The sequence below is a fragment of the Sipha flava genome, unplaced genomic scaffold (assembly GCF_003268045.1).
Source record: "Sipha flava isolate LNK unplaced genomic scaffold, YSA_version1 577_pilon_pilon, whole genome shotgun sequence".
In the NCBI taxonomy this organism is placed as follows: Eukaryota; Metazoa; Arthropoda; class Insecta; order Hemiptera; family Aphididae; genus Sipha; species Sipha flava.
The window spans coordinates 1,585-73,673 of record NW_020273557.1 but is presented as its reverse complement, the minus strand read 5'-3'; the positions used below and the strand labels follow the sequence as shown (position 1 = coordinate 73,673).

The 72,089-nt window shown below is 28.4% G+C and overlaps 5 protein-coding genes and 2 pseudogenes across 5 annotated transcripts in view; 5 read left to right on the top strand and 2 right to left on the bottom strand.

Moving 5' to 3' along the window:
* LOC112691234 overlaps window positions 1-3,075 on the top strand; it is a 3,812-nt gene extending 737 nt beyond the window's left edge. The window contains exons 3-4 of the mRNA XM_025565389.1: window positions 697-1,901; window positions 1,977-3,075. Of these exons, the coding sequence (XP_025421174.1) occupies window positions 697-1,901; window positions 1,977-3,075 (2,304 nt within the window). The remainder of the gene's footprint in view (window positions 1-696; window positions 1,902-1,976) is intronic.
* Window positions 3,076-11,836: 8,761 nt separating this feature from the next.
* LOC112691233 (scm-like with four MBT domains protein 1) lies at window positions 11,837-36,823 on the top strand. The gene is made up of 16 exons (XM_025565388.1): window positions 11,837-11,933; window positions 13,577-13,650; window positions 23,323-23,432; window positions 23,492-23,693; window positions 23,801-23,890; window positions 24,005-24,131; window positions 24,373-24,452; window positions 24,792-24,996; window positions 29,134-29,398; window positions 29,472-30,188; window positions 30,276-30,445; window positions 35,224-35,367; window positions 35,454-35,706; window positions 35,784-35,967; window positions 36,053-36,201; window positions 36,790-36,823. Exons 1-15 carry the CDS (start codon window positions 11,837-11,839, stop codon window positions 36,197-36,199), a joined length of 2,865 nt encoding a protein of 954 aa, XP_025421173.1. The 3' UTR covers window positions 36,200-36,201; window positions 36,790-36,823.
* LOC112691238 lies at window positions 32,296-33,868 on the top strand (annotated as a pseudogene).
* Window positions 36,824-45,584: 8,761 nt separating the features above from the next.
* LOC112691236 (sphingomyelin phosphodiesterase 4) lies at window positions 45,585-53,504 on the bottom strand. The gene is made up of 13 exons (XM_025565392.1): window positions 52,986-53,504; window positions 51,997-52,140; window positions 51,825-51,927; window positions 51,353-51,584; window positions 51,030-51,189; window positions 50,470-50,570; window positions 50,262-50,408; window positions 50,030-50,192; window positions 49,782-49,952; window positions 48,020-48,235; window positions 47,751-47,894; window positions 46,051-46,191; window positions 45,585-45,980 (listed from the first exon to the last, which is right to left on the bottom strand). Exons 1-13 carry the CDS (start codon window positions 53,259-53,261, stop codon window positions 45,630-45,632), a joined length of 2,349 nt encoding a protein of 782 aa, XP_025421177.1. The 5' UTR covers window positions 53,262-53,504; the 3' UTR covers window positions 45,585-45,629.
* A 3,646-nt stretch (window positions 53,505-57,150) lies between these two features.
* On the top strand, window positions 57,151-58,834 carry LOC112691232 (annotated as a pseudogene).
* A 233-nt stretch (window positions 58,835-59,067) lies between these two features.
* LOC112691231 (protein ALP1-like) lies at window positions 59,068-60,585 on the bottom strand (the record flags this gene model as incomplete). Its single annotated transcript, XM_025565387.1, has 5 exons — window positions 59,068-59,075; window positions 59,272-59,889; window positions 59,953-60,160; window positions 60,232-60,346; window positions 60,434-60,585. Coding segments are annotated over 5 exons (1,101 nt in total), but the record flags the coding sequence as incomplete, so codon positions are not given.
* A 5,407-nt stretch (window positions 60,586-65,992) lies between these two features.
* Window positions 65,993-68,477, top strand: LOC112691230 (nuclear cap-binding protein subunit 2B-like). The gene is made up of 5 exons (XM_025565386.1): window positions 65,993-66,133; window positions 66,404-66,505; window positions 67,336-67,517; window positions 67,639-67,801; window positions 68,424-68,477. The coding sequence occupies exons 1-5, from the start codon at window positions 65,993-65,995 to the stop codon at window positions 68,475-68,477; spliced, it is 642 nt and encodes a 213-aa protein (XP_025421171.1).
* The last annotated feature ends 3,612 nt before the right edge of the window (window positions 68,478-72,089 follow it).

Here is a 72,089-nt window from a genome sequence, read left to right as displayed (position 1 = left end):
CAGTGAGATACATCGAGCATACGACGCACTGCAGTATCCTTTAATGTTTTGTTGAGGGGGGATGATGGGTATGCAATCAATATACCACAACGCGATCCAAAAACCAAGTTACCGCTTAAAAAAACTGTCTCTGCATCAAGTTTTTACTCATATAGAATAATGGTCAGAGAAGGGGAAGACAACTCTTTAGTTAATTATCGTTCTCTTTTCAGTCAATATTTGGTAGATGAATACGCCAAAATTGAAACTGAAAGACTAAATTACATCAAAAACAACCAAGCCAAATTGCGTGCAGATAGTTATATTCATTTAAAAGATGCGATTGGACGACGAGACATAGAAGCTAATCAGTTAGGCCAAATGGTTATACTCCCATCAACTTTTACTGGTGGGCCAAGGTACATGCACGAAAGAACACAAGATGGTATGACCTACGTTAGACATTATGGTCGTCCTGACCTTTTTATTACTTTTACATGTAATCCTCGCTAGGACGAGATAAAAGAGCTCTTACTTCCCGTTCAAAGATCATATGATCGAAATGATATAATTGCAAGAGTGTTTCGGTTAAAAGTCAAAAAGACCATAAACTTATTGACAAAAGGTAAAATATTCGGAGAAGTGAGATGCTATATGTATTCAACAGAATGGCAAAAGAGAGGTCTACCACATATTCATATTCTTTTATGGCTTCAGCATCACATTAGTCTGGATCAAATCGACAATGTTATTTGTGCTGAAATACCCGATCCCATACGTAACCCTCAGCTTCACGAAATCATTAAATGTAATAGGATTCATGGCCCTTGTGGCTGTTTTAATCGAAATTCACCATGTATGAAAGATAACACGTGCAGTAAACATTACCCCAAGAATCTCATTAAGGAAACTCAAACTGGTGATGACGGTTATCCGAAGTACAAGAGACGTTCAACCGATGACGGTGGATTTTCCATCAATATCAAAGGCGTAGATATAGATAATCGTTGGATAGTTCCTTATAATCCAGTACTGTTAAGAACATGTAACGCTCACGTCAATGTGGAATATTGCAGTTCGGTGAAGTCCATAAAATATGTGTGCAAATATGTAAATAAGGGCTCGGATCAGGCTTCATTTGCCTTAGAAAATGAGAAAGACGAAATAAAAACTTACGAAAGTGGACGATATATAAGTTCATCAGAAGCCGTGGGGCGAATCCTTGAATTTCCAATTCATGAGCGTTTCCCTACCGTTGTTCACCTTGCTGTCCATTTAGAAAATGGACAAAGGGTTTACTTTAATGAACAAAACCTACATGACAAAGTGAATAGTCCTCCTACAACTACACTTCTCTCATTTTTTGATTTGTGTAAAGTGGATGACTTTGCAAAAAATTTGCTTTACCCAGAAGTACCTGCATATTACGTTTGGGACAAAAAAAAGTTCCAAAGAAGGAATAGAGGAGTAAACGTTGTTGGCTGGCCTGATATCAAAAGAGAGCACGCTCTGGGTAGAGTTTATACGGTTCATCCAAACAATACAGAATGTTATCACCTTCGTATGCTTCTCCATGAAATCCGGGGCCCGATTTCGTTTGTAGCGTTGAAAACTGTAAATGGTCAAGTATATCCCACTTTTAAATCCACGTGTAAGGCTCTAGGGTTACTTGAAGATGATGAAAATTTGTACGCAGCACTAGAAGAGGCAGCACTTTGCCAATCTCCGCATATGATACGGGATCTATTTACGATTATATTAGTGTTCTGCCAAGTAACAGATCCCTTATATCTTTGGGACAAATTCAAAGAATACCTATCTGAAGATTTTAAAATACGATTAGAACGACAGGATTCCGTGGATGCAGAACACTTAGCGGACGTAGCGTTAAACAAATGCTTATCGGTAATAGAAGATTCCGTGTTAGCATTAGGTGATCAGCCACTTAAAGAATATGGCTTACCTCAGCCAAGCTAATCTGAACAATTTGATAATAGAGAGTATCTCAAGAAAACAAGTTATGACTTAGTAGTCTTAGAAGACGTCGTAAGAAACAATGAAGAATCTCTGAATGACGAACAAAAGTTTGCTTACAATCAAATTATTACAAGTGTTAATAATAATGAGGGTCGAATATACTTTTTAGATGCTCCAGGAGGAACTGGAAAAACTTTCTTAATCAATTTGATTTTAGCGAAAGTTAGAAGTACTCGCGACATTGCCTTAGCTGTAGCATCTTCTGGAATCGCAGCAACACTGCTCGAGGGTGATCGAACGGCCCATGCTACCTTCAAATTACCACTCAATCTAATAACTTCGGCCACTCCCTTTTGTAATATATCAAAACAAAGTAATTTTGCGGAAGTTTTAAAAGATACAAAATTAATAGTGTGGGACGAAATTACAATGGCGCATAAGGGTGGTGTTGAGGCTTTAAATAGATCTCTAAAGGATATAAGGGAAAATAAAAGGTTAATGGATGGTGTAACGGTTTTACTGGCTAGAGACTTTAGGCAGACTCTACCAGTAGTACCAAAAGGGACCAGAACTGATGAAGTCAAGTCATGTCTTAAAAGATCTACTTTATGGCCTAAGATTAATATACTCAAACTGTCAAAAAATATGAGGGTACACTTGGGAGAGGAAAAGTTTGCTAGTGGATTTTCAGATCTTTTACTTGAAATTGGCAATGGTGATTATCCATCGTTTGATGAAATGATAACTATCCCAGAAAATTTGTGTACAGTTGTAACTACGGTTCAGGATTTAATATCAAAAATTTATCCAGATATTGCTCATATTCATGATAAACCTATGGAATGGTTGTGTGAACGTGCTATACTTACTCCAAAAAATGACCAAGCGGCGGCTATCAATGATACACTGCTGATGTCTTTTGAAGGGGAAGAAAAAGTATATACTTCTATAGATACGATGGTCAACATGGACGATGCAACTAATTATCCGGTTGAATTTTTAAATTCATTGAAACCACCGGGCATGCCATATCATAGGCTTATTCTGCGTGTGGGCACACCTATTATGTTGTCGCGAAATTTGAAACCGCCTAAACTGTGCAATGGGACTAGGCTTTAAGTCAAAGCTTTATATCACAATATAGTAGAAGCCACAATTTTAACAGGAGTGCAAAAGGGGAAACTGTGTTTGTACCACGAATCCCTTTAATTCCGAATGATCATCCGTTCGAATTTTAACGATTACAGTTTCCCCTGAAAGTCTATTTTGCAATCACTATAAACAAGTCTCAAGGCCAAACTCTTAAATTTGCAGGAATAGATTTGCGAGAAAACTGTTTTTCGCATGGGCAGTTCTACGTAGCTTGCTCACGCGTAAGCTCATCCAGTAGCTTGTTGATTTTGTCGCCTACTAATAGATCAGTGAAAAACTTTATAAAATTTATCATGAACAAAGCTTCTGCCACCAAAAACTATAACTTATCGAATAGGTTATAATAATAATCATTATCTTAAAAACTAAATTAATATGTATAAAATATTATTTCAAAAATCTTAATTAATTTAAATTTCAATAGATTTAACAAAATTTAATCTTGGCAGGTTACATACATTTATATACTTAAACCCGGCAACGACGGGTAATTCAGCTAGTAAATTATATTATTTGATTTTGAAATTTCTAATATAAAATAATAACACAAAAAATACTTATGTGACTAATGACTGCCCTGCGATTGATGGCTTCCCGCCAACGAAATTATATCTGGGTCAATAGAGTCAGCATTAGTCTTAAATCTTCTCCTTCACATATTTCTAATTTGTTTCTAGATTTAGTCAAAAGTTGTAAAGTCTTTTTCGATCAGGTATGTCGACGGATACGATAAGTCCCATAAGACAATAATAACGTCAAACTATTATTGCCACCTACCTAATACATAGAATTTAAAGTTCAATAAGATAATTATTTAGATGTTATATAAGTGTTTATAAATATTATACTTACATAATTCTATATTTTACATTTGGTATTTTAAATTAGTTTTTATTCTACACAGTGTTACATTTCATCTCAATTAGTTATAAACAATACAAATGTAAATTATAGATGAGAACTCCCTTAGCACTCCCTCAGAAAAACTCCCTCTTCAAAATAATAAATGCCCACAAGGGGTCGTAGCGCTTACGTTAGGAATCACTGGGTTTTGTTGTCGTTCGTCAGAATACCGAAAACGGCGACTACTACATCTTAGTTGATTTGAAAATAAATTTCAAATGTTTCCTTAATTGATAGTATCAAGATGCAATTTGTCTAGCAGATACGACACTGGAAGGATTCCATCCTAACTTAAAACGGTCTTTTAATTCCTGTATTACAGTAATGATGTGATGGTGCCTTTTGTGGCGAAGGTGTTAAATAAAAGGAGAGAGTTGTTTTAAAGAAACAGCACTTTATTATAATTAAAATGAACTATTGACTATTTAAAATAGAATAAAGAAATAATGCAATAACAAAATGGAAAATAATGAAATACTAAATTAATAAAATATTTAAAGATGCTCTGTAATGGTCATTACTTGACTGCCCGAGCATTGTGACAAACAACCCAGCGTTTCCACCAAGTCGTGGGATTTGCTGATCAAGCAAATGCCGATGGCTCACTGGTTATGTAGGCCACTTTGTTACAAGAAAAAAAAAATATCCATTGATACTGTCGTATAATGTCGTATAAACGACATGTAGTCTACAACATATCCACAGTCATTAAATTCTTCGAAAAACTGTGGTTGATGCAAATACTTTGGAACAACACCCAAACTGAACATATCAATTTTAGATTTTATAAATTGTTTATATTCACAAATAATATCTTTTTTTACTAAAATGTTATATATATTACAAATTGAATAAATAGCATCAATTGGAATGTTTGAATCACTCATCATACTTGAAACATATTTTGGTGTTAGTAAAAATAAATATTTAGCGAGATTGACATATTTATCATTAAATCATTTTTAGTTCTACTAAAATTATGTCTACAATTTTGAAATATATATTGATTTTGTAAGATTGAATTGGATCATTGACTACCTGGTCCCGGGAAATTTCATCATGTTGACGTGGAACTCTTCTATGACGCCGAACTGAACCATTTAATGCTGTTAATTCATTACTGTAATTGTTTTTTCAGCATATAATTTTGTTGAGTTGTACATTTTTTGAAATTCTGCATCTATTCTCAGTGCACTAATATTTTTCTCATCATTTTTTAACACATGCATCGCCATTATAATATCAATGTCATGAGCTTGAAGTGCTCTGCTAACGGGTTCAATGAAATAAAATATTTTTTTTAAAAATATTAGCTGTTAATAGAAACTCGAAGGATTTTAAGTATCCAATTAAGCCATTACAGTCTGCATCAGTTTTAAAATCAACTTGTGCTTCTTGATTCTTAATTTCATCAAATGTATCTAAAATAGCTTCAAGAGCATCCAGTACTGTTCTTAGCGAAAATGACTGTGACATATACCATGTGGTCTCAACTTTTTTTATGGAGCGAACTCTGATTTTAGGATAAATTAATTTTTGTTTTTCGCGATATACTGAAACTCTTTTTTTGCTACAACTTATAAAACCAAACAATTCTAGGTTACCAAATAAGTTAACTGCAACTAAGCATGATCCAATACATGATGTAACAATTAAATCGAGTCTGTGAGCATGACACAAAATAAATGTAGCTTGGGGACAAATCCCTTTTATTTTAGTTTGTAATGCGTTATATCTTCTAGACATACTAGTAACTCCGTCAAATGAATTTCCCACAAGATATGACATCCAATTGAAACTATGTTTATCCATAAACTCAGAAAATAAATCAAACAATGCTAGTTCAATTGTAATAGCAAAATCTCTTATAGCAATTATCCTTTCATTTATTTTACCCAATTCATCAACGTACCGTATAATAAAAGAAACTTGTTCTGTTCTAGAAATATCAAATGTTGAATCAATACTGATACTAAAAAATGGAGCAATATGTATTTCAGACCGTATAAAATTAATAATTTTTTGAGCAATAGCATTTATCAATGTATTTTGAAGATCTCAACTAATGAATAACAATTATTTTCTAAATTTAATTTGAATATTGTTAATGTGCATAGAAATAGCTGGTGAATGTTTTGCAAGTAGAATAAGTAAATCTTTAAAATTACCTTTTATAATATTTGTCCACTGTTCTCTATGTCCTCTGAAGGCAAGAGAATGTTGTCCAAGAAATTTAATTACATCTATAAGTTGGGTTACTATTTCTCTATTTAAAGACACTTATTTTTTCTTTTCTTCAACTAATGATGGAATTAAACTGGTCCTTCGACCGTCGTTTCGGCCCAAACACCATACTTTTTGTGGATGTTTACCAAACAGCATACAATGTAAACAATAAATTTTATTTTCACTTAGAGGATATGAAAGCCAATCTCTTTGAACCATTGTACCATCTGGTAATTTTTTATAAAACCAGTTTTCATGAAAATATCTAGGATAAAATTAGTACATGTTCATTAATATTTTACACTTAAAGTAGTATGAAGTCCTTATTTTATTACTTTTAATTCATATTAATTATTATAGTTATAAATTAAATTATAATTCACAATTTAATAACTACTTAGTTGCATAAAATTCTTTAATTATTTACTATAATTAAATAATAAATATATAATTATAATATTACACAAATATAAATATGTACACTAATTTAATATTTAAATTGCTTTATTATTTTGAATATATTCTGAATTATTATATCCTTTAAAAATAATTTTTTATTTAAATTTTAACTTATTTATTCTTTTTGTCCTTGGGGAAATGATCATTGGGCATATCTTTACTATACGGCTGACATGAACCCCAACCCAATACTACATTTATCAATTCTGAGTTAAATTTAATAACCTTAATTTTAGCTGGGTCATATTTCAGTTTTAAATTGGAAATTGATTCATTCATTGTATCGTTAATTGTTAAAACTGAAAATAAAATAAAAATAACAATTAACTAATAATATTTATAATGGTAATAAATTATAAAATTAATTTTTGTCAATCTTTGATTAACTTAAAACAAATCATCCTCATTACAACCAATTTGGTACACATTTTAAAGAAATAAAACTAAATAAAAATTACCAGATTTTAAAGTTTGAAGAGATTCTTCATTAGTGGCAACATCTGGGTACTCTGTGTGATCTGGGTTTGCTAAAAAATAATATAATACATATAATTAATTAAATTATCTGAATAGGTTATAGCAAATTAGCAAAAAATAGTGGTATTTATCTGTACTTAGTAATGAAAGGTATTCTTGATCAACATCAATTTTAATACTAGTTTGGTTCACTACGGTCATTTGATCATTATTTAGTATTACTGAAAATAAAATCAAATGTTATTTTGTAATATTAATTAGATATGATGGTTATAAACTATAATAGTTGTTAATTTTTAATTTCAATATTTTAAAATTTAAAAGTAAATATAATATATATTATTTTTTATTCATTAAAACGTAATATTATGTTAATTTCAACCAATTTGGAGCACTTAAGAAACTAAAACTAAATAAAAATTACCATATTTTAAATTTTGAAAAGATTTTTCATCTGTAATAACATAGTGACTTGGGTACTCTTGGTAAATAATAGTTAATAACAATACATTTAAATACCTGAATTTTCCGTATATTTTAAGATATATGAAGCAAATAATTTCGAAATGTCACAATTTCTGTCTCCAGAGCGTTTCATTTTTTTTATTTTTATATTTTTCTATATGCCTTTACCAGTTAATTGTATTTAATTTGTCTCTTTTTCTACCACAAGTAGAACAGACATTTAATAACTCTGTATGAGAGTTCATGATAGCTAGTATTAAGTAAACAACGAGTAAAGAAATATATTTTTTGAAAATAAGTAAAATTAAACCTCTTAATTTTACACACAATAAAATTCATAACTCCTTACTCAACACTAAATAAGAATGGTCAAATTATTTAGCATTCACATTTACAATTACGAACCATGATGTTGTGTATAAAACTATAAAACCAAATTTCCAACAAACAATTAGAGTTGGTTTGGTGGTATTTCTAATATTAGAATCAAAAGTCGAGTTGCATTCAACAATTTATCAACCATTAGCGAAAAGCAGTTCGTGTGAAATTATTATGAAAGTTTATGAAACACATGGACAGGGGCGGACTGGACCAAAGAACGAAGAGGCGAACGCCCCCTGGGCTGGTATGATTGCTTGCCTTCACAGGTATATTGGGCCCATGTGTACAACTGTGTAATGATTAATTTATCAGCAAATTGTGCAATTTTCAAAACTGTAGCTTAGTTTGCTCAATGCGACGTAGAGTAACACCAATACACCATAGAACAACAATTATCTGTGCTGTTGCAGTGATGGCTGATAGAGTAATATGAAACAGTGGCGACGCCAAATATTTTACTTCATGAGTCTTATTAGGATTTTGCCCAACCACCTACCCACCTAAAAAGAAATTTAACGGTAGCTTGTAAAAAAAAGCTATTCGTTTAAGACTTACTAAACTATACAATGGTAACATAGACGATAATCATTATTTAAAATATTTTTTTTGGGTTGCCATTTTTGGAGCCTGAAAACATCATTAACTGTTTTACTGACGATTTTTTAGCAATACAGCCTGCTGAAAATGACCCAATTGTGAAATTTACAGACTACATTTTTGAAAACTATATTTCTCCAGACGCTATGTTCCCCCCCAAATATTTGGGCACAATTTACTGCTAGCTGTAACCGTACTACTAACAGCTGTGAAAGTTTTCATTCAAAACTAAATATGTCGTTCTACACTAGCCATCCTATCATTTATAACTTCATTGATGTGTTACTAGAAGTTCAGTCTAAAACATACATAAAATTCAAAAGTAAAAGTGTAAGAACAAAAAAAAATGTATGAAAAAGAAGCTATCATTAGAGAACAGATGACAAAACTCGAGCTAAAAGAAATAGATAATTTTGAATTAGTTAAACCGTTAAGTTTTAAGTTTTTGCCAAACAGTAGAATATTTATACTTTTATTTTTATTTATTTGTATTTTTATTTATATTTATTTTTATTAATTTTATTTTTATTTTTATTTATATTAATTATTTATATTTATCATTATATATTATATTCTAGAAACGCAAAATATTATTATATTTATTAGCTTATTTTTCACACATTTTCTTTTTATTATTATTATTTTAACCAAAACAATAGCTAAAAAATGAAATTACTATACGGTATTGTTAATTTATGAATATTTTTTTTTTATTTATATTCTTGAAATGACAAATATTAATAATATACGACAATACTAGAAAATACGTAGTGTTAATACATTTATATTGTGATGTTTATATAGATGTACTATGTATAGTATATATTATATATGTAGTATATAAATTATTGTATGGGCCGCAACTCGTACGTTATTTAGGGTTTGGCCGCAACTCACCAACACCGGCGTAAACAATATTACCGTATAATATGACATGTTATGATCGACAACGGCACGAGCTCTCTAATATTATGAACAGCGAAAATTACCTCTACTGTATGCACGTCGACTATCGCAAGCCCCGTCAATTCCTCCGTCGTACGCGGGTTAAGAAATGTTTTTATAATCTCCTTGATAGTTTCTTCTTTTTTTTTCCTTCCTTTTTTACTCTTGCCGTTTTGACGTCTTGCTCCACCGTCGACGTGTGTGCCGTCATCGCGTTCTTTATGCTATCTATGGCTCAGTATCGTTTATTTTTTTCATTTAATTGTTCATTTATTCCTTCCACCCATTGCCAGTGTCCGTTCACATTCTTTTTGTACCTTAATCCTTTGTTTGTCATTCAAACATTTTGCTATTTCTGCACTCGTTCGTTTGACCGATAAAATTCTTTGCGGTCGGCCCGCGCCTAAACGCGTCTTCGTTATTAACAAATAGTTATTACGTAATATTAACCAATTTTCGCGTAAACGCGTCATGTTGAATTCATGTTTTTTCATCGAATAACTGTCAAATATTAATCATAACAATGAGCTCTACGGATTCCAATTCTTTTGTTGGTAAGTCGAGTCGAGTGTGTATATTATTATGTACATTTAAATCGATGCACTGGTCTGATGAACTTTCACTATACATCCATACAATTTTATTAGATGCCGGATGAGTGAAAAACACATTATCAGCTTGGTGTGAATAAATTTAAATACTTAGATTCTGATTAAATGGAGATTCTCGGATAATTATACCTCCGATAATCTTGAAGTGTAAATTTAATGAATTGCAGTTAGGAAATAATGAAATAAATTTTGCTAACAATTTAAGCGAAATACATTTTTAAACAATTTGGAAAAGTATGAATAATAATAATGAGTACAACAATTTAATATTCAATAAAAATCTTTTATAATTGAGTACACCAATATTATTTTTAACACAATTGTTATTATTGTTAAAAATGTATGATTATTATTGTATTACTTGAAACATAGTCTTTCTATAGAATATAATCAGTGGAGGCTTGGGTACATTTTTTTTTGTCGGCTGAAATATAAAAGGGTCCCTCACCAATGAGGCTAATAGCAAATGGTAATGGGACTTTTTACAGTTTTACATTTTGAAAGATAACTAGCTAATTGTTTTTAAGTTCTAAAAACCTCTTCCAAAAAAATGTATATGTACATAACTATTTTTGTAAGTATCTTATTCTATTTAAGGTTCCATTTAAACTTTTACCCCTTGGGTATAATGATAAAAATAAATAACAAAATATCTACAATGTTACCTATTCAATATTAGTGTTGATGCATATATTATAAAATAATATAAATAGATATTTGTATTATTCTCATTATCGCTACATAACTGTTGCGTGAAATCTACTTACTAGATCCTTACTTATTATAATAAGGACCTGGTTTAGTATTTTATTAATATTAATTAGTGTGTGCTAAGCCATGTTTCTTCAGTGTCTTCCACCGTATTGTTAAATAAAGTAATTTTTTTTACTTTAAATCTTGTATAAAATTAATATACTGCACTATATAAATTTATGAATATTGTAAGACAAATATTTAAATATGTAATATATAAAATTGTATTCAATGTTATAATAAATAATAAGTAATAGTAATTAATATAGTTAAATAGTAAAGTAATTTTTGTAATTCTGAAGACGAATTCGCATAACATTTTATTATTTCTTTTATATTAGGAATTATGTCACTTTCAACATTAATTAATAGAAGAGGCTCTAATAGTTTTTGATTCAATAATGACCTCATTCTTGTTTTAAAATTTTTTTTTATTTTAAAGACGACCCAGTATAAATTAGTAAATGCATATGTATGATCATAAGTGAGTTCAATATCTGGATGGACTAAATTTTAATGATACCAACGACCCATGGGGGATTTGCCCCCATACCCCCAATATTGATTGTCAACACTAAAATTTATATTTATATTGATTAGAAGTCCTTATGACCTAGTCGTATACTATACGTATATGTAACTATAATCGTTAATAGATTCTTTCTAGGTAAAATGTTGTCACTTTCTACTTACAGACTAGCTACCTAAATAAATATGAATAAGAATGATATATATATAATCAATAAATTATACAGTTCATACCTATTAAATGTTTATTATAAAGCCTAGTTAAATTAACATTATTTTTCTATTTTTTCAGCAACTTTATTTACAATTTCATTTTTTGACTAATTTGTTGGTTACATATCTCTATATTTAAAATAGATAAATTTTTAAATCAATCTTGGGTCATGGAAAATCTAAGCCAATGTTTTATTGGTCTCATTGAAGAGAACAATCTTTCACAGGTAGCTGAACTTATAGGAATAGATGAAGCCACTTGTAAAAGTTTAAAAAGGTTTGGAAATATTTGTTTTTTGGCAATTTCTTTGACATCATTTATATTGAAATCTTTTTTTTTTACTACTTAAAACATAAAATGCCACTCTCATTTCTGTGTCTAAGCTACTCTTTGAAATGTGTAGTAATTCCTATAATTATAACTATTATAATTAAATAATTAGTTATCATTAATCTTTCATTATCATTAATATTTTGTTATTTATACCTGTAAATTTATTGGGGTAAAAAAATTTTAATGCTTGCAAAATATTCTTATTTTTAAATAATTTGTCAATCATTAAACGAAAAATTTGTAATCTATACAGCTATAGGATTATTTTCTGCAATTACATTATTCAATAGTTTCGTTCTCCTGAAATTTTTTTTATCTTGCGTTTTCGTTGTTCAAGTAATTTAGTTTCATAATATTATTAATATTAATAATATTAATAATTAATATACAGTGGCGTAGCCAGGGGGGGCTAAGGGGCTATAGCCCCTCCCATGAGCCGTGTTTATATGTATAGTGTATCTATGTACTAAACTAGTATACTACTCGTACTATTTTTATTTAAGTATTTTAAACCTTTGGTATTAACTAAATTTTGACGATTAACGAATTATAGGTGTTTATCTTTGGCGTAGATATTACAGATTACTAATACTTCTAGTTTCTACCATGATTATCACTATCTTTTTGATGATTATCATGCAAGGTTGTGGCGAGTCACTATCAATTTATAATCGATGAAAATTTTATAAAAGCTGTTAAAATATATGCCCAAGATCTCCATGATGATACCTCATCTACAATCAGAACTGAGCTTTTCATATGGAGGCAACAATGGAGTCAAAATACTATTCCAAAACCGAATTCTGCTGTTGATTCACTCTCTCATTGCACCAATCTTCAACCTAACATTAAAATACTTTTACAATTATTCGCCACGTTACCAATTACCTCTTCCACTCCGGAAAGAACGTTTTCTGCACTTAATCGCTTAGAAAATTATTTAAGAAGCACCACAAACAGTCAACAAACAGACTGAATGGGTTAGCTATGGCTAACATAAATAAAAAAGAGCAATTCGATGAAAGTGAAATAATACTGTCAGTTGTCAGAGTGGAGCAAGTGACTGAACACTGAAACCAAAATTATTATTATTATTATAAATTATATATTAATAAATATTTTTAAAACTATACTAAAATGCTTCAATTACATTTAAAAGTTTGGTGGTAGATGGTGGGGGGGGGCTTAAGGGTAAATTTTCATATTCTCTCTTACCTTACTTATCCAAAAAAGTGAATAGCTCCTCCCATTTAAAAATCCTGGCTACGCCACTGTTAATATATATATATATATATATAAATATTATAATATTATTATACTTTTCATAATATTAGTATTTTATCGCACGGTATTTATTTTGAAAACACAATGCGACTACCTACCACGATTTAAGATAATATCTACAAAGAAAGAGGCTCAATCGGATATGGCGGCAAGGGCCCAGTTAGCCGAGGGCCAAGTCGGCGATCGCCGACTTGACGACCTGACCAGGCCGCCACTGAATATAATTATAAATATATAAATTATATAATTATAAACGGGTTTTGTTCAAATACTATATTTTTTTAATTTTCAGAAGAAGCATTTAATTGGGATAAATATCTTGAAGTGAAAATCGCAAAACCTGTACCTCGGAATTTTTTCCATCACGTAAGTAATATTTAAAATCATGATTTTAGAGTGTACCTATATGAGTTATTTGATACTTTATTTTTTTTAAATGTTACTCAAACTCAATTAATTAAAATAATTTAAGTGAGAGTGGTGAACTCCTAAAGCATTTTGAGATTCTAAATAAAACAAGGAATGTATTTATTTTTTTTATACATATGTTTTTAAATGTAAGTGAAAACATACAACTTAATTTTATTTATATCATGACGTCTAAAATATAAAATATAGCCCATGAATTTCTCAAAAACACATCGCCGCGGATACCTAATACAGAATTAATTGGTAAAGACGTGTTAATTGTAAACATTATTCACCATCAATACTAATATTTTCAAATATATTTTAAACGAACGATTAGTCTTATTACTGATAACGCAATCGGTATTTGTACATGAAATACGTAAAAACTAAAAAATAATATTAGTAACACGTAGAAATTATAATAAATAATAACATACCTCAGTAATTATAAAACTAAGAACTGCGAATTTTTACGTTATTAGTATCTACATGTAGTGATGTAAAAAAAATTTTTTTTTTCGTTCTACACTCTTTTATACTTTGTATAAAACTGTATTAAACTGATATAATTTATTTTTGTATTCTACCATAATATTGCATATATTATACACATTTTATTTGGTACAAAATGTAATATCCTTTATTAAAAAATATCCGAATTTGATATTACATACGAAACTTAAACTTGATTACTTATCCGTTTCCGGTTTAAAAATTGTATGACATAAACAAAAATTGGAAAAATTAAAATACAAATCAGTAAGAATAACCAATAAGAAATTACTAATGAAGTACCTAATGAATACCAATTTCAATAAATATAAATTATAATACGTTTGCTTTTTCATTTATATAGTTTTGTACTTAAATATAAATATGGTTTTAGATATACTTCATACAATATTTATATCTATACAGCATGTATAATGCTATATTTATTACCTATATAATTATACTATACAAATTCCTATTATTCTTTGCTACCCATCTATAATTTTATTAAATACTAGCTGACCCGAAAAACGTTGTTTTGTCATATAAATTATTTCTAGAAAATATTTTGCTAGAAAAAAATAACTAATTTAATGTAAGCGTGTAGGTTAGGTTAGGTTAGGTATATAAGTGGAAGAGGTATGGAGTGCTGTGAACGGTGACGAAATATAAAAATGAAAAACATCAAACATAATTTACAGTTTCAGTAGCATCGCAAACTGTATCAATAGATTTGTATGACACCAAGTCTTTTGGTAACAAATGTTGTATCTTGAGATTCAATTCTTTGACGTCCACATTTTTTGCTGCTAAAATTGCTCTTTCTGCCAGCCACTCATGATTTGTATATTGACTGTGTACATTGAGAAATATCTGGTCAATGAGAGCATCTTAAGAATCAATGATTGTGCAAAATCGGTCGGTAATTGTAAGCATCCCGTTTCATCTGTAGTAACTTTCCCATCACCGATATCCAGTGACGTAGTTACGGGGAGGGTGTAAGGGGTTTCCACCCCCCCCACAGATTTTTTTTTTTAATGATATTTGATTATTATTTATTAATATTATATATATTATAGTAAAATATTTTGATTTTACTATGATTAGGTATATATTAAAAATTGAATAACAAAATAATTGTCATTAATACGGGACATAATAACACTATTTTAAATGTAATATTATTATATTTAAGATATATTATTTAAGATATACTACGAACACTTAAAAACTTACTCTTAAACACCCCTCCCCCCTCAGAAAAGAATTGTATCTACGCTACTGCCGATATCTAACAATTGTTTTGAGAACCTTCCGCACGCAGCTTTTTTTGATCAAATCTCAAGTATCGTAATCGTTTGCTCTCTATCTTTACATACATGTCGACCATAAACTGTTGACAAAGCTCACGGCATCGTATAATAACGTTGCCCTGATCGCATCTAATCATCAATCGATGTGCATAATAATCCTTCGAACTAACATTCTTGATTGTTTTGGTACCTGTTACGGGATCTTATTGTTTAATATTTATGCAATACCCGTCATTTAATACCAAAAATAAAATGAATAGTTTTTAAATAGTTTTTAATAGTTTTTTAATAGTATCATTCAGGGCCGAATTTAGGGGAGGGCTGAGTGGGCTGCAGCCCCGGGGCCCCCACAAATTCGGGGCCCTCACAATTTTATATTTAAATGAGGATACAGAAAAAATATTTTATTTATATTTACTCATATTTAATTAAATAATATTGAACTTTATTTGAACATTTCAAAAATTTAATTTTACTAACTAATAATAGATGTATTCACGTTTATTAACAATGAACGATGTCTAAAAATCTAGATAAGATAGGTTTTTATGCCGTTCGTGTGTATCTTCGATTGTAAGAATATTAGTAAATGTGTTTCTAAATATACACATGTGGGTCTGGAATTATACACCAAAATGTTGTAGTAAACACGATGGTTAACAACAATAATTTAGCGTCAGAAATATGAGATTAGTTTTTAGAATTATCATAAAATACACATTACAGACTATCCGTCTATAAATAAATTATCGTTATTTGTTCGTTGCACTTATTTTGGGTTGCCATACGTCCCGGAAAACCGGGATTGTCACCGATTTTGGACTTCATGTCCCGGTGTCCCGAAAAATGTTTTCAGGATGTCTATATGTCCCGGCTTAGATGTTTTTAGAGGAAATGTTGAATTGATTAATTTTTAATTTCGACGATTTTATCTCAAAGTACATTTTTAATCATAATCAATTAACAATATATTATAAAAACATAATATGTAATTTGCACATATAAATATTTAATATATTTTATTTTACAAAAATATTTTTATATATTATATTGCTTGCCATTAGTGGTCCTCTCAATATATTAAAAGTAATAAAAAATATATTTTTCAATAATGCGTTGGTTAATATTAGTTGTGTATACCTACAATAGTTACAGACTCCAGTAGTCTAGTTGTTTCTTATATTATAAGTTATTAACCAATGAATAGTGTTATAATATAAAAATGGAAAGAGATCGTTATAAATTAAAGCGATTTTATATGAGTGGTGCAGGTAAACGTAAATTGGCAAAAGAAAAAGATAAAAAAAATACAAAAATAATTTCAAAAACTAGGGGAATAACAGTTTTTCATAACACAACCTAAAACAACATCTTCTTCTGAGGTTAGTTCAAAGTTTAGCAATTACTATATAAAGAATAAATATTAATTTTAATAATATATATTTTATATTTAACCCTTTCAGTCCCCATGTACATTGTAATGTACATACATTTTTATATTTGATAGTAAATTAATGATAAGAGCTACACACTTGTTTAAAATGTCTATGAACTGGTAATCATTCGGATTCAGTGGCGTCAAAAACGTATGTCAAATGGAATAAATATCCCAGAAATTGTTTAGGTGGTGGGTGGGTGGTTAGATTTAATTAGTGCTAGATATATTATTGTACGGTAAAATATTCCATAATATTGTGTAATTACGAGATGTTTAGTAAATACTCGTAGCTCACAGGAATACAATAGTTGCTATTTATGATTTTTTGGTGAGTAGGTAGGTACCCATAATTAGGGTTTACCCCGGTGATATGTAAAAGTTCGACGCCACTGTTCGGATCAGGATAAAATATAATATTTCGAATAAATGTTACTACCAATATAAAATACACCTAGAAAAGGGAAAAAATTTGATAATCACATCGCAATTATTTTTCCATATGTTTTTTTCCCGCCTAAATGATAACATAAAATCATACGTATTTTTTTTTTTATCAATTGCCGACATAGTTATTAAGACATTCTCACCGGTGTCATTATCTTACATGCAAAATTACAGAGCGTATATGAGGTGGTATGCATTAGTGGTGGGAATTATCGTTCCTTTCGTGGAATCGTTCCAATCGGTACAGTTACAATAAAGTACCGATTTCAAAATACTCGTTACATCGGTACAATCGGTACATTCTTTCTTTAGTTACACTTGTACTCACATTCGTATAGTTCCTCGCGGAACGATAAAAATACATATATTCAAATGTTTACTCATTCTTGAAATGGATATTTAATATTTATGAACGAATATGCTTCGTAGCTCGTAGGTCTATAATACAACACTATTTTACTATATTCGGGAAAAATTAACTTTAAATAATTAAATTTGTATCAGAAACACTATGTTTTTGTAAACATTGTTTACAATATTATGAATCATTATATTAATATACATTTGAAATGCTTAATCAAAAATTATCATCGTTTTAATATTTTTCCAATCGCTACAATTATATTAAATAAACTATAGATTCAAAAAAAACAAACCACATAAATAATAAACATATTTATTTTCAGCAAAAATAATTATAAAAATACAAAAAAAAATCACTTCACTTTACCCTAGAAAAAAAAAATAATAACAATAAAATAAATAAACTCAAACTTCTAAAATTAACTTAGTTACTTGCCTAAGCCTAAAATGGATAAAAATTAAAAATTAAATAATAGTATTTAATAATTACTGTTTAAAAATATCAACATTTCCGTGTTTTTTGTTGACAATCTATTACGTCTTTCGGAAATGGTGTAGCCAGCTTTTGAAAAGGCCCTTTCACTTGGAACTGATGTTGATGGTACACACAAACGCAATAACATCAAATCAAATAAATTTGGATAGATTTTTTTTCTGTCATTCCACCATTTAAGAGGATCTAATTTTCGGTCCAGTATAGGTTCATTCAAATATCTATCCAACTCCATAATAGCCTCAGATGTTGGTGTGTTGACTGAAGTTGAAGTAGACACCTAAAAATCATAAACTTATTTTATAAATCACTTAAATATCATAATATCAATGATGTATACATTATACATCATATCAATGTATAATGTATGTACCTGAGAGTCAAACTGTTGCCAAATTTCAAAAATTTCGTTTCCACGATCGGTCGGTATGGTTTTCTTATTTTCTTCATTTTCTACTGGACTTTGATTTAAACGAATAATTGTTGCAACTTTTTGTACTATCTTTTCGTATGTTTTTTGATATATATACTGATTATTAAATGCTTTTTTTTTAAACCGTGGGTCTAAAATAGTTGCTTCTGTTAAAACAGGCTGGTTTTCGATATTTTCAAATTTAGCATTGGCTTTTATTACCATTTTAGAAAGCATCAAATGTATAGCATTTGGTAAATTTGGTTCTTTTTCTTTATTTTTTATATGTAAATGTAATGCTTTTATTAAAATTAACACTTTTGAAATCGAAATGCCTTTTTCACTACTTAGTTCGATAGTAACTTCTTTAAACGGTTTAAATATCGCACAGTACTCATAAGAGGTTCTTTATTATCGATACACCGTTGAAACATGTCATACGTGGAGTTCCACCGCGTACAAACGTCTTGAATTAACTTTAATTCCGGGTATCCCATTTGTTTTTGTACATTTTTAAGTTTTAAATTTGCTTTTGTACTTCGTTTAAAATATTCAACGATGTTTTTTACTTTTTTGTGAACGTTTTTTATTTCACCTAGTCCAGATTGTGCAATTAGATTTAATGTGTGCGCTAAACAGGGAATATGGCGCCAATTTTGATTTATGACGATTGCTGATGTTATATTTGCAGCATTGTCACTCACAGCAACTTTTACTTTTTCTGTTATATTCCAGTCTTTAAAACAATTATTTAAAAATAATGACAAATTTACAGCTGTGTGAGATTCCACCACGTTAAAACATCCAAGTAAAAATGTTTTTAAAACACACTCTTCTAGATCGATAAAATGTACAGTGACAGCAATAAAACTATCATTATTTATGGAAGTCCAGCCATCAGTTGTAAATGAAATATATTTGGCATTTAATAAATTATTTCTAACTTTTTCTCTTGTTTTCTCATACAACTGTGGTAAAATAGATTTCGAAACAGTTTTCCTCGATGGTAACTGATACCTAGGATTTAATAAATATATGAATTTTTTAAATTCAACATTTTCAACTAAACTGAAAGGTTGGAATTTTTTTGAAATCATAACTGTTCATCAATTGTTTTTTGTTTTGAAACAGAAAGTGGTTTATTGTTAATAAAATACGAATCTACACTTTTTTGTATTGGACGAGATTTATTTATGACATTAATTGCATTGATTGATATAGAAGGTTGGTTTTGATCATTATTTGTTTCGGGTGTATTTTGCTTACTTGGTTCATCAACATTTTGTTCAATCATTTCATTAATACGCGGATGTTTTCTACTTTCATATTAAATTATGTGTTTTCGTTTTAAGTGTTTACTTAAGTTTGTAGTTGATCCGCCTTTATAAGACACCGAATTTGAACAATACGAACATTTAGCCATTCCACTATTAATAACCGAATAATGATTCCATACATCGCTTTTTTTTCTGTCCATTATTATAATATTTACGAAAATATGAATAAAAATTAATAGGTCTAAACAATCTTAACAGTAAACACGCACGTCTGATATACGAGGCGTGTCCAGAAAGTAAGTGTACTAAGGCTCTCACGGCCACAGGGAATATTTTTTTACTATGTTGGCTACACTGCCGTAAAGATTTACTTCTAAACTTTAAAACAAGACCAGAACGAGTTCAGTACGTTGAAAACTGTGGTCGCACGAATTTTTCTTGTTAAACATGTCGATCGAGTCTGCCGCCAAGTGCGAAATCCGCGCCGTTATCCGTTATCTTGTTGCGAAGGAAAAATCTCCACATGAAATTTTTAATGAGGTACGAACCGTTTATGGTGAAGGCAATATGAATCGTACCAGTGTATACAAGTGGTGTAGGGAGTTTAAAAACGGCCGTACGAATGTACATGACAATCTGAGGAGCGGGAGACCGTCGATTTTGACTGACGACATTGTGAAAAAAGTCGAGTATGCGGTCCGTGACGATCGCAGATTGACTCTAGATGAACTTTCTGCAATGTTTCCACAACTGTCAAGGTCTCTGCTCCACGAAACAATTACAGAAACACTTGGATTTCATAAACTGTGCGCAAGATGGGTCCCAAAACAGCTTACTGAACAACACATGTTGAATCGAGTGCAAGCCTCCAGAGAGTTTTTGGAACGCTATGAACTGGACGGTGATAATTTTCTCAAGTCCATTGTTACTGGAGATGAAACTTGGATTGCACACTATACACCTGAAACCAAGAGACAGTCCGAACAGTGGCGTCACACCACTTCACCCTCAACCAAAAAGTTCAAAACCACCATTTCAGCCAAAAAAATCATGACATCAGTGTTTTGGGACCACAAAGGCATAATTTTGATTGAATATTTACCTCAGGGGGAGACCATAAACGCAGCAAGGTATTGTGAGACCCTAAAAAAATTGAGGAGAGCTATTCAAAATAAAAGGAGGGGTCTGTTAACGAGCGGAGTCTGCCTACTGCACGACAACGCTAGACTCCACACGGCCAATGTCACGAAGCAATTGTTGGACTCATTTGGATGTTTTGAATCACCCCCCGTATTCCCCCGACCTGGCGCCTTCAGATTACCATTTGTTCACTTCCCTAAAGAAACACATGGGTGGAAAAAAATTTTCAACTGATGAGGAAGTGAAGGAGATGGTCGACATGTGGACAAAGGAGGTGGCGGCAGAGTTCTACGAGGCAGGCATAAAAAAATTAATCTACCGTCTCACAACCTGCATTGAAAGAAATGGTGACTATGTAGAAAAATAGCACACAAATATATTAATGTAACCACGTTATTTTTTTTTTTTTTATAAATTTTTTTAAAGCCTACAAAAATTGAGTACACTTACTTTCTGGACATGCCTCGTATAGTGCCTACCACTGCACAGCAATACTGCATAATGCCTATGATTATTATACAGCTTACATAAAAATAATTCTACAACCGTGTATACAATAATCTAAAAATAATTTTACTTCAAATTTTATTTAAACTTCTTAATAAAAATAAAAACACGATAAAATTATTATCGTACTCGTATGATTTTGCATTATATCTATAATTATAGCATTCACTGTCCACCTCCACCACCACCCTCTTCCTACGATTATCAACAAATATCAACACAACTACACAACAACAGCAGCAGGTAAAGTAAATAGTAAACCGAGACGACATAGACGTATAATATATTATCGTGACAACTCGTTACTATTCGACCACCGTCGGTAATCGGTATTCGGTACCCGGACAGTGACGGTAAGGGACCATTTTGTAGTTGGAATCTTTGTACCGAATGTACCGATGGAACGAACGTGGAACGATATATGTACTCGTTACTACTCGTTCCACCAATGTAATCGTTACATTGTACCGAATACACTAGTAACTACCCACTACTAGTATGCATGTACATTAGGACTCACCGGCTCAGCGAACGGCATGCTATGCTTTTATTTGTTTGTCGTTCCGCGTTCAATGCGTTACGGTCCGTACAGTTTTATACTATTTGAATGTTTTGTGTGTCATTGTATTGTAATTATTTACTGACCATCATATTTTTAAAATGAGTAAGCTCACTCGCGCAGAGCTTATTGATTTATTGGATGGAAATATCTCTAACTAAGTGATATAGGAAGTGATACAATTAGTGTTGGAGAGATAGAAGAGCTATTGGCTAATTTTGATGAGGGTGAAAATTTTGAATGACTACAACAAAATTGAAAATTTAAATGACATCTCAGAAGTAGTTGTCCCCGTATAATTTAACATTGAAAAAAAATATGAAATGGCTATACAGAAACATTTTAGGCACTTTAAGGTAAATTTAAATGAAAACTAATAAATATGATTATAAATATTATTTAATAAGTAAAAAAATATATTTTCTTGTTTATGTACAATGCACTCCGCCCAGGGGCCACCACATACCTAAATCCGTCTCTGGTATCATTTAATAATTCATTTTCAATTGCGCAGTTATCGACTATGTCAAAAATTATTAAATTAAACTACGATTTATTAAACAATAGCACTTAGGAGTATAACAAATAGATAAAACCTATTCAGAGACTTACCAAATGTATATAGAAAATTTCATTAAAATCGGTTAAGCCGTTTTAGAGGAATATAGTAACAAACACTGTGACTCACTCTCCATGTTGATTCATTTTTTGGTGTTTGCCGAAGGCCCCATTTTAACGATTAATTATGTCATATGGACAATTTTATAGGCTAAAGCTTGCTATAGCTTTTTTCAATTCGAAAAAACATTCCGGAACTCAAAAAATCAATCATCAAAAAAATTAAAAAAAAAAAATTGAAAAGAAAAATGTAAAAAAAAAGGGTTTTTCCAAATTTTTTTTTTCGTAAAAACCCTTTCCTAGCAATTACGAACAATTAAAAAAAAAATTTGAGCTAAATCAGCCCAGCCGTTCTCAATTGATGAATTGTTATACATTTTTTTCTTCATTTTTATATATATATAGATTATCTATATGAGTTGTGAACTGAAAATTAAAATTTTATGTTTTACGTTTTCATTTGTTTACCATTGAGATTTTCTAAAATACGTGGTTTTATATCATTCTAAAAACGTTCCTACAATTTCTGAACTAAATAATATATATCTTTAAGTAAAAAATTGTTCAACAGATTTGTGAGAGTGAGCTAAATGGAATCGAATCAGGATCAGTTGTTGAAGTTGAAAATGAAAATGGATATTGGCCCGCCAGCGTACGCCCGTCTGAGGGTATATTAGTCAAGTATAACTATTCAAATTTATTTGTAAATTATTATTAACGTGAATAACAACCTATTTTAGTTTGCATTATTTTGGTGACGTACACGGTACGCACGAATTTTTGTTGGAATTGAATTCATCGCGTATACATCCATTAAACTGGGGAAACGAAAATAATAAAAAGCTTGTACCACCTAATAAATATTTACAAAAAAATCTAGAAGAAATCGAAAAAAAAATTAATAATTGTAAACACGGCGTATCCAACCATTTACTGCAAATGGTAACTACATTATTTTAAATAAATTCGTATTTTAAGAAAATAAAATACGGTTAATAATAAAATATGTAAAAATTATTTCAATTTTAATTGAATTACAACTATTCCAGAGAAGCGCTCCAATTTATAATGTATTTAAGACCAACATTTTGATCGAAGTTCAGGATAAAGAATACCCTTATCGTGTTTGGATTTCAATAGTATTACACATTTTTATTTTAATAATCATAAAATTAATTATAGCTATTCTGATAACTACAAATTTTAATTTATTAGAATGAACTAGACTTAAATATTAATTTTTATTCTTTTAGATACTTAAGAATGTTGGCGGACGATTGTTGATAAAAATGCTTGGAGAATCAAGTCCAGAAAAAAAACCATTTTGGTTATTTTACTTGAATGAACGAGTTTTTCCACTTGGATGGGCAGATCAAAAAGGTGAATATAATTGATATCATTAAGTTCTAAATGTTCAAAGGCAGAAAGTATTCATTAGTTTAGAGTTAGGTCAGTTGTATAATTTCGAGTAACCAATTGAATTGTATGTACAGACAGACAATTATTTCAATACGAATTTTTTCTTCGACTTATTAAAAAATAAAAATTATCAAAACTTATTAAGTTTTAATGATTATTTTATACATTATACTTTTATTAATCGTTCGAATTTAAATTTTAGGGCTTCCGTGGAGAGTTATGAATTCCAATGTCGACACTGAAGGTGGGATTGATTGTAATGTTGTAACGGACGTAATAAAAGTAATTGCATAATATAATGCGTAATATATATCTAGTAATAAGAATTTAATTGCCTTACATCAATAGCGTATATCGAAATATTTTCTTGAACATAATAGATAGTATCAGTTTTTGAGTACATCGATAAATAGTAATGTTAATGTAATAAAATAATGATACTTATGTTAGTTTTATCATTAGTCAAATCACTATTCGGTATCACTACTCGAATAAATTGAAACACCAGTTAGGTTTAAATTCAAAGGAAGTAATTAATGTTGTATTTGTGGTTAATAATTTCGTGGTTTCATAATACATACACTTATAATATTGAATTATTATTATTTTTTTTTTTTACAGCCCAAGGTCCCAGCATATCATAATTATAAAGTCGGAGAAATGTTGGAAGTGTTGAATCCTTTTTCGTTGATGGTATTCCACGTTGGCAAAATTATTAAGATCTACGATAACCGATATTTCAAAGTAGAACTAAATAATGAACGCGATGTGGATAAACGTATCACTTTTCTAGCTACCAAGGAAAACCCTTATTTATTTAATGCTGGTTGTTAACATTTAAACATTTATTATTAAATATTCTAAACGGGACTAATTTAACGTGCGGTCTATGATACAAAAAAATTTTTAACAGTTGATTGACCTGTAAGCTGCAATTAATATTTGATTTGGTCATTTCTAAGTTAATTATGTCGGATTTTTATTTACGCATTTGAGTTGAGAAAATTACATGATTCGCGCAATTTAAAACATATTCTTGCAATAAAACAATTATACTTAATGTGTTTCTGTAAGTTCTTAGGAAAAAGTGACTTTAAACTTACCAATATACGAGTATATACCACTAGTAGCAGATTTGTATGTACGTAAATCTCAATAAAAACATAAAATATATTCTCTAAAATAAATCGTTAAGTTTATGTTACTTATTCTAGTCACGTTTATATATTACATGGGACCATTAATTCATTAATTAAAGTTATATTAAATAAATCTAGATTTTACCCTAGAAGTTTAATATATAATGATTTTAATATTAAAATCTTACATTTTTTATATAAACTTCAAACTTTAATATACATGAATAAAATTTATTATTAAAGATTATCCACCATCGCACTTTTATAATACAATATTAAGAAATAATAATAATCTAAATAATCCGTTTAATAGCTCTAATTTTGGTAATCAAATTCTAATTATTAGATATTTTCTATTTGTATTTGTATTTTTATCTTAACCTTAATGAGCTTGAACTATACATAATATTCTATCAAAAATTATTTTCTCTTTTTTATTAATTTAATAATATGTCTCTAATCGTATTGCATGTTAGTTAATTTTTATGAGCTAATTATTAATAATAATTAAAACAGTTTTATACGATATAATATTTCAATTTATGTACCTCCACCCATTTGTTTTAAAGAATTGTATTGCTTAAAATATGAGTTTATAACTGAATATTTATAATTTAAAATATCTAAACCGTATAATTTATTGTTGAAGTAAAACATTATTATTATTATGTGTTGTTAATTACATTCTTCTTCTTTCATGTCGTTCAGATCTCGGTCAACCAAAAAGTAATGACTGCTGCCGCTTTGTCATTTGCCAGGTTTAAGTCATTTTTATTACAAGTTTTATTACAAATAGTTTTATTAGAGGGCATTATAGTAGATGGCCCATTATCTGTGTTTTACCACATTTGCAGTTGGTAGTGTCTTCTTCTAATATGTTCCATTTCTTAAGTGTAGTTTTGCATCGTCCAATTCCTGTTTTTAACCGATTCTTTTATTTCTCCCATTTCCTGTTTTTTTCCTTTAGGTAATTCTTCTTTTAATTCCCTTGAACTGTTTTGTTCTCTCTTTCCATCTGTTGATTCTTTCTTTTTCTGGTGAATTTTTTATTGGTTGGATCATACTAAGGAAACTTTTTCTAGATTTAAGTCGTGGTAGCAGTGGATTTTTTCCATAAAGTGGGTGTCGGGGGTTGTTTAGTTGTTTATGTCGTTCTATCTTTGATGCGATGTCTCTCCTGATATCTGGTGGGGCTATACCTGATAGTGCTTGTATTTCCTCAACCGGTGTTGGTTCAAGACATCCTGAAATTATTCTGCAGGTCTCGTTCAGTGCAATGTCGACCTTTTTCACGTGACATGATCTGGTCCATACAGGGGCAGCATATTCGGATGTTGAGTAGCATAATGTTAGTGCTGATGTTCTCACAGTGTTTGGGTCTGCTCCCCTCGATGTTCCTGTGAGCTTCCTAATCAGGTTGTTTCTCGCGTGTGTTTTTTGTCTTGCATTTCCACAGTGATGTTTGAAAGATAAAGTTCGATCTAGTGTGATGCCAAGGTATTTTGGGTATCCGGTATTTTCAATCTCGACTCTTTCCAATGTTTCTCTTATTGTTCGTTTTGCTTCTTTGTTTCTTAGATGAAAAGTGCATATTTAAGTTTTGTTAGGGTTTGGTTTTAATCAGTTATCTTTGTAATAATTTTACATTTCCTCTAGTGCATTGCTAAGTGTTATTTCTATATTTTCGAACGAGTGATGCTGAGCAGTAAACGCTAAATTGTCAGCGTATAGAAGCGTTGGGTTTCTAATGGGTTAGGTTGGTCTTTGGTATACACGTTGAACAGCAAAGGTGCTAATACACTATCTTTCTCTAGTCCATTTTTTTGAGTCCAGCAGCTTTTCTTTCCTTGTAGCTCCACAAAATACCTTCTGTTTCTAATCATTTCAGCGATAAAGGTCGTTAGATTGTAGTCACTTTTTATATCGTACATTTTTTTGAAAAGGATTCTATGGTTGATCGTGTCGTATGCTGAGGTCAGATCTTTAAAAACTGCGCCAGTCACTAGTTTCATCTCATATCCATTTTCAATGTTTTGCGTCAGTTTTAGTATTTGTCCAGTACATGACTTACCTCCTCTAAAGCCAGCTTGTTCATTTATAAGTGATTTGTCCACTATGTCGGTTATTCTGTTGAATATTAGTTATTCTAACAGCTTATATGTATAACATAAGAGGAAGATCGGATGGAAATTATTTGCCTCCATAGATTGCTTACCCGGTTTTATTATTGCTATTACTTGGCTTTTTCTTCATATTGCGTGTAATTTGATGTTCTTTATGCAGTTTTTGTTCATTTCTGATAGCCATATTTTAGTTTGTTGTTCGAAATTCTTTATTTGCTCGGTTCTGATTTCATCAAGGCCTAGTGTCTTTTTTTTCTTTTATCTATGCCATTGCCACATCGAGCTCTTCTAAAGTGAATGGAGTTTGTAATATGTTGATTTCATTTGCTGGTTCTTTTATTATTTTTGGTTTCATTTTTTTTTAATGTCCGTATTTTTTTAATTTTCCATTTTTTAGGAGTTGGTGGGAAATTTCATTTGGTGTGACGTTTATATATGATTCTGTAACTTTTGGGTCATTTCCCAAATTTCTCTACATTCTCCATGCTTTTGAGCTATTTTTAGTCATGTTTATTTCGCTTATTAGTAATCTCCATTTTTCTCGTCTTGCTTCTGATAATTTTCCCGTCAAGAATTCTCCGGTGATGATTGTTTCTTCAGAAAAAGGATCATTGTTATATTGTCTAATGTAATCTTCTAGTAGTTCCTTACTTTCTTTTTCTATCCCCGGGATGTACTGCGTTCTGCAACCTTTTGGTATATTTTGTTTTTAAATGTTTTTTACTAGATTTGTGAATTAGCCGTAATTTTCAGATATTGGGATGATGTTGATTCCATTGTCCAGTTGTGTCTTAAAACTTTCCCAGTTAACTTTTTTGAAATTATAGCGTCTTATCATCGGTACATTTTCTGGGTGTATAATAGCATTTATTTGACATGTTATTGATTTGTGCTGGGGATTTGTTATTGGTTTTTCAACTTTCTTTTTGCACTATTTTTTGATATTACAACTCACAAAGATGATATCCAGGTAAACCCTCTTCTCCATCTGCCACTGTTGAACGATGATGAGAGCTTGGTATCGTGTATTAATGTTAAATCGTTTGCCTCTGCCTATTTTTTCTACTTCTTCACATCTTCATTTGTTTCGTTGTAGCCCCATACTATTATGACTATTAAAATCGCCAATTGTAATTTTTATTCTTTGGTTTTCGAAATTTGTTGGCTTTGTAAATTTAAATGGGACATTTGGTGGCTTATATATTGATGTGACGGTACAATTTGTGAGTTCTATTGTGTGAATTTCTATGTCATTGATTTCTGTGCGGCTTGTTGAGAGGATCTTTAAGTTATCTCTTACAAATATCAAACTCCCATATTTCTCATGTGGTCTCTCTATTATCAACTTCATATCCCTCTGATGGATGTTATTCTTGTCTCTGTGTGTTTCTTGCACGCATATCATGCATTATAACATCGCATGCGTTTTTTTTTCCATAAATCTTGTAAGATGTTGCTTTTAATGTTTGAAAATCCTTCAATGTTTATTGAATTCGTTATAAGAGCTGGTCTTGATAGGACCGTTTAAAATTCTTTGGCATAAATGACATTTGTATGGCAGTTATAGTCGGATATTATTTACTCAGGCTGAGATCCGTCCGGTGGTGGTAAGATTGGTTAGTCGGTTGGTAGATTACATGTTAAACTGGTTTCATTATCATGCCATTATATGTAAATTTAATTAAATGCTTTATATTTCAGGTTGGGCAAAAAAACATAATTTCCTTTTAAAACCCCCATTCCATATGGAAACATCAAACATATTTTGTTGGTCAGAATATGGCCCAATAGAAGAGAATTTAAAATTAGCTTTCATTGATACTACACTTAAAAAAGATATCGACCATAGTTATATTGATATGAAACTTGAAGCGGTTGATCCTGTTGAACCTAATTGTATTCGTATAGCAACTATAAAAGGTTTCGCTGATCACTGGATGTTTTTGTCTTTTGATCGTTCAACCAGGTAACGGAAAATTAAAAACATTTCTTTTAATTTTTTTTTTTAATTACTGTCTCATCGTTTTCATTGATTTAAGTACTCAAGAATTTCTTCACGTGCGTTCAGTTTATTCAGACGAAGTTTTTCCGGTCGGTTGGTGCGACAAACATAACTATCCCTTGACCACTCCAAAATGTCCTTATGTTGATTATGATTATAATGACAATTGTTATTACGCTTCAGACGTTGAAATCGATTTTAAGGCGCCGGACAAAGAATGTTTGATAAAATATCCCAATTATTTTAAAGGGGAATTTTTTTATCATTATAGCAAATGTTATCGTTTGAATAGTAATCAACAATCTAAAGAAAAATTAGAAATGTTCATAAAAAATTTTATTTCGAATCTTAATTGTAGTCGAAGTGCTCCAGTTGTTTCGTTTACAGTAAATGATAGAAAAAATTCACTTAAATTAGATATAAATGCACATCACATAATAGCAGCAGAAAAAGACATTATGAAACGGAAAAATAAAATATTCAAAAACAACACCAAAATACTAAATATGAGTGAACGCAATATGTGTGTTTACTTCAACAAAAGCTGTTATTCCGGGGTTTGTATAAAAAAGAAAAGAATTGCAAATTTACCACGACGTATTGGGCCTGGTCCTGTGCCTAAGGTTTTACAAGATGTGATTACTACGTTTGTTAGCTTAAATTACAATCCAATAATTGCACTGAAGAAAATCAAAAACATCCAAAAAGAATTATTTGATGGACCTGGAGGAGTCGAATTGTTTGTTACCACTCAGTGAGTATTGTTTTTTGTTAACCAATTGTGATTAAGGTTCAAAATAGTAGAAGTAGGAGAAGCCGTTAGAAATTCATTTTATTTCAGCGAAACACTAAAAAATTCTGATCATTCGGAAAATCTCTGTTTTCCTGAGTCCGTTATGATGGCTCAAAAATATTGTTCGTCTCTTTGCAATTTATTTGGTATATGCGAATATTTCATGACTACGAAAAACAAACAATGTTCTTATGGATGTAGTATAGAAGAAACTTCGAGTGAGTATAATAGCAATAAAGTAATAATGTAATATAATATAATAATGCAATTAATATTATTGTAATACTCGTATAATAATATTAATAATATTAACAAAATGCATGTAAATACAATATCATAAATTATTTATATTTATGCATATTTATTACCTACTTTACATGTATTTCATATTATAATCCATTGATAACCATCCAATAATTCTCTTGTAAACCGGTCAATTCGGTTGATCATTAGTAGGGTTCGGGACTTCTTGCATTTGCATGTTTTTTTGTAGTGGTCATAATCTATTCTAAGTGAGCTATACACTTGTTTTATGAAATAACAAAATTAAATACTAAGTTTGAATTTGCATACATTTGCATATTTCGTCATATTTTAAGAAAAGTACATATTTAAGCAACTTTTAGCATATTCGGGCATATTTCACATTTTTATATTTTTATAAACGTAAAATTGTCGGGAAAAATCATAATTAGATGATCGTAGTCTGTCATATCCATTGAACTATATGATAACTGGAATGCTTACTAGCCATATGAACAATGTAAATAAAACCGAGCGACCGTGATAAACAAAGATAACAAATATATTAGGTAATGTTTTCTCTCTCTTTGTATATTATTCTATTCAACAATTGAATGTAAATCAAAAATCTTATTAATTTAATCGGTTTTAATTTAATATTGTATTTTATAATTTGTTTAATACCTAATCAATTATATTTACGTACCTTAGGTTTCATATAATAAAATGGTTAACTATTGTAGTGCCTATAATTGCACAAATTTAAGTGATATTAATAAAGGATTAATTTTCCATAAGTTCGTACTTAAATTATTTTAGAATATAATACCTATTTATTATTTTCTATTAAGTTTTTTCATTGATTTTACTTAAAACTTCAATTCTTAGTTTTTTTAATTAAAATACCTAATTATATATTAATACTAATATTAATACTAATACATTATTATATAATATTAATACATTATTATATATTATACAAATTAAATTATTTTAAAATTGTAATTTTGTATTGATTTAAATATTAAAATAAATGTACGTGTGCACCTATGCAGACTGCTTTTATATTGAATAATAATCCAATATCTACCAACAGCAAACATAATTTTATCCTGTTAAATCTAAAAACCTTTATAAAAAATATATATTTATAGTGATGTTTAATATATTTAATATGAGGGAAACATCTATTCTCTCCAATATAAATGCCACTAACGAATGTCTGTAATTATTAATAATTTTTAGTTTTTTGGTTCAGAAAATTATTTCTATCACTGACACTACATACATTCATTAGTACTTGATACGTGGTAGTTTAAGCCTTCAAGCTTAAAATAATTACTTGATAACCAGTTTTGTTTTCAAACACATATTGCAACAGATTTACGGTTTTAAATACCTTAAAAATGTTGTTAAATCATTTTTAATTGAAAGCAAAACGATTTTTAAATATATTTTCCTATATAGCAGTACATGTTAAACAAAGAAGGAAACACCTACATACTCCTACAGGCTTATCTTCATATTATCATGAAACAAATATAAATTCAAACTTTCCAAAGTAATCAGTTATTAGCCGGGTATGAATTGTACAATGAAATGAAATCAGTACGTGTTCGTTTGTTAATCATATCATCACGCTTACATTCTTCTTATTAAATGTACCAATTTTTTTTTTTTTTTTTTACAATCAATTTGTATTTAAAAATGTCCAAAATAAATGGTAAAATTAATCAATATACATCGGAATTCGGAAAAAATATTTTTTCTACGGATGGAATTATTTTATTTTGTAAAGTATGTGAAACGTAGGTAGGTAGGTAGGTGTTGATTTATTGTCTTACAACATTTAAAAACAGAAAAACATAAATTAGGAGTGAAGCGCCAACAATATCGGATTAATAGTACCTCACAACAATCACAGCAGTTAGTATTTACTTCAATGCATTTAAAAAAAAGCATGTTTAACCATGACTTGTGCGAAGCATTGTTATCCGCCAATATCCCATTAAATTAATTAAGCAACTCTAGTTTCAGAAATTTTCTAACAAAATATACAGGAAAAGAAGTACCACGTTAGTCCACTCTGCGTAAAGGTTACGTTGATGAAGTTTATAAAAATACATTAAACAAAATTCGTAATTACGTTGATGGGAAAAAAATGTGGGTTAGTATTTATGAGACGACTGATGTAACCGGTAGATATGTTGCAAATGTTATTGTAGGTACATTGGAAGAAAATAATTACGGTAAACAATTTCTGTTACACGCAGAAGAAATGGAAAAAGCTAATCATACGATGATTTTTAAATTATTTGATAAATCAATGAATATTCTGTAGCCGGAAGGAGTAAGACACGATGATATGCTATTGTTTTTGTCCGACGCTGTACCTTATATGGTAAAGTCCGGAGATGCAATAAAAAATTTATATTCAAAAATTATTCATGTGACATGTTTGGCTCATGCCTTTCATAGAATGAATAATAATAAATAATAATAATAAAAACGTATAAATAACCCTAAAATCGATAAAATTATTGCAAATACAAAGAAAGTATTTCGTAAAGCTCCGTCTCGCATTCAAGTTTTTAAAAATATGGCTCCAACATTAACACTCCCACCGGAACCAATTTTAACGAGATGGGGTACATGGATTAAAGCTTCTCTCTATTATTGTGAACATTTTGAATTAATACAGTCAATTTTAAACTCTTTCGATGAAAATGATGCGGTCTCTATTAAAATGGCACAAAAATATATTGGACAAAAAACATTAAAAATCAATTAGTGTTTATTAAATCAAATTTTGTATTTTTGCCTAACACAATAACGAGTCTTGAAAAGCATGAATTATCACTTGCTAGCTCTATTTCATTAGTAGAGGATGCAAAGTTAAGACTAACCTAAATACACGGTGAACACGGAATGTCGATAAAAACAAAAATTGAAAATGTGTTAAAAAAAAAATAAAGGCTATCAATTGTTGATAAAAATTTCAAACATTTTGTCGGGGAATGAAGAAAATTTTTACGGATTACCTGAAGATATGAAGATTAACGATTTAATATATTTTAAGTACGCGCCGATCTTTTCCGTGGACGTTAAACGATCTCTCTCTATATACAAAAATATGCTGACCGATAATCGACGTGCATTCAAATTTGAGAACATAAGAAAATGTCTTACCACACAATGCAATAATTTTAACGGTAAAATTATGAAAAAACTTATTAAAAATAATAATACCTATATAAATATTTTTTTTGTTTTATGTTACAGATGAACATAAAGACGATACAGACGGAGATGAGTAACCTGTGTAAAATTTTTTTTTTTTATTGAATACCTACCTACCTTTTAAATTTTATATATATAATATACCTTATGCGTTTTTTAAAAACAAAATAAAAAATTAGGTGCATATTTTAAAGCATATTTTGTCGATTTTGACTGCATATTTCGATAATTTTAAGTGCAAGAAGTCCCGAACCCTAATCATTAGTTTTTAACCATTTGTCATTTATTTTTACAATAAAAATGACAAACAAATTATTATATTTTTTTTATGATTATAACGTCCTCACACTAAGAACATTACTTTAAAACATTTAAAAAAAAGCTTGGGGGGATTTGACCTACACAACCTCCTTGTATATGCAACTGCTTATGCTGCAAATTGCTTTACAGATAATTTTTTTTCTTTCGATTCAAAAAATATTTGTATTTTTTTCTTTATCCACATATCAATGGCATAAATTAAGTCAATATTCTATCACAACTGTAAGCAGTTTATCTACCACGCGATGGTCAGCAAGAGAAGACGCTTGCCACAGTTTAAAAAAAAACTGGAGTTCTATAAAACAAGTATTAGGAGAACTAATAGATGATGATGATGAAAAACTATTTGTACGGTCTGAAGCCAGAGATTTAACTAGACAAATAAACAAATTAAAAACAGCATACATGACTTTTTTTGTAGTGATATTTTACATATATTTAAACTAGTTTTCTATTACAATCTGTTGATATTGATATGAACACACTAGTTATTTTGTACAATTCATTATTTGAATATGTTCAAGCTTTACGATCAATATTTAATGATTATGAAAATTTTGCAAAAGTTATGTTTAAGAATGATGACATAGTTCCTGATTATGAACACAAAAATAGAAAACGTAAGAAACATAATGATGAATCTATTGAACCAGATGCTATTTTCAATGGAAACCAAAATTTCAAAATTAATACCATTTACATTATTTGTGATAATTTAATAGAAGAACTAAGAAAAACAAAAATTTCTTATGATGATATAATTTCTAAATACTTATTTTTCTTAAATATTAGTTAGTGAACAATAAACCTTAGAAGTCCGTGATTGTGCAAAAAAATTAAGAATAATATACAAGAATGATTGAAAAATTTAATAAAAGATATGAAGTTATAAATTAATTGAACATTTTTTTTTTTCAAGTTGAATTACTGAGTTTTATTTTATATTAATGTAACTATTAACTACTACAATTGTGTAATATCAATAAAGTAAAATATTTAGGTGATAAATTTTATTTTGCTCCTGGTGGCAATTTTTGCAAATACGGGTCTGTTTTTATTGAAAATTTGATTATTAATTCAAAATATAAAACATTGATATTTTCTAAAAACATTTAAAAAAAATAATTATAGAACTTGTTATTTAATTTAATTTAATATCATTTAATTTAAATTTATTTGTTAATTTCTATAGCTTCAGAATTAAATCTGGAACTTGGAACAGTACCGAAAATATTAACTAACAACAAACGAAAAACTGCACCTACGGATTTAGAATATTCTAATTACCTCCTGCAAAAGAGATTCATAAAAAAATATAAGGAAATAATTGAAGTTGGTGTGTTTCAATTTGTTAGTTAGGTCTATGAAAATTGTTGTTGGTTGAAAAATATTATATTTTATTTTTATACTACATTTTTATAGCTGGAAAAGAATTGGATTGGTCAAATGAACCTCTGGTTAAAAGATTTAAATATTATATGGGCTGTATAATTAATTACGAAGCAATTTCAGTAATGTTGGATCAAAATCTAAGCCCACACGAATCAGCCGTTGTAGTCGAAATTCAAAAGAAGAAAAATACCCTCAGAGTAATGGATGAAGTGAATATTTTTAGTAACACAAAAACAGAACTTACTAGTGTGAACAATGAAAATCGTTTAGTTTTTGACAATTGGTAAAGTGTTAAATACTGCTATAAATAAAATGCAGTATTTTGTTTATTATAATGAGAATGAACAATTTTTTTTCTAGGAAATCATTTTTTGAAAATTGCTATCGCAACGATTCCAGATTTAAAGATTATGAAATTGATATAGGTAACTTTCAAACGATCAATGTGACATCAAATCCAAAATATTGGTCTCCCAAGGACGTTTATGTGTATCTATTAAACGATCCGTGTTGCAAAAGTGTTGGAGATTTATTATTTAATGAGGTAATACAACACGACATAGTGGTCGGTACATAATTATCAATTACCTAACTGGTGTATTGAATTTGAACCGTTCGGATTATTGTAGGAAATTGACGGTAAAGCATTTATGCTACTGAACGAAGGAATACTGATGCAGAACTTTCAGTGTTCGATAAATTTAGCTATACGATTAATGTGTCATGTGGCCCAGGTTAATCATGTTTTTTTAAAAGAATATCATACACAAGACTAAAAGTAGGTATTTCGATTTCGATTTCGATTTTGTGGAAATTGTATTACGTTGTAGTATTTTTTAAAAACTAATTTTCCAAGTGTAAAGTACATTTTTTTTTTTTACAAAATAAGTACATTAAACGCACGTTTTTCATAATAAGTACCATTACTTACAATTTTCGGCTAAGTAAAGCCCAGCTCAGACTTGTTTATCGAATATTATAACAATTTTTTAATTAATATAATCAAATTTAAAGCCATATCACTTTACTTCCTTATTATGGTAACTCTATGGTTAGCGAATAAACGGGTATTCGTCTATTTGTTACAACTAATTTTAACTTTAAGATCGAAAATGATATACCGTATGGTACACAGTTTTATATAGGCACTACATACCATGTATAGGCCCGGGTCGAATACAATCAAGTTCCCTTAAATTTCATCTACGTTGCATGTAATGGTTAACAACATGGTTTTCTAAGTATTTATACTGTCCATTATTTAGTTTTTGTAACATATTTTTACGGTTTAACTTATACATAAGAAATTTGAAACTCATCATCATAATGAAAACTAATTTTATTAATTTTTTTTTTTTTTTTACAGGAAACACACTATTTGTACAAAACTGTTATTAAACATTTAATTTTAATTTTATTTTTTTGTGTACAAATTTAATTTTGCTCTTAATATTATTTTTGTTATTTTTGTTATTTTTGCATTCAACGGTTTATTTTTTTTTTTTATTATTTGATTTAAATATTTATGTCTTACTATTATTTATTATGATACCCAATTCAACGATGTTAATTAAAAATACATATGAATTATTTGTCGTTATATTTTAGTTATATTTATTCTGTGTACCTAGTTTTTATTTTAACGCTTAAATGTTAATCATACAAGTGACGGCTTTCCTTTTCGCCAATACTTTATTGTTATGCGTTCGCGTATCAGACTGAAGAGATAAAAATAATGCTTTTTTTTTAAGTAAAGTAAAATATTTAGAAAGGGAAAGAAATATTGAAATAGATGATAAAAAATGAAAACCATGGAACTTGCGTATCATTCACTTTGATTTGGATTCGAAATAATCCAGCATAGTTTGGGAACGTTAAAAAATTATGCGATTGAAATGCCATGGGACAGTGATTTACGATATCTACGAATATTGATTGTCGCTAACTGAAATTCGATAAACTATTCAATAACTGCAAACGGCTCTGTAATTATAGACGCGTTGGCAGAAAAATTGTTCCCGTGTAAACCTGATAATACTATTATACATCCTGGGCAAGATGAATCCTACACAACTCCAGACGACGATTGCGCACCAAGATTTGCGTGGTGTGTTCTCATACGGACGCGATATCCTGTTTAGAATTTGAGACGAGTCGCGGTTTGACTAACCGATACGAGTGCGTCAAAGTATTGTGTGTGTGTGTGTGTGTAACCTACTCGCCCTCAAAGGCGTATTTTAGGGAGGGTAAAGGGGCGATCGCCCTCCCTGAATTCAACAACTTTAATTGATATGTGATATTTCAAAAAATATTGGTATGGTAATAGTAATTATATTTGTTCCTTATTTTCCCACCTACAGTCATTTAACCTTGACCATTGTAAGTTTTCGAAAAAAAAGTATATAAATATAGACAATTTTCTTTTCGATTCCCCTAAATTAAGGTTCAGGGATCCGTCTGCACATTCGTACGGTGTCATATAAGTGGGAGAGAAGACCGAAGTTAACAGCTACACCTGAATGGAGAAGAACTGGGAGTGTATGCCTGCGCGTGGACCCGACATGTTGTGATAATTTTTGTTGTAATATTTATATAGGTATTTTTATGTACTGTCTACATACACTGTATTTGTGTTATAATAAAAGAGTGTTTTCAATTTAAATTAAATTAGTATTTTTATTTTATCCTTTAGAACGGCGTTTCCCAAACTTTTTTTCTGCTAGGCCCCTTAGAGATAATAAAAATGATTGCGGACCCCTAGTACAAATAAAAATTAAAAAACATTAATAAATAATAATAATTTGTATATTTTAAATTTTCATTTGCGGACCCCCTCCGGTATACGTGCGGACCACAGTTTGAAAAACGCTGCTTTAAAATATTAACATCAATTGTATTATTGAAAACTTTTTTTTAAAAAAAAATATAGTATGAATATAATATTTAACAATGATGAACTTTTAAATATTTTGAGTGAAAACAGCTACAAAAGATCAATTAGTAACACGAAAATAACTGAAATTTTCCTATACATAGCTGGATCAATTGGAAAATCTCGAGATCTTAGATCTATTTATGTATAAAACGCAAAATTTATTTGAACGTCATTGATCTAAAAATCCTAATGCATAATGTAAAGGGCAAAATGTCTAATGATGCAAAACAATTACAATACGTCTAAAAATAAATATGCACTGAAATACAGGCATGTTTACAATAAACACCTAGGGCCGGCTCATAGTATAGACGAGTTAGGCACCTGTCTAGAGCGGGACTTTAGTAAGTGAGGCATTTTCAAAATTGACTCCAACACATTTTTAGTTCTATTAGTGTTTTATAAGAAAAATATTTAAATTAATTCATTTGTGAAAATCACTTACCTATATAATAATATAATATTGTCTAAAGTTATTATATTACTTTATATTACGGCCTATACTGGGCGTTTTCAATTATCTAAAAAATATAAATAACCACATATCCAATATTCACGGTAGCGATGGATTTTGAGTAATAATAATAGAAATTATATTTAAGTCTATTTACATATAATTTTATCCATAAAATAAAAAATTAAAATTTTTTTTAAGTATATATGTCACATAAAAAATAGGGGGAGGAGCTAAGTTAAAATAAAAGCTAATTTTTTTTTTAGGGGCGGCAAAATTTGATTTTGCCTAGTGTACTATTTTTGCTTGGGCTGGCTCTGAACACCACAAACTCATGACAATGGACTCGTTAGATTGAACTTAATCTTAATGAATTAATGCATTGTTGTATTGTACAAATACTACAGATAATTGTAAATTTCAACACAAAACGACTGTTTTTCCTAGGTCTTTAAACAGTATTAAAATAATAACAGTACTCTGGAAAAGCTAATTCAGACTATGCCAATAATTTAGTCAAGTAGCGAGTATTTTAATAACTAATCATGTACGAACAGATCGATTTAGTCGAGTAGTTTAGTAAAGTAATTTAGTTTAGTAAATCCATTCTATTCTATTTTTTTGGTCGAGTAGCATTCCATTCTTTCTCGACTAATAACTAAATAAACTAGCTTTGGGTCTGAACTAGTGATGGGCACAATCAGTGATGTATTAGAAGGTATACGGGGGTATATGGCCAAGAGCGCCCATATGGGGGAGCAAGGGAGAGATATGTCCTCCCTGGAAAATGTCAAAAATCTTGGAAAATTGTTAACTATGATCAGAATATATTTATTTAAATAGAATTTAAAAATTTAATTTAATTTAATATATGAAAATCTATAATTTGTTTATGAAAAATCTATTTATTTAGTTTGAAAAATCAGGTTATTAGCTATAAATAGCAATACACTTTTTCGTTTCTATTATATGGATGGTTATCAATTCTTTAAATATTGTGTATTTCCAAAAATACGGTATGTATAAGTACGTATGTGTGTATACCACCATAATATTTGTATAATATTTGTAAATTAATATTTTAATAAATATAACTAATGATTTAAGTGTCCAATTTATATTATTAATTAAATAAAAATTTGAATAAATTACTTTTATGGTAAATTGGTTAAATACTTATTATTATATAGTCTTCCAGTTTGATATATATAATGTAATAGTATAATGTAAAATTGTAAACCCCTTTCTATATCGTGGGTCATTCCTATTTATGAATAGATTGATAAATTATTATGTTGTCCCCCCTTGAGAATTTTTCTATGACACTCTTGGATACGGCGTATACCCAATATGCTATTTGTATTCATGGCGTATAGCTTATGTGAAATTTATGATTCGCGGGTATACGGCTGTATCTATCGTATAGCTAGAAATTCGACAAATATAAATAATAAAACTTGTAGTTATATTAGAGTGACCATAAAGAAAATTCTTCATACTATGAAAATAAAAAAACGGGACAGCTGTTACTTCCCCCCCCCCAAAAAAAAAAAACCTCATCCATATACATTCACACATAAGCACATAAATCTCGAGGGTTAAGTCCAAATCTCTATCATATCATAAACAATTTTCTTTTTACTTTATCCTTTTTTAGTAAAATAACCCAAATAATTCTGTTATCTGTTATTTATAACTTTGGTTTCACATATTAAATATACGAGTAAAACTGTTTTAAATTTTTTTCATACATATATATTTTATTTACAATCATTATTACATTAAATAATAAATAATATGGAATTAACGGGATTAAAACGGGACAATTTTCTAAAAATAGGATAAAAAGCTTCCCATTCGAAGTTTGTTGGGACAATGGGACGTGATCAGGGCCGTCCCAAGGTTTTTCGGGGCAAGGGGAAAATTAATTTTATGGCCCTTCGACCATAATAATAAGATATGATAAACAAAATACTCACTGAAAATAACAACATTTTTATAAACGTATTTTTCCAAACCTTAACCAATCAAGCTTTTTTAAATTGATGTATTGCATCACATACTTACTACTTACATAACACAAATATGTAACTAACTGCACCGGTGGAGGAAATTGTTTTGACTGCGCGACTGGTCATGCTCTTACGCGCACATTGTATGACTGTATAAGTAGGTATTAAATTATAATATTATGTGAATGACGCAAAGAAGATAATCTTTGTCTCAATAATAAGGGTGGTCAACGACAATTCGTTATTATTATTTATTATACATCAAGATTTTTTGAGGGCCCCCTAAAAGTATTACAACAATGGGCCTGGGGCAAAATGGTCTCGTTGCCTCCCCCCCCCTCTGAACAGCCCTGGACGTAAAAAAAGGGACAATCCCGTTTTAAACGGGACGTCTGGTCACTCTAGGTTATATGTAAGGCCCGGATTAAAATGCACTTAAAACCATACAAATATACGAAAATAGCGAAAAATGAACTTAAAAATGAAAAAATGACATTTTTTTTTCGGGCATTATTTAACACACTATTAAATACATTAAAATCACATTCAAACGTAATACGAGCAACGCCTGCGAGGTAATACGAACTAGGGATGTGTCGTTCTTGAACGACTTCTTCGTCGTCAACGTTCTTCATCGAGAACGATTAATTAATTTTGAACTATCATCGTTATGAACAGTGCAACCATGCAACCATACCACTACAATATTTATGATGGTTAATTTTTATTTATTAAGAGTGCAGTACTGATCACGATTTAAGATATTACTATCTTAAATCGTGGTACTGATTCAGTGATTCGCGCGGATTTTGAATTGAATATTAATATATTTATTATTTATATATATTGATATACCAATTTTTATTATTATTGTAATATTATTTGTTTATATTAATGTAATGTATAAAAATAACTAAAAAATAAAAGACATAAATATTTTTAACATTGTTATTTATATTTGTTTCATTTATATATAAAATTAATACACCTTATTTTGATAAAACACAGATTATATTGGTTGGTCCCGTAATATTTACTAATATTATCAATTAAAATATGATAAAATGCATAAAATAATATAATTTTGAGTATGTGAGGGAGTGGGTGGATGGGTAAAATTATTTCTTGCTACACTTAAAAAATATATCTTGGGCGCCATTGTATATAACTATACACTGATTTTTGTATGAATAGGATCTATAAATATCATAGAATTTTTCCTGTTGTTCTTTTTGTTTATTTTTCATATTAAACATTACATTTCTAATTTGCCATTTGCTACATCTGTTCCGTGTGAGAGACTTTAGTAAGGCTGGAATGACATTAACTGAACAAAGAAACCGAATTAAACTAAGTAAAACATCTCAAATATTTTTTTTAAACCAAAATCTATAGTTTGCAATATATATTATTTATTAAATTATATATATATATATATATATATATTATCTACCTATTATAGTGTTACTTAACAGGTAAAAATTAACAAGGAGTTAATAGCATAGAATATTAGAATTATTAGTAATTACCAATAGATTAGGTAAGATAAGATAAGATCTTTCAGTTATAAATTATAATATAGGTAATCATTATTATTTATTATACTTAAATATTTATACATAATGGTAAATATATACTATTTATATTTAATATATTATGTTATATTTTATAAACTATATATAATATATATGCTATATGCTTGTATTTTTGTATAGGTAAGCCATACAAGTTTATATTTATATAAATTATTATTTTTTTCGTATAAACAAAAAAAGTAGCTAACTTATAAATTTAATATTTTCTAGATACCTACCTAACATAAAGATCCAAAAGTATTGTGCAAATAACGAATATTACGAAACTTAAGAAACCCAGGGAAATTGTAACTACTACTATTAGTTAAATTAAGAACTTCGACTTTCGAGATATACATTCAGTGCTAGAGGTGGGAAGTTTGGATTACTCTCATGATTCGGTTCATTCGAATCAGTTCAGTAAATTGAACCGGATAAAGACTGGTTCGTCAAATCGGATCATATTACATGACGAAATTATGTAATAACGAAAGTACGACTACTACGAGAAACAAGACGTGTGACTCGTGACTTGTGAGTCCGATGACGGCCGGGTCCGGTTCACGGATGATCCGAAATCCGAATTGAAAAACGAACGGTTTCAGTGAATTCAACTTACAAAAAAAAGAATCGGACGAACGTTGACCCGTTCGTTCGCGAACGACACACCTCTAATTCAGTCAATCCGTGTATCGTTCAGTGAACGATGAACGAACGAACTACTATACCTAACTGAACGAAACTTCAAGTTCCCAATTTCCCATTCCCAATTAAACAGAACTACGAGATATACATTACATAAGCCATGTATCGTTCAGTGAACTAGTTCAATTAAGTGAACGATGAACGAACGAACTAGTTCACTCAACTGAACGAAACTTCCCATCCCTAATACGAACTAAAGCTGATTATTAGTTATTCGACCAAATACTGACGACGTTCTATATCCAATAATAAATTGAATCGAAAATTAAAGATTGACAATGTGTATGGAAAAACCCAATAAACCTACTTAAATGTCAAGAAAATAATTTGTCTTTTGATTTTATTTTGAATAGGCTAAATTTGTGTAATATATCGAACAAATATGCATTAAAAACCAACAAAATCACCCAATAATAATAAAAATGCTCTAAAAATGAAAAAACGTCGAAATATGCAAAAAAAATGCAAAATAAAATTTGTAGTTTTGAAAACCTCATTACATGAAACGAATTATGTTCTTAGATAGCATTCTGTATGATCAACCAAAAAAATATGCACTTTGCATTAAAATCCGGGCCCTAGTTATATGTACTCATATGACATGATTCGGTATTGGATATATTATTATTTTCATTTTTTAATGAAAAATTCAAATTTGTTACCATTTAACATCTAGTTTTTGTTATCAAACAGTCATAATAAAGGATGTGTAGTTCATGAGCGAGTTTTTTTGATTCCTACCAAATGATAGTTACTACATAAAATAATGCGTATACCCATTATTTTAGCAATACATCACTGGGCATAATCGAAATATTAGTATTTTTGTAATCGAGAGATGTCTCGAAATATTAATAATCGAGGTACGTAATTAGTGATAGGCATAATCGAATGATTTCAAAAAATCGAAATATTAGTAATCGAGACATTTTTATAATCACGAGATGTCTCGAAATAATACCTCTTCCTAAATAGCCGTTTAAATAAATCCTATTGCTTTATTCAAATTTTTTTTTTTTGTAAACTATTCATTTTGACAATCACTTTTTGCAGCACCAAAACGACTACTAATGTACTAAAACAGTTTTAAACCCTAGTTGTGTCTGAACACTTTGCAGTTACTAAAACCGTCTAGTAGTTAGTAAATCACTTACCACTCAACTCAATCATTGGCATAGTCTGAACTAGCCTTAAGTATAAAATATTTTAATAAATAAAAAAATATGACAGTTAGAAAATTTTATTATATTAAGAAAGAAATTGATTTGAAAAAAAAATGAGTTAACAATTTATACAATCTACACCAGAGGTTCCCAAACTGTGGGTCGCGATTATATTTTTAGTGGATTGCGTTATATTTTTCATTTGTTTCTATTACTTATGGTTGATGTATAATTATTTAGTTAGTTTTATTATTAACTGTTATCTGCGATTGTGACAATTACAAATTTACTGCAACCAATAGACATAATAATATTTCTTTATATACTTATGCTCGACTGTGTCAACACAACGCAATCGGATTAATGATTATTGAAAATATAGCAATATATTTGAAACAAATTAGTATCTGTATGACGTTCAAATAAATTAATTATTTTCAGTAACAAACGGTACATTGAATACGATACATGCTGAAGTTTACAACGATATAGTTTAAATCTTACTATTTTTAAAATAACCAAGAAATTCGTTTTTTTTTTGTGCTTTTGTACAATTACTATGGACAAATGGTTAAATAAAAAGTCAATGACTCAAAGTTCTACGAAAACTGAAGAAACAGAGATAATATCTGAGTCAGCGGTTAAAAGAAAATTAATTGATGATGAGCTTACAAGTTCTTTTCAATCAATATAAAAAAGTGAATATCAATGCAGTTATGAAAAATAGGAAAAAATTTATATACTTACTATTAAATTTATATACTTACTAATTAAATTACATAGTATAAACTTTTTTTTATAAATATAAAACTTTTCTTCAAAAATTAAAATAATTTCTAAAATGGGTTGTAGATAAGAAGTACAAGTTTGGGAACTTTTGATCTATTCCATTTTGTTTACATTATTATAATTGAATAAAAGTAAAAAAAATTAAACACTACCACATTTTATTCAAAAAGAAAATAATTATAACAGATATACAAGTTTTTAATGGTATAAATCATTTTTATTAAGTATGTACAATGTGTATAACCTAAAATGTATACTTATAAAAAAATTGGAAATCTTAATTCATATTTACTTAGTATTATTTTTTAAATTAAATTATGTCTTTATTTTTGAATCCACAAATTAATAGAAAAAATGTTGGAAGATAAATCAGTCAAAATGTAACATATTTATAAGAAACTTTATGGTTGATAATTTACAAATAATGTATTATGCATTTTGGTTAAACATTAAATTTAAAAATCAATACATCTGAGTAAAAAAATAATAAGGGTACAAATAAACAAATATTTTAAATACATTTTAATTGAAATCTATCAATAGTTATAAATAAAATGGAGAAATAAAAAAAAAATTAGTTTTCATGATAATCATCAATTTTGAACGGTTGTGCATATCCAAATAAATATTTCAAACAGTAATAAATTATACGAATAGCATAGAAGAGACCAATCCAAAACCTGCAGTTATTAAAGAACAGAATCAATGTCAACAAAAATAAAATCCAAGTGACGTTGAAGTATGACGCAATCCAGCGAAAACTTATTGTAGGTGGAAGAATCTTGGGTGTTCTTACACGTCTTCCAGAACCATCATTTCTAGGTTCATAGGAAAATATTTTCATTGGTTCTCTTAATAATGCTTGGCGAATAACTCCAGCGAGAAGATTATTTTTTGAAGATAACTGTTGTATGTGTGAATTCAGCTGAATAACAATAAATAAAAAAATTAAATAATAACTAAAAAGGTGTGTATAAATAAGTGTATGTTCTTACATAACATTCAACAGTATTCCTTAAGAATTTACTTAACTCTACGAGGAAATAATTTTCATAAGATAAAGCTTCAAGATAATCTGGATCAATCTCCCATTCTTTTGCTACATTTGATGATCTAAGAGATGAATTCAATGTATTCTAAAAAAGGAATGTTCAAATTAACAAAATTACAAATAAAATAAATAATGTTATAATAACTACTATAAAAAATTGTAAAATATCTTATTTGAAAAAAAATATCCAGACTTGATATTTTTTTATATTGATTCAATGTAGCGTATTATTTATATAATTATATTATACTTTATAAATTGACTTGTAAAAAGTTTTTATTTTTAAGCTTATACTCAGTATTAGTTTGTATCAAATAGTATCACATAATAATGAAGTTAAAGTTAGGATTCTATAAATTTGATTTGAATAAAAAAAACCACAAAAGAAAATGTTATGCTAGGATTTTTAAATAAATTACATTATCTAACAACAGAATAATTTAATTTGGACAATAAATTAATATTATAATGGAATAAATTATTTATTTTTTTATAGTTAGAATATAAAATGAGTTGAACTAAAGAAATTCAAAAATTAAAATTAATTTGAATTGATACCAACTTTAATAAGATTTATATTTACTATTCATATACTAATAATTTATCAAATTGTAATGATAGAAAAATAAAAACTTAAAATACATTTTTGGTGCCAGTTTAATCTACCAATACATAGTTTTTTATAATAAAGTATTGTAAGTAGAACATATGATATATGTTGTAAGTTCTATTATAAATCAAACTGATATAAAAATCCTTCTTTCAAAAGAAACAAAAACATACAATAATGTGGTTATTACTACCTTAATAAGATGAAGATATCTGAAATAAATATGGAAATCAAAAACATGGTATATATTAACAGTTAGTACTGAGTGTTCGGTTTTATTTGTATTATCAATTATAGATAAAGAGATAGATATCAGTACAATGATTCATAACAAGCAAACTTAATATACTCTAAAGCAGCGGTTCCCAACCTGTGGTACGAGAAATTTTTTATATTTATTATTATTACCATTCGATATTATCTGTTTTATTTGATATTAGTTAATTTAATAAATGTCTATGACAAAGGAACAAAATGAACATAGAAGACAACTCAAGACCTGCAGTTACCAACATGGAGCCCAATATTAACATCATAATTTATTCAATACAACATACACTATCTCATTAAATTATTCATTTATATTCATTATAATTAATTATAACTGTAAATATTATACGTTATGATGCTATTTGTGCATTAAATGCTTTTTTATTTATATAGTTTAAATTCTTCTTTTCCCTCACCTTTCTTGCCTTTCGAATATAGTCTAATTAATTACTTAAAATTAGTTATAAATAAGTTTCATACATATAAAACAGTATCATTTTATTTGTAAATAATTATCAAACATTTACTTAAGAAAAAAAAAAAAAAGGTCAAGTGATATATAAACATTTTTCAAAATATGCAAGTGGTTACACAGATATGAAAAAGTTGGGAACTGCTGCTCTAAAGATCATGGATTTATTCACCAATTTGTGAATCATAGTAAAAATATTAGTCTAAATATTTTATTTTACAAATAAAATACACATAATAAACATTATTCTTAAAACTGTAATATTCTTATCTATTAATACATTTAAACTTACACTTTTAAAAGTCTTAACCATGTTAGAACGATTGAACAACGAATGGCTATTATTGAAGATGCTTGAATTACTAATCCCACTAATACCAGAAACAGACCATGCGGATAAATTGCCCATCATTGGATCAGAGGTTACATTAGTATTCTTAAAAATTTTAAAATATTAAAATAATTATATTTTATAATTTATTATATATAATTATATTTATTAAAATTATAATTTTTAGATAACTCTAAGATAATTATATATATATGAGTATATTAACTTACAATAATTTGCTCCATCAATGTTAATGAAGAGTTAAGGTGTTTTTGAATATCTTCCCATTCAGAAAGAGTATAGTCTGAAATATTATTCTTTTTAGGTGACAGTATGAGTTCTAACATGGATGAATTATTCCTGTTTTTTTTGTCTTCTTGAAAACGGTTCAGTTCCGTAGTAACATGATCCAAAGATTTATGTAATTTTAAACAAAATAATTTGTACTAAAATACAAATAAAATAAAACAGTACATATTACTAATAAAACTAACAGGGAAAATAGAATAATTCTATTAATTATTAATATCAGATATTCAGGTGGAATCACAGATATATATACTAACAAAATAGCCAATGAAAACAAAATAGTGTGTGAGTATCCTTCATATGCTGACATGGTAATGTTTACAATTAATACCTGATAAGCAAGCAAGGAGGGGCAAGGGAAGCTTGGTTAAGGGGTCAATCTTTACCCCAAAAATATATTTTTTTCAACGTGTTCAAAACAATTTAAAAAAAAAAAAATTTTACTTATAACTAGGGTTCAGGACTTCTTGCACTTAAAATTATCGAAATATGCAGTCAAAATCATCAAAATATGCTTTAAAATATGCATCTAATTTTTTATTTTGTTTTTAAAAAACGTATAAGATATATTATAAATATAAAAATATAAAAAGTAGGTAGGTACTTAATAAAAAAAAAATTTTACACAGGTTACTCATCTCCATCTATATCGTCTTCAAGTTCATCTGTAACATGTTTCATGATAATATGAAGATAAGCCTGTAGGAGTATAAGATTCATTAGGTTTTACCACAACTACAAAATTGTCGATAAAAAGGTTGATTATTAAGTGATAAAGAGACTATCATCGCAAACAGACGTTTGTGTTAGATATGACAGACTACGACCATACAATTATGATTTTTCCCAACAATTTTACGTTTATAAAAATATAAAAATGTGAAATATGCCCAAATATGCTAAAAGTTGCTCAAATATGTGCTTTTCTTAAAATATGACGAAATATGCAAAAGTACGCAAATTCAAACTTAGTATTTAATTTTGTTATTTCATAAAACAAGTGTATAGCTCACTTAGAATAGACTACGACCACTACAAAAAAACATGCAAATGCAAGAAGTCCCGAACCCTACTTATAACTCTAGTTACCTATAAAGTGTGTTCTTTATTTATATAATATTGTGTATAATACCTAAATTATTACATTAATTTATTTGTCTTATGTATTTTTTTTTTTTTTGTATAATATAAACTTATACAATAAATAATAACATACAGTCTTTAATATGTAGTGATATAATTATTTTTAAGTTGAAAGGAGACCCACTGAGTATATAGTATCCCAGGATCCAATTGATCGATAATCCGGGCTTGCTGATAAGGAACAATAATAACTTTGATAAATTAAATAATTTTACTATAGCATCAACTATCAAGTAGTGTATGTACTAATGTTATTTTTTTTTACGTAATTAGGTGGATGGAATAGAAATTAAATTTTAAATAAATAAAGAACATTTTTATTTTATTTTAACATTTTATACACCTGTATAGTAATTGATTTCCAATTATAGCATAGTGATTCAAAAAATTTATATATTTTTCAGACTTACCACAATGAAATAATTTTTATTATCGATATTAAAATAAGTTACTTATAGATAAATTTACAATAGCTATAGTTATTAAATATTAGAATATTTAGAAAATAAACAAAACTATTTTAATAACAGTTATATTTACTTCTTGTGTACGTTCCTCAGAAAACATAAGTTCATACTTAAATAATGGGCCTTCTGCCTCTATAAAACATTCAGACATTAGTAAATTCCATTTTTTGTGCGATTGGTGGTTACTTATATACATATGTTCTATATCAAGAATTATTTTTATTAGATACGGATGGGTAAACACCTAAAACAGAATATTATATATATACTAAACATATAAGCAACGTTATGTATCAATTATACTGCAGTTTAATAATTTACTTTAAGCAATCGAAAAACCATTACGGAATATCTTGGTGAACAAATGTCAATGCAAGTGAATCGTTTAATAGCAAAATAAAAAAGCTTAGTATAACATAGCAGATTTCTAGTAATAAATACTCTCCATTTATCGTTCATCTCATTTTCTGTGATGGAATATTGTCTAGATAAAAAAAAAAAAAAAGGATTTGGGAGCATATCTATAAATATGTATAAAATTAAAAGTTAATACTGATTAGACAAATTATCATATCGCCAAGGTTGAATAAAACAAAGCCAATTTTCAAGTAATAAGCGAAATGAAAAATCTTGAGGCCAACAATCCATATAATATGATAAATACTGATATATTTTTATACTATGTCGAGCCAATAATATTCTAAAAACATATTTAATGAAACATCATAAAATATAAATAATAATTAAAAAGATAATCTTACGATTTCAAGTTGTCCTGAGGTTGATGTTTAGCTAAATTTGAATATATATGCAAGTGTTTTATAAAACATCTTATTAGTTTAGTTAAATTGATAGATGGTACCTAAAATACAGAAACAAAATTGTAAAAAAAATGTTCATATTAAAATGGTTAGGTATTTGTAACTATTCTTCTTTATTTATAGTAAAATAGAAACAATTAAAACTGAAATAAATTTTTCATATTAAATTAGCAAACATTTATAGTTAATATATATTAACTATTAATTATGTTGTAAGCATTGATTGTAGATAGTTAAAACCCATATCTTTAATAACTTTTATAAATGTTAATTTATTATAAAAATAACTTATTTAATTATTTTTAAATTATAATAACATTTATACAATGCAATATTAAAAAAAAAAAAAAAAAAAAATGAAGAAAATAGTATCTAATACTGTATTATTGTTTAGATTATTAAAATAAATGTTTCTGACATACATAATACAATATTAAATTCTAAATAGATAATATATTTTAACTAAAAAGCAAAATATTGAGTAAAATACAAATACTTACAGAAGATATATTACAACTTAACCAGATATCAGCAAAATAAAATGAAACAAGCTCACTACGCCATGTTGCTTCTGACGTTAACACCCAAGATGAACTTACAGCCTTATCATTTGATAAATCATTATAAGCTACATCTTTTTTTATAAAGTTTAGAAGTTTGCTATAATAAAATACATTTTATTATTAAAAATACAATTATTTTGGATTGAATAACTTTTATGATAATTTAAGTTAATTATATCAACATTTAAAAAAAAAAAAAAAAAGTTACCAAAGAAAAAAACATTATTATACAATATCACAATAAGTATATTTTTACATACCTTGTTCTTGTATATTGTTTTTGATTCGGAACTGATGAAAGAACATTGAATGTTAGTTGAGGTTGAATCATTGATGCAAAATTTTGTAAAGGCAAAAAATAACCAAAATAATCTAAGCATAATGATTTGTATACTGATGTTTCATGTAAATCAACATGATAATTTGAAAAGTCGTCCACAGCTAACTTTAGTCCATATAATGCAAAATTAAACATGTAATATTCAAATGAATCTAATATTGTAAGGTTAAAGAACAATTTAACAATATAAATAGTATTGCTATTTATAATAAACAAATAATTTTATAGTTAATAATCCAACACAAAAATTTCCATATAACATAAATCTCCTAAAAACAAATGTTTTATGGTTGTGGGTTTGTAGCATAATACAATGACAACAAGCATAATATAAATTGATAATATATCAAATATATTTATACTTTTCTTATTTTCTTTTTTTTAAAGGATACTCAAGCTTAAACCAATTGGCAAATTGGAATCCAAATTAAACAAAAGTCGTGAACCATAATAAGATTGTCCATATGATCTCTCCAATTTTTGTTGAAGCTCAATCTAAAATTCATTTTTCCAAATATATCATTATTATTAATTCTTATTAATTTAATAAATGAGATAACTTACTGGTAGGTCAGAAAAATAAATAGTGAATTTGATCAAACTGTTGGAAAGTAATTTGTAGCATAATTTAAAAATATTTCCACTGCTACATAAAAAGTTAAATACAATATTTTGCTCTCTAGAAATGTACTTTTGGTCATCAAATTTCTGTATTAATAGAAACATAAATAAAATCTTTATTATGAATCATTAACTTTATTAATTTAATAAGAAACATTTATATTATTTAAACTTGAAAAATTAATTTTTTCATTTAATGATAAGTCTTATAAAATAAACTTAATATTATACCTATTAAATTATTAATATTCATATAATGAGATTATACCCATTATATATAAATTGCATTAACAAACAAGTGTTTCTATTTAAAGTAGCATTAGTTGTTAAAGTAATAAAATTTTCAAATTTGAACAATGCTCGTCATATTAAATAATGTAACATAAAATATATGTGTGTATGCGATAAAACTTAGATAAATATTAATAATTGTTGTAAACATATTTTACTTTCTTTTAACGTAATAATGCATGGCTTTTCATAGACCAAAATGTTTAAAATTTTGTAACAATACTTATAAAACTTACAGTTGATTAATAAAAAAATAAAGTATTCACTTTATGTAACCTATATTTTATTTTGTAAAAAAGACTGATACACAATTGTTGTGTTAACGCGTTGAAGGAATAATTTTCAGAAAATTTTATGAAACCATGTTGTGCAAATATCTGACAGAAAGACAAAATGGAATAGTACTTAGTACCAAAATGAAACTATTTCATACATAGGTAAATACTATGTACCTACAAACATTTTACACGAGTCATAGAAATGATACGTATTTAAGGACTGTTAATGCATTCGTATCTTATATCCATGGAGTATTTATTTATCAACTGAACCGAACAAACGAGTACCCAACAATATTAATCGATAACGTTTTAAATTACAAGCATGGTTTACACGCTCAAGTCCAATGAAAAAAATCGTACCTTCAATCTGAGCTTGTCCAATTCCCATCCTTGACAGTTACCGCGCCCAAAAATCTCCGTTACGATTTCATAGAACAAGGCGTACAGGTCGTTTTCATTTTCTTCTTCGATGTAGGTTGACATTAGTCTGATGCGTTCTGTCAACGAATGGGAAGAGGACCACCTGCTGTTGCCGGAGGACACCATCCGCAGAGAAGTTGGCGCGACCGCGACATGATAGCCGTCGAAGGAACCGTCGACCGTGTGCGCGCTCGAAACCGGAGGGTAGGAAAACATTGGTGCTACTACAGATCGCTTGCAGAGGACGTGCGGCGATTTCGCGGATGGCCTATGAACGCGGACGATTGCCGAGAGCCGGACGCGAGAAGTTGGACACGGGACGCGGGCTTCGGGAATCGGACGGTTGCCGGCGATCGGTTCTACACACGGCGGCGTCGGCGGACGACGAGATCACGGCGGACGCATGCGAGCGGCGTCGGAAACCGTTACGGCAATTATCCTTATTACGTTATCAGTTTATGGATAAACGGTCACATTATCAATGGGACACTGACGGTATCGCGTTCCGAGGCGGGCACGATTTGTTATCAGCTATCTGGTTGTGTTGCTATTTCATTCGTATTATAAACCGTATCTTATCCTTTCGGAACTCAATAAAACACGTTATATAAGCCCAACGCATTACGTGAATTATATTTTTGTGTTTCTGTATTTATTTATACGTTGGAACAAATCTACTTTAGGTACCGGGCACCCTTTTTTTTTCAAAATACGTGGTATTATGCTGAATTCAAAACTGAAAAAATTCCCGCAAACATACCATTCAAATGTTATGAAATTTCAAAGTTGCAGTGATTAAAAATGTTTCGGCACTTGTCGCTACGCTCTTCGGCGCCGACACTCCGCTCCACAAACCCAAAATATCCCCCGATTTGTTGTGTAAAACCCCCTCAGGTGCAGTGGCGCTGAACACGTACTTTTTTGGGGCAGTTCGCCTCTTCATTTAACCATGGTGGGGGTGTCTGGTGTTTGGGGGGGGGGTCGGATGGTTAAATTTACACTCTAGTTAGTAAATCTTATGAATATACAAATTAAATAACAGTCGATCTGTAGATGGTAAGATACTATGATGCGATAGAGCAATTCGCCATCAATGCATGTTTTTATACCGTATCAAGTATAAAGACGTACATTGACATTTATATCTTTCGCACACATGATGAAACTAAATGCCTTTCGGTTCTCAGTTGTTAAAAGTAATTATACAGCATACAAACACATCTTTTGAATCTTTTAAGATAGTTACTTAAATTACCAATAGCCCCGTGAAACATTTTTGAAACATCTTTTTTTAAATTACAGTTGTTTAAAAAATGAAATAAACTGTTTTTGTATTACATTTTATTAATTTTAATAACGCATTTAATATTTAAATAATTAAATCTATATTTATATACGCTTCAAATTCATATTAAATGTTTTTTTCTAAAACCACTATGAAGTAGGTTAAGCAATAAGTAAGGTAAATAGATAATAAGTTTGTGTAAACGAACTTTTTCTACTTTAATTTTTAAAAAATAAATATGGGAATAAACTGAATTTGTGAAAGTGATTTAAGGCTAAAATTTTCAATTTTAATCTAGATATTGATTCTCTCGTGGGGACAATCAAAAATCACATTAAATTGTATAACTCTAAAATAATCTGGTTCAATGAAGTTTTTTTTTTTTTGTTGAAATAAACAATTGTTTTTAATAAATAAATTGTAATAACTGAAGTATATGCATATTATATATATTAGAGATGTAAAATTTAAGTAAATTTTTTTTTTTGGTAATTTACAGAGAAAAATTTACGTAAATTCTGTAAATTTGGTAAATTTTGATAATTTTTGTATGTCGTCATAGGAACACACTTAGGAACTCCTCACTTCCACTTTTCCATGAACTTATAATTATTGTAATGCTTATTTTTATTATTTACTGGATAGTGTGGTGTTCATGGTATTATAAATTTAATATATGATTTTATATAAGTCCCTAGTAGTGTTATTACTTATTATTGACTTCTTTTCATGTATTTTCAATTACTTTATATTATGAATAAAAATATTATAAATGTACCTACCAATAAAATAAATTGTAAATTAATCAAATCAGATTCATTAGGTAACTATAACATCAACAACAAAGAAACAATTTAAATTCTAGTTTTTTAGTTTTATATTTAATTTGTCTTTTCCTCAAGTTATAATTAGTTAAAATTATAATTTAATAATAAAAATAAAAAGTAATAAAAATAAAATAAATACATTTTACCAATCTGGTTATTGTGTGATAAATGGTGAAATACACTGAGTAACAAAATTATAAAAAGATCTTATTAATAATAAATAATTAATAAGTATAAAATCAAAATTAAAAATATTAATATTATTCTTCCTAGTCTGATCTAGAGGATAGAGTGGAATCTGAATCATCAAATAAATCTTTTGAATTCCAATCTTCTTCTGAAGATTCTGAGAAAGAACTAGAAGTTAAGTTTCACATATTTTTAGATTTTGGTGTACTTGTTGCCATGAATGTTGATGTTCTAGGTGTAGATGGTCCAGGTGTAGATTAATAGTCGATTTCATTAGTGTCATGACATATTGTATTTACCTGTCTCTCTTTGTAAGGTTTATTTTTAGGAATACTTGATTTTTTAAAATTATTTCTATTTTGATGAATATAAAGTAATTTTGCTGCACGTTCATTTGTTAATCTATTTCTTTTTTTCTGTGTATATTAATAAGAATGTACTGAAAGACCTTTCTGTAGCAGCAGAAGATGGAGGCAGAGATAAAATTGCTACTGCAATTTTGTTTAAATAAGAACTACCACATATCCCCTTCCACCAAGTGAAAGGATTTAAATTTTTTATTTCAGTAGACCAAATAAAATTATTACTCCAAAAGCCTTCATTGGAACGGTATTGAGCTAGTTCAATCATTATTTGTTGAGTTTCTTCAGGCATTATTGCTGTGGCTGCATTGAAAATGTACTCAACACCTGCTATGTCATTTATTTGTGATAAATGTTGTCCTTTATATCTTGGATCAAGTATGGAACTAGCGTAATGCATAGCATGAAGAGCCATACATTTTCTATGTTCAAATGATTCAAGTATGGATGTTTTTTCTTCATCCGAAAGAAAATTTATGTTAGGAAGCTTTAATGTTAAGAGAGAACTTATGTCATTTACTGCATAAAATACATCACTAACATATGGATCATCTGATTCTAACTTTTTTATCCATTCAGTTATAGGTTTCATTAGGTCCAATACTTTATCTATTTTATACCAAAATGAAAACTCAACAATGTGCATTTGTATATTTCCTAGTTTCTTAACTACATTGTTATCATCAGACCAAGCTAATTGCTGCAAAATCCCTTTATTTTGTATAAGACTTTCTAAGCAGTGAACAATTGAACCCCATCGAGTTTTAATAGGCATTTTTAAAGTAGTAAATACCTCTTTTTTTTACTTTTGAATTATAACAAATATAGATTTTAAAATATGAGTGTTATTAATTGTCTTTACTATGGTTTTTGCCATTTCTTCCAATGCACTCACATTTTTAAATTTGAATATATCGTGTACAAGTAAATTTAATGTATGGCATATACATGAAATATGCTATAGGCAAGTCTTTATAACATGGATCATTCTTTAAAATTGTCCATGCTTTTTTCATAGAAGCTGCGTTATCTGATACAACACCTAAGCAACGATCTTTTCTAATACTATCAATGACTATACTTAACTCATTGGCTACATACTCCGCTGTGTGTCTACTTGTAGTAGTACTTAAAGATTTGTAAACAACTGGTTCTGGGGTAGTAATAATAATATTCATAATAGGTTAATTTCTAAAATAAATAATAAAATATAATTAGATACACATTTTTATTTAAAATAGTATCAATCAATATACTTTATATTACTCCAGCCATCTATCTGTATTTCAAACACAAAAGCTTCATTAACTTTTTTATTTACATTAATTGACATCTGTATATATTCATCATCAAGAAGTTTATTAGATATAAGATGTCTTGATGGAGGAATAAAACTTGGCCTTAAATCTTTAAAAAATTGAATCCAATAATCATTTTCCACAATGGAAAATGGAGTTGCTGTTGAATATTTAGCTGTTGCCAAAAGTTTCCATAAATGTTCTTATTTAGTCAATAATAATTAATAAATATACTTTTAAAAAGTTATTTTGAATGTAAAAAAAAAACTGTTTTCTAAGTTATATACACTAAGTATTTATTTATTTTTCTTTTAATATAGTAAGTCTTACAAATTTCAGATGTCTAACTAACAATACAGTAAGTTGATATTTATTATCATTGTTTATAAATACTATAATATAAGGCGTGTTTTCGCGATTAAACAAATGTAACCTGGTTAATGAATTTTATAAACAAGTCGTTTTCACGGTTTTGGTTATAACTGTGGTAATAATTTTTGGTCAAGGGTTACTGATATTTTATAACCGATCAAATGTAATGGTTATGTTGTTTGGTTGTTGATATAGGAAAGTGATAATGGGATAGATATTAAATTGGCAGTTTTATATTTTATTTTTATAATATTAAAAATATATACTTAGACGTATTTGAAAATCTCGTGAAGAAGTTGTATAGTTATAAAAGTTATATTAGTTTAATAGTTATGTCGTCTGAAAGTGGAACGTTCGTCAATTTTATCTTGTCTGATGGCAAAATGATATACTCTGAAGATAATAATGTGCTGTGTAATGTGAAAATTCAAGGTAAATATAAAAATTGTAATGTTTAAATATACTTGGTATTATTAAAAAACTCTTATATATTTAAAATATTTAATTTATTTGTAAATTTTATAGACAAAGTATGTGAAATGTGGGTACCAGCATCGTCTTTGGTTGATATAAGTATGACCAATGAAGATTCTGCTCAAATTGAAGATTGTAAATTAAGTGATGACAAAACATCAGTTAATGGTAAATATATCACATAATTATTTACTTTTTATAACGTTATGATATAAATCGAGAATTTAATTAAATCACAGCCTATTACATTTTATTTATACCTATTTACATTTTATGTTTTGTAGAATCAATGATAACAGAAGAAGAAATATGGTCTTCACGTAAACCAAAACCATAAGATGTGAAAGCTACAGAAGATCTTTTAAATATAGTTAATCTTGAACATATTCAAAAGCAGCTACTGGATAAACGAACTCCGAAAAACAAACTATGGGAAAATATAGCTTTGAAACTTAAAGAAGATCATAGTTATGTAGTAGGTAAATCTTTAAAAGTTAGTGGAATGAAATGTCATCAAAAATGGAGGAATTTGGAAAAAGGATACATGGCTTTCATTCAAAATAGTAAAAAAACTGGAACAGGGAAGATCAAAAATCCACCATTCTTTGATTTACTTCATTCTATATTAGGTAATAAACATAAAGTGAAACCACCTATTTTACTAGACACTTTAGATTTGGATATGACAGAATTTGACAAAACTGAAGTTGTAAACCCAACAAATATCCAAAAGTGGAAAGATTTATCTGATGAAGATATAAATGAAGGTTCTTCACATTTTAAAAATATTAAAACTTCTTCAAAACCAAAAGACTTGAAAAAAGAACTAATTGATAAAATGAGATCGCAACATCAAGAAGATATGATTATGCAAAAGAAGCTTATTGACGTTTTTGAACAGTCAATCAATGAGCAAAAAGAGCAGCGTCTCATTTTAAATAACGCGTTGTCAGCTATTGTAGATAGTTTAAAAAAAAAGTGAAAAAAATATCTCCAAGAATTGACAAAAGATTAATTATATATTTTTAGATCTCTGAAAAGGAAGATAGATTAATTCAAAGAAGACTTATTAATTTTATTTTAATTTATTTGTTATTATTATTATTATGTTTATATTTTATATGCCAAGTTAATTTCATTAAATATTTATAAGATAGTTTTAAAAAAAAGTGAACAAATATCTACAAGAATTGACAAAAGATTACTTATATATTTTTAGATATCTGAAAAGGAAAATAGATTAATTCAAAGAAGACTTATTAATTTTATTTTAATTTATACATGATTATTATATTTATATTTATATGACAAGTTAATTTCATTAAATATTTATAATTTTGTACTAACAATAAGAAGTTATTAAAGTAATATAAGTAATAGAAGTATAAAACTTTTTTGAACATTAATTTAATTGACTACTTAAAATTGAATTTCTTTTTACATCCCCAGTTATAATTTCAGCTCTATTTTTTGTATGTTCTTGATTTTCATTCACTTTAAGAATATTTTCAATAATAACTTCAAGATTGTCATCATTTAAAATACAAAAATTATGAAGAACACAGCAAGCAAGTATAATTTTTGATGCTTTCTTCATATCTGTTGTGTTAATATATAACAGACGTCTCCACCTCCCTTTAAGTAAGCCAAATGCGTGTTCAATACAAACTCTTGCTTTGCTATGTTTATAATTAAATTGTTTTTTTCTGGCATTTAAATTTCCATAATCTTTAAAGGGGGCAATCAACCAGCTAAGATTAGGATACGCTGAATCGCCTAACAAATGATAATTATTACTGTAGAATAATGCATGTTGTCCTTCTTCATCGACCTTTTTATATAATTGACTATTAACAAACACTCTAGCATCATGAAGCCTACCAGGAAACCCTACATTTACATTTGTGAATAATTTATTGGATGAACAAATTCCTTGCATTATAATTGATTTATTCAATTTTCTATCTATGTAACTGTCTTGTTGATTTGCAGGTGGTTTTACAGTGAAATGACATCCATCAATAGCACCAATAACACCTACATTTTAAAAATACAACATTAATTAATATAAAATATAAAATTACATTTTGTAATTTTTACCTGGAAAGTTTGATTTTTCATTAAAAACTTTTGAAATTTCCACACAGTCTAATTTTTTAGGCCAAACGATTATTTTTGAAGAAAGTCTGCATAAAGTATTCACTACTAGGTCAACAATTTTTTTAACAGTAGATTTTGCAATGTTGAAAAATTCACCAGCAGTGAACATAGCTCCTTCTTTAGCCAAGTACCAAAGAGCTACCAGTAACTGAAAATTTTTATAAGTTTTAAAATGGTATTAAACTTTCCAATTGCCAATTAATACGATATATAGTTTACTTTTTTTTCAATTGTCATAGGTTGGTAACCTCCAGTATAACATACTTCCATTTGTGCATCTTGCTTAAACATTGATACCAGTTTTGTAAATGTATTTCTTGTCATTCGGAAATGCCTATGTAATTTTATACAACATATAATTAAAAAGTAAATCTTTAACTACTAAAATAGTATAGGAAATAAATTTGTATATCTCACTTACCCATGAAAATCTTGGTCAAGGTATGCATCTATCCATTTATCTACTGTAGTATTTATCCTGTAATGTCTTTGTCTTTTTAATAATGCTAAAATAAGTTTTCTTCTTCTTTTAACATTATTTTTTATTATATTATGCTGTATTATTAAATTGGAACAAATTTTTATATGTTCATTGTTTAATTCATTTAATTGACTAATTATAATAGGTAAAACTGCGATCTCCATAATAATAAATTCAATAAATAGAACACCATACACAGTAGAAACAAAAAATACACAAACTGTTAATCAAACAGTAGAATACTTATAAACAAAATTGCCTTATCTCCAATCACTGTGAGAGTAACCCTAAACACTTAGTTTTCGCGGTTTTTTAACCAATAAACAAAAATGTGTAAACACAACTGATAATGAATATAACCAGGTTAATCGCAAAAACACGTCTATAGTATTTATAGTCAATGCTATTATCTTCATAATATTATTGATTTCATTTAAATGTTTTAACAATATAATTAATAGTTATTAGGTATATTAACTAATACAATAATTTATAAAAATGGACAAAAATTATTATATATAAAGGTATAAAGATATACCTGTTTAATAATTATAATTTAATATTCATAGCTATAAGTATTGTTATAAAAGTATTGGACTTTACAAATTGTCATATTAATAAATACCTATGCAAAAATATTAAAAATTAAACTAATTTTTAATAGATAAGTTGGCTATAGTTGTATTTTTATGTATAATATGGTTAATTTATAAATTCTAGAATATTTATTTTTAATCCATTTTTATCTTCATGGTTTAAAATTTATAAAATTAAGTAAAGTAACAGATAATCAATTTATATTGATTATTAAATATTATGAATATTATTAATTATTATTATATTATTATTACTTTTTAATTTATATTAAAAAGTAATAATATTCTTACTTGTTTGTTTGAATTCATTCCATCCATAAATGATGTTATATTTCCTTGTTATTTTTTGTATATTTTGTATATTTCCTTATTAGAATTTTGGTTCTGGATATTTTTAATAGCACTTGTACTATTCAAGGAACTATCATTTGATGTTGCAAAAAATAAGTATTTAAAATAATAAAATACATCTATATACTTACATAATTTTTAAATGGTCTTAAATTGTATTTTTAGGTATGTGTAAAAATGTAATTACTATATATTTATTTTTAATTAATAGTTTAATAGGTAGTGTAGCTTAGTTTAGTAAAAGAGTAGTATTTTAAAAGATTAGGCCAATTTTTACTTACCAAACTGATTTGGTGTTGTCTTATTAATGGACGAAGGAACTTTCTTACAAGATTGAAAATGTAACACCATTCTTGTCACATTTTCTTTGTATGTTTGTTTACAAAATACACATTTATAACGCTTGTTTTCAACTTCTAAAAAATACTTCTTTTTAATTTCTTGCGGTTTCATTTTAATTTTTTTAATATTTAATGACACAAATTAAATAAAAAGTAAACTATTAAACAAATTAATGTAAAATCAATAAGTTTTAAATAATAAAAGTTGATAATAGTATCTACAGCCATGAATCAAGTGATACTGCCATAGTCCATAGGCAGCGATGTGCCGATGTCAATAAAATCAAATTTAGCACGGCTGTAAATAAATATTATGTCTACAACCGTATTATTAATAGCGATAATAATTGCTGGTATTATAATATGTTATGTAAATGTAATAATGTAGTACACTATCAATAGTTGTGAGCATGTTGAACGTTTGACGTTTTAAGTTATATTATATCAACTATTCCATTATATTAATATATTAAGAATATTCATATCGTTAAGACGTATAATTTAAGGTGTCACATGCTAATATTTTCGGTAAAATAATATTTACCTGTAAAAAAAATAATTGGTAAACTTACTGGTAATTTACCTTACCTGTAAATTTACGCAGTAAAAATTTACCGAGCTAACATCTCTAATATATATATATATATATAACTATTGGTGTAGGTACCCTCAAAGATTTTCTACGAAATGAGTGGTCTGCACTAATAAAAAGGTTTGGAACCGTTACTTTAGATAAAAGATTAACTTTCTTGCATTTAATAAATGTAGTACTTAACATACCTAAAAATTAATTTTTATGTTTCCAATTTGTTTAATCCTATTTTGAATAATTTTGGGAGACAAAATCAAAAAAGTAGGAAAGTCAACCTAAAGAAGAATTTAAAACAGTTTTCAAAATCCTTATCCCATTAATGGATTGATCGGTCCGTTAAAAATAGAAAACATCTTAATTCCTATACTACGCGTGTGATATAAAGAGAAAGAAAATCAAGGCTTGCAATCTCCTTAAGTGATTTTGTATACTTTTATAAAATAAATAATAGTCCCTAAATAAGTATTTCAGTCTTGACACTGTAAAAAAAATAAGAAAATTGTTTGGTAATAATATTTGTGTAGAAAAAACAAGTCTGTATAAAGAGAAATCCAATTTAATATTTGCATACTTTAAAAGCTTTTTTATACTTATTTTAATACCGTATTAATTAATTCTTATTTTTAAATAATTTTACATAATTTTAAACAAAATTGTTAGTGCATATTTAAGTACATATTTTATAGCATATTACAGCATTTTTAGAAGCATATTTTGAGGATTATATGTCCATATAAATCCGGTCTCTAGTTATAAGCATAACACACCGCGTTACACACTACGTGTCATATGACGCAGCATAGACATTGCATAATTTTTTTTTTCTTCTTGAAAACGGAAAAACTATAATACCCGATGATTTATATTAGTTGAAATTTACCAGGTTGGCGACTCGATAACTACGATGTTAAAAAAAAAGCGCACCGGCTCCCATAAGTGTTACTCGAACCCCGAAGAGAGTCCGGTCTACAATTACCCGAATCCTCGTTTGGTGACCGCCGGTATAAGTTGCGGGCCAGCCACGCTCGCCAGTGACGCTAAAAGACGTACAAAGACCGCGTGGTGGTGGGAGTATTTTTCGACGTGCGCGACAGCGAATGGGTTTATTACACTTTCCACGTCCGTTTGGAACCGGACCCGTTCGGTTTTCGGCAAATGACCGAATTCACTGCCGAAAATAGAACAGCCGTTCGGTGAACACCGCGTAAAACGCAGCGTCGCGCGCCGTTTTCAAACTTTTCACGGATAGCGCGCGGGCAACAGAACATCGTGTTCACGGTTGCAGTCATAAACAGACCCCCTCCCCCCACCCATAATGACAGCGGTTCCGATAAGCGTTGCGTTGCAGTCGTATGCAGTTCGTACGTTGCCAACACTTATCGGTGCGTCATACGGACGTCCCTGGAAACATCGGAAAACGGTGTTTCGCCCTTTTGTCGCACCGCCATCGGCTGTCGGCGCGGGGCCAGTTCGTTGTTCGTTCCACGCGTCCGTCCATCACCGCGGACGAACCGGGCGGCCATCGATCGTTTCGGTCACACGCGTGCACGTTACGGCACCATGAGTTGGATATCTGTCGGCGAAGGATGCGCGATATATTGAAGTTTTTTTACTTACCACCGCGACCCGGTGCGGTACTCGTCGTACGGATTTCGAACGAAATGTTTTCGCACAAAACGCGGCGGCGACGAGTTGACGTTTGCAACGTCCGAGCACCGATGTGTGAAAAAACCAACGGCCGAACAATCCGTGCCGGAATAGATTTTTTCGGCTCTCGACCAGGAATATTTTCCCGAACGGGTTCATTTCCATTTGAGATTTCGTGCCGTTGGTCGACTTTTTCACAGCTCGTGTAACGAAAATATTTCCGTTCAATTTTTCTCATTTGAGTTCGAACATTTTTTTGTCGCCTATCTATTTTATACTGTAAGTTTAACATAATCAGTAGTATTCATCTAGCAGTTAATTAATATAAATTAATTTATTTTCGTTTAACCGATAAGTTTATATGTCATTGCACCTTCGTTTCTTTGACTTTCTTTAATACTTCATTTTTTTAACGAATCGGCGAACGGTTAGGTTATAATCGGTTGTAATCGATGATATTTATAGTTATTTAACTATTTTTAACAATAAAATGTTTTCATTTATCGATAGTACAATTTTTAAATGCATTAATTTTTTAATTATTTAAGATTTCAACCGCTTTGGTTTTTTTATTTTTAAATGAATCAAATTTTTTTTAGTTTTATATTCGTAGACATATGACATTTTCGATCGAGTTTATACTTATTACTATACGAATATGTTATTTTGTAATTAAAGACATTTTAAATAAAAAACTAAATATCAATAATAAATACATTTAAATTAATAAAAATAAAATGTTTGCACTTTGATAAGTTAAAGAAATAAATAGTAGGTAAAACACGATTGCGTACGTTCGTTATCGGTAATACCTTTTTAAGCTACACAATTCCGTACGATTTTACCAGATTTTTAACTATACGATTGCGTACGAAGTTTTAAGCGTTGATGCTAATTTTCATACCGGTATTGGTATATACCATATGCCTATACGAGTGAACTTGAAAAAGTTAATAAATAATTTGTGTTTTATCGCTTTTATTACCCGTGTTTATTGTTAATGATATAAAGTATATCAGATACAATGAAATTCCGTTATTTCCGTTATATTATATGGTATTTTCCGAATTTCAGTCAAAGTAGTAGGTTATAGATGTCAAGGAATCCAAATTTAAGCATTTTCAAATAATTGATTAACAATAATTCTATTAAAATAAAAAGTGTCGATTTTATTTATTTATTAATTACTTTTCTTTTATTTAATTAGCCTCATTTAATTTATTATTTCATTATTACTATTTTATTGAATTATTGTAGAACTGTTAGCACATGTATTTATATGTATCTATATTTATTGAATATAATACAGAAAATTAGTAAATTTGACAGCGTTGCAAACAATTTCATATGCAATCGTGTTTCCAAAAAGGAAAAACGTACGTGTTCTACCCTAAAATGTCATTAAATTTCTATTATACTTTTAATTTGTCCTACTCGTGAAATATATGAATGAAATATACGGATTAAGTATTTTCAATTTGTATATTTTAATAATAATTTTTCAATAATTTTTGGAACTAAAAGTTAATTATTTTTCATCGTTTGTATTAGATATTTTTAACTTTACCAATGTATATTGTGTTAACTTTTAAGCAGATCCTATTAAAAATAAAAACCAATCTTCCACTTAATATTTTTTATTTCTACTAAATGGTTAGAAATTATGTAAATTTAACGTTATGAAATACTTAGCATTTATATAAAAATATAATAGATGTTTTTTTTAGAATATTAATTAAACCGAATTTAACTATTAAAATATAGAGTAACATTATTTAATAAATATGTTAATTATTTTAAATTTTATTTTTGGTTTTTTAATAATTTTCGTATCATTGATATAATTTTTTAAATAATTTGATAAGTTTTAATCTTGTAAATTGATAATGAATACTTATTAAAACTAATGATATATAATAGATTTTAATATTTTTGTCTTAGTTAACGGTTTATAACTTATATTTATACAAAAATGTATTCCACCGATAAAAATGCCCAATCAAAAAGGTCCTATGTGTTATTATATACACCTCCTCATTTGCGTACTGGGAATGCAGATACCAGATCTAGAACCAACCATAAAACTGTAAAACATATGAATAATAATTCAAAGGTAATTATTTTTATTTATTTTTCATTAAGTAAAAATGAAAATATTTTTTTTTTATGTCACACGTTTTTATAGTACACGTTATTAGTGTCACAGTGTAACAAATTAATTTACAATAATATTTTATTTGTAAACAATTTAAAATTCTATTATTTTTGATTATTTTATATATTGATCTAAAATTATATTTGATGTGTATATAATTTAAAAATTAAATAAAATTTACTTTTTTATTTTTAACAAGTTAAAAAAAAAAAATTGTGAATTTTTTAGGGAAGTTCGGGGATTGAAGAACAATTTTCTAAATTAAATATAACACCAAGACGTAAACACTATGATTTTGGCTTATCTACATATTATGATTATAGATTTAAGGTATGTAATAACAAATTTTTTTTTTCAGAGCTTGTTTTTAATATTTTAATAAACTACCAATTTCCTTGTACTTTTTTTTTACTCAAAAAAATCATTTAATTATTTTTTTTATACTTACTTAAAATAAAGTAACCAATGTTCTTTAAAAATATTTCGGTGAATAAAAATAACCTTTTTTACGAAATTTTTGCAAATATTTATTTATTAATAAACGTATTCAAATTAAACTAAAATACAAAATGTGTAGTATGTATACTTATTCACATAATCTGATATAAAATACAATTTTTTTGAAAAACTCCTGATATTTTATTGAATATTTGTGTGACATTTTAGTGGTAAAAATGCTCGCACTTTAAGATAAACTTATAAGTAGCAAAAGTAAGAAATGTTTTTGAATAAAAATTGTACCAAAAACTATTTAATTTTAAATAAAATTTCGTATATAGGTATTTTTTTGAATAGAAGTTCCACTTTACTTGTTTTATTTGTCTTTAAGGAAATGTAAAATATTTACCATGTTAGTTTTCGTTACATAGAATTAAATTTAAAAAACCTCATGACTTTAAAAATAATAGTTGAGTAAACAAAATTTTGATGTGGAATATAAATAATGATAATATGTAACAGGAATCAAACGTAATAATTTAATGTGTGATAATTACTACACATTTTATTTGTTATGAGTAAAAAATTTTTATATTTTATGTAATATTATTACAAGTTTAATTTGTATAGACATAAATATAATATATTTTTTAAATTAACAAATTAACAGATTGTATAAACACTGTTAAAATAAAACCATATACTATTAATTATTAATATAGGGATCTCAAGCCGAGTATCAGAAAAAGCTTGAAAAATCAACTACATTGTATGTTGGAAATTTAAATCTGTCAACAACTGAATTAGAAATCCGAACACTTTTTTCAAAGGCAGGAAACATAAAAAGCATTAAAATGGGAATCGATAAGAAAACATCGGGTTTTGGTGGATTTTGCTTTATTGAGTATGTGTAAATAAATTATAATGAACAACTGATCCCATGCCATGCATGAAAATATTATATGCTAAAAACTCATATTAAAAGAATTTATACACTTCCCACTTTAATATACTTTCATTTGTAGATATGAAACGCGAGCAGAAGCTGAGAAATGTAAGAATAAGAAAGACATATTCTTAAAAGGCAATAAGGTGTTTGTCGATTGGGATGCCGGGTACTCTGAAGGCCGAGAATATACACGTAGAAAGATCCAGAGATCTGCATCAGTCTATCCATCAAACCAAAAGGTGATTTCTTAACTCATTTAAATATTTGCAATTTATTTTTTTGTTAATTTGCGTATAACATAATATGTGGTGGGTGCTCTTTTTATTCGAAAAACTTAAATAACTGACAAATTAATCCATTGCCAATTCTAGACTATACATAATAGTTTTGGTTACTAGTAGTTGCACATTATGTTTTGTAATAAGCCAACATAAAAGTAATTTTGGACACAGAAATTTGGTACCAGATGATAGTATCTCAAAAAAAAATTGTTTTATTTCTAACTTGTTAAAATTAAAAAAAAATTGACGGTAAAAATTTCAATAGTCAAAAGTTTTCATTAATTAAAAATAACTAAAAATTTTTTTTTTCATTTCATAATAATTTTTCTTACACCAAGTCAATATTAGTATTGTATCATTTTTATTATTTGTTACCATTTTATGCTCATCACATAAATAAGTGAAATAAAAATTAAAATAATTATATATTTCACACGATCTTATTTAGAATTTGTTTATGATGAAAATGTTAAAATGTAATTCACCAACATATAATAATTGCATGTAAAATATGAGTCAAAACTATGTACTTTATTTATAATTTATTTATAATAATTTATTTAATATATATGTTTCTTAGGTAAATGCACGTGTAAATCATGTAATGAAGCAAGATAACCAGCGTCTAGCATAAAGAACAGAATATTTTTTTCGAATTAATGTATTTTTATATTTTATTTTTCTTTCTTAAGTACTTTTTTGTACTAATATTTTGTGTTTTATTTTTTTTTATATAATTATTTATCGATTTACCCTCTTTTATTTGAATACCTATAAACTTCAATACTCTATTTTTGTGATTTTGTACATAACCCTATTGTTTGTTGTAAATATATAAGACATATGATAAAACCAGACCAGATTTACAATTTAACAGTGTGTTTAACATAAAATGTCATCATACTGTTTATTACTGTTAATAAAATATATCGAAATAAATAATTATTCTTGTCTTTCATTATACGTGTTGGTGTAATAAATTTTTTCAAAATATTGTACTATTTATACATAAATCAACATTAAACTTCTTGCACAAGAATAAATGTAATTCTAATGATAAGATAATGTCTGACAACGAGATTTGTGTAACTATACTGATCGGTAATCCGTAGATCGTTATAGGGAAACAATACATGAAACCAGAACCGACGAGAACTTTTAAGGGACCCGTGGCTGATCGGTTCCAGGCACCCTATACTTGCACTTGTTTGATCAAGATATACATACTACTCGTACATACTCTAGTACAATAAAAATAAGGTATAAAAGGCTGAGGCGGATATACGCTATAAAAAAAAATTAAAAATGAGTATATAGAAATATACCAGTAGTTCCGATATTAAAATACACCAAATAATGAAATTATATTATATAATAAGACGACGCCGTGATAGATTTGGTGGAGACTCAAATTTGTTGAGTACCAGGGAACAAATAAAACTATAATAATATATTTCTGTGTTACATCGTTACAATTCGGTACATTTTTACATTTTTTTTTTCTTTAGTCACACGCCCGAGGACCATTATATGGTTACAAACTCGTAGCTAATTGACCACCGTCGGTAGTCTGTACTCGCCGGATCGCTATTAGTACTTGGACTGGATTCAGTAGTCGGTACCAACTGCTGTAATCGTTTCAAAGAAATATCGCAATATTTTGTTTAATTAATTATTAAATGTTTAACATATATTTTTATTTCAACTATAATATTTTACATACTATTTTCTTTAGATTAAATATAATTGTTGATAAAATATAGTTATAATTACTAAAGATTACTATTTACAAACATAAGCATTTTTGTATTTTTCACTGTTAACCTACTGCGTCCAAATATCACCAATTTCAATATTGTTTAATCATAAACAAAAAAATAATTAATTAATTATAATTGATTTATGATATTTGTGATACTTATACTCAGGGACGGTTTTATACATGATCGATGGGTGCGATGGCACAGGGGAGAGGCGTTAAAATTAGAAATAAATTTGATAAAATGTTAGCGACGCAAATTATCTACTGTAGGTAGAAATAATAATAATTTTCTCAATGTTGAAAGAAAATTTTAAATTTCAAACTATTTATTTTATTTTATTTTATCTTATATATTTATACCTAGAAATTATGTTTAGCTTAGTATAATATACTAACAACATTTGTACTGTTATGTATGAGTATATTTAATAAAATATCTTTATTTATGAACATTTTTGTGTTAAAAAAATTAAGTGCATATTTTTGAAGCATATTTGTACTTTTTTAAGCACATAAGTGCATGCATATTTAGTAATTTTTAAGTGCATTAAGTTCGGAGCCCTCATAATAGTATAATACATACTGTCTACTATATAGTTTAATATTCATCAGTTATTATTTATTGAAACATGAAAATATTTCATATCTAATAAGAAAACTGCGAAAATATGTAACCGAAATTTGATAGCATCACCATAAGATATTTATTGGTATCACACATTTTTAAAACACATGGTCTGGTAAAATACACGTCACGGTATAGTGTGAACCCGGCTTTATTGTGAATTCAAATAAATTGTACTACCTATATTTATAATTTGGAATATTTACTGTAATGAGTTTTTACACATACTGTACGATTATGCCGCAGTTACCTGTGGATTGAGTCGACACTTGGTACTTACTACTAGTAGGAGCCACATCTAACGTTTAGTTTCAGACGTTTCAGTGCACTGTTACTCGATTTTATATGGATTCATTACTTCCAGAAATAATCGATTCTAGGTTTGATCGAGGATTACCAATAAGGCCAGGCATTCCCAAAAAAAAAGTAATACTACAATAGTTGTAGTATTATAATTATTATTAAATTTATTATGATAAATTATATAAATATAATTACCATAAAACTTACGAATTTATTCGTTATGATTATAGCACCTTTAGCTTTTTATTTTATTTCTAATAAATCTTGGATTAATTAATAATTAGATGTTATGAATATTCGTTCTAAAAATTTTTTTTATAAAATTTGGCAACCGATGATTCTCGCACTCAAATTACAAATGTGTGTAGTAAGCCCAAGACTAAGCATAATGTAGTAATCAATATAATTTAGTATAGATATTAATAAATAGACCTACGTGCAGGAAATGGATAAAATAAAATAATTTAATAATCAATATAATTTAGTATAAATATTAATAAATATGCCTGTGTGCAGGGAATCCAGGGCAAAGGTGGAAACAAGTAGTTTTCAACTTTAAACATAATAAAGTTAAATCGACAGTAAAATAAAGTAATATTAGAATTAAGCCACTTTTACGTCATTGGAACCCGTATAAATACGTGTTGAGCATTTAGTATTATTCAGATGTAGATAGGTAGTTCTAATAGACAGTGTTATACTGGCCATTTCCCGTATAAATAAATTATTGCTCGTCGTGGACTTTGTTACAGCCACATCGCCGCGACTATATAATTCTTAGTCCAGAATAACTTGTTATTTTAATTTTTTGTGTTTTTAACTGTTTATTAATTTATTGTGATAAATTGTGATAAACTAATTAGCTCGTAATATAACAAATTTTGAGGAAGCCATTTTAATAACAATGGAACATGAAAATACGTTTCGTAAATCGGATAATGTAACGAATAATAATAAAAATAATCGGAACAATTTTAAAAATAATTTTAAAGGAAATAATAATAAATTCGTTAGTAAAAATAATTTTGATAAAAGCGCTATTTAATGTTATCGATGCGATAAAATGGGGGGGGGCTTGGCAGAAACCTTCACGTGGTGCCCCTGTTAATGCTATATCCCCACAGCTAACTAATTCTGCCAACACCGGTGCTAAAAATGCCATATAGCTCCTCGAAACGGTCCTTTTCAGTACCAATCTCTGTTAATGCCTCAGCATTTACAGTGCTAACACAAAATATCGAGAATTTCTCAGCGTGTAAAAGCGAACTACTTGATTTCCTTATGCACGGAAACCCAATGTGGTGTTTTGTGTTTACAAGAGACGCACCGTGACGAAACTAGTATCTGTCCAAGAATCCCGGGAATGAATCTAATAATCGAAATACCTAACGCACCCTACGGAAATGCAATATTTGCTAGGCCGGGCCTAGTCATTGACAGCGCTGCATTCAGCCACACAAATAACATTGAAATTCTAACCATTGAAACTAAAAAAATGTACAATTACATCGATATACAAACCACCGAACGCTGATTTTACCTTTGAAAAACCATCA

Bases quoted from the DNA above. Each gene is read 5' to 3' on its own strand.
- LOC112691236 (XM_025565392.1), bottom strand. From the start codon at position 53,261: ATGTTTTCCTACCCTCCGGTTTCGAGCGCGCACACGGTCGACGGTTCC. The intron at 51,190-51,352 runs GTATGTAAAAAT...ATTTTATTATAG, and splicing joins AAACAATATACAAGAACAAG to CAAACTTCTAAACTTTATAA. The intron at 48,236-49,781 runs GTAAATATAACT...TTTGTATTTTAG, and splicing joins CTGAGGAACGTACACAAGAA to TACAAATTATTTTGTTTAAA.
- LOC112691233 (XM_025565388.1), top strand. From the start codon at position 11,837: ATGGAAAATCTAAGCCAATGTTTTATTGGTCTCATTGAAGAGAACAAT. The intron at 23,694-23,800 runs GTAACTACATTA...CAACTATTCCAG, and splicing joins CCAACCATTTACTGCAAATG to AGAAGCGCTCCAATTTATAA. The intron at 30,446-35,223 runs GTGAGTATAATA...TAATTTCTATAG, and splicing joins TAGTATAGAAGAAACTTCGA to CTTCAGAATTAAATCTGGAA.
- LOC112691230 (XM_025565386.1), top strand. From the start codon at position 65,993: ATGTATTCCACCGATAAAAATGCCCAATCAAAAAGGTCCTATGTGTTA. The intron at 67,518-67,638 runs GTATGTGTAAAT...TTTCATTTGTAG, and splicing joins GGTGGATTTTGCTTTATTGA to ATATGAAACGCGAGCAGAAG. The intron at 67,802-68,423 runs GTGATTTCTTAA...TATGTTTCTTAG, and splicing joins TCTATCCATCAAACCAAAAG to GTAAATGCACGTGTAAATCA.